This window comes from Arachis stenosperma, chromosome 2 (genome assembly GCF_014773155.1).
Source record: "Arachis stenosperma cultivar V10309 chromosome 2, arast.V10309.gnm1.PFL2, whole genome shotgun sequence".
Classification (NCBI taxonomy): domain Eukaryota; kingdom Viridiplantae; phylum Streptophyta; class Magnoliopsida; order Fabales; family Fabaceae; genus Arachis; species Arachis stenosperma.
Window position 1 is genome coordinate 72,117,610 of NC_080378.1, and position 72,089 is coordinate 72,189,698.

A 72,089-nucleotide genomic window follows, 5' to 3' on the forward strand; every position below is an offset into this window, starting at 1 on the left:
AAGAATCATAAATATCTGGAATACCTCAAATAACATTCATTCAAAGCAGTCAAATCTAACATGGAAAATATTCACAAGCCAATTGGGCAACATAAATCAAACATAAATAAAAGCATTAAAGTATCTCAAAGTAGAAGAGAAATATAAAGTAAAAAGAATATTGAACCTGTGGCTGAAGAAGAAATAAATCCTAATTTCTAAAAATCCTAATCCTAAATCATAAGAGAGAGGAGAGAACCTCTCTCTCTAAAAACTACATCTAAAACCTAAAATTGTGAGTTATGATCGCCTCTTGAGTCTCTGCATGTTCCCTGACTTTAATATGTGTTTCTGGGCCGAAAATTGGGTTGAAAAGCGGCCCAGAATCTCTGCCAGCGACTTTTGTAATTCTGCAGATTGCGCACGTTACGCGTCCGCGTCGTCCACGCGATCGCGTCACTCAGCGTTTTTCATATCACGCGTGCACGTCGTTTACACATTCGCATCGTTCGTGCAGCTTCCAATCCGCGCGGTCGCGTCAGGCACGCGAACGCGTCACTCTGATTTCTTCCATTTCGCGCGGTCGCGTAAGCCATGCGACCGCGTTACTTCTCTCTGGTCATCTCCTCAATTTCCTTGTGTTCCTTCCAATTTTGCACGCTTCCTCTTCATTCTCTAAGCCATTCCTGCCCTATAAAGCCTGAAACACTTAACGCACAGATCAAGGCATCGAATGGTAATAAGAGAGGATTAAGATTAGCTAAATTAAGACCAAAGAAGCATGTTTTCAATCATAGAACTAAACTAGGAAGGAATTGTAAAATCATGCAAATCCTATGAATAAGTGGGTGAAAAGCTTGATAACCACTCAATTAAATACAATATAAACCATAAAATAGTGGTTTATCAAACTACTTGTGAGTCACTGAAGATAATAAGCTTTTGAGTTCCAACCTCCCTAGCCAGCTTCTAACCAGCTAGTAGTGCCTCATATTCCGCTTGGTTGTTTGAGGCAGGGAACCCGAATTTGAGGGAGAGTTCGATTTGGGTTCCTTGGTTTCTTTCAATTATCACACCCGCACCGCTTCCAGTTTTATTCGCAGAACCGTCCACGTATATATTCTATTCTGTGGGAATTTGCAGTGTGCCTGTAAATTCTGCAATAAAGTCGGCCAGGTATATTATGATTTGATGGTTGTCCGAGCTTTGTATTGAAGATTGAATTCGGACAACTCGACTTCCCATTGCAAGATTCTTCCCACCAGGTCTGTTTTCTGTAAAATCTCTTTTATGGGCTGGTTGGTCCGAACCCTAATGGTGTGGGCTTGGAAGTATGGATGAAGTCGTCGAGATGTTAGTATGAAAGCGTAGGCAAATTTTTCTATTTTTTGGTAGTTCAGCTCGGATCCTTGTAATGCTTTACTGATGAAGTGTACGGGTTATTTCCCACTGTCGTCTTCTCGAACTAGTGCTGAGGCTACTACCCGACTTCCTATCGCGAGGTATAATATGAGTGGTTTTCCTTCCCACGGTCGAGTTAGGATAGGTGGTTGTCCCAGGAATCTTTTGAAATCTTAGAAGGCTTGCTCGCACTCTATTGTCCATTCAAACTCCCTTCCCTTCCTTAGAGTAGCGTAGAAGGGAAGAGATCTTATTGCCGATCCGGCTAGAAATCTGGACAAGGCTTCCAACCTCCCGTTGAGTTGTTGTACCTCTTTGACATAAGTCGAACTCTTCATGTCGAGTATGGCCCGACATTTATCCGGATTTACCTCGATTCCTCTTTGTGTGTGCGTAAAACCTAAGAATTTGCCAGCTTCCACTGCGAAGGTGCATTTTTCAGGATTGAGTCGCATGCCGTGCCGTCTTATAGTGTCAAATACTTGGGTCAGGTCGGACAATAACGTCGCTTCACTTTCTGTCTTTATTAACATGTCGTTTACATAGACTTCCATGATTTTTCCGATGTGATCCATGAAGACTTTATTCATTAATTTCTGATAAGTAGCTCCCGCATTTTTAAGACCAAAAGGCATGACGATGTAGCAGTAGATTATTTTTGGGGTTAAGAATGAAGTTTTTTCTTGGTCGGGTGGATACATTGGGATTTGATTGTATCCCGGGTATGCGTCCATAAACGAGAGGTATTTATATCCGGAGGAGGCATCTACCAGAGCGTCGATACTTAGGAGCGGATAAGGATCTTTTGGGCAGGCTTTGTTGAGATCAGTGTAGTCGGTGCACATTCGCCACTTCCCATTTGATTTTTTCACCAAGACGACGTTAGCTAGCCATAGTGGGTATTTGACTTCTCTTATGAATCCTGCCTCCAGTAGAGCTTGTACCTGCTCTTCCACAGCTTTGGATCGTTCTGGTCTGAGCTTTCTACGCATCTATTGTACTAGCCGAGATCCTGGGTAAATTGACAGCTTGTGGCACATTAACTTGGGGTCTATGCCTGGCATGTCTGCGGCCTTCCATGCAAAGAGGTCAACGTTATCTCGCAAGAACTATATGAGTGACTCTTTTATGTCTCCTTTTAGAATAGTACCGATATTGGTTGTTTGGTTTGGGGTGTTCCCGATCTGGACTTTCTTTACCTCTCCTTTGTGTTGTGGGCGGAGTTCTTCCCGCCTCTGCACTCCACCGAGTTTAATTGTGTAGAATTCTTCTCCTCTGCCTCTGAGGTTTAGGCTTTCATGGTAACAGCGGTGCACCATCTTCTGGTCTGCTTTTATGGTAGCTATCCCCTCTGTAGTTGGGAATTTCATGCATAGATGTGGAGTTGAGACTATTGTGCCGAGCTGATTCAATGTTGTCCGACCTATTAAGGCATTGCAGGCTGAACTTACGTCAACCACGATGTAATCTATCTTAAGTGTTCTTGACTGGTTTCCTTTTCCGAAGGTTGTCTGTAGTGAGATGTACCCGAACGGTTGAACCGGGGTGTCTCCTAATGACAGGTCATCATATACACATTTTTCAAGCTAATTTCACTTGTTTTATTAGCCTTTATGCACTTTCTTATATCCTAAGTAAGCAATTTGGAATGAAAATGCAACACTTCTTTAAATCAAGCAACCACCATTAAATTGATGCTAAATCATGAGGTTTAAGCAAGAATTAATTGATTTTTAATGAATTATAAACCTTATGAGTTTAGAGATACTTTGAGTGGTTGTTTTGGTTTCTTATAGGTGAGGAAAGGAAGAAAAGAGGAAAAACATGGCTTAAAGAAAGCGTGGCCCAAGGGAAGAAGAAGTGTGGCGCATGGAAGGGAGGAAGCAAACATTGCCCTCCACAAGGGCACACTGCCCTTCAGGAGAGCAACATTATGAGCCAAACCTTGAAAAGCATCACTGCCCTGCCCACAACAAGGGCGGAGCACAATTTGATGCTATGAATCAAAGAGAGCAAAAACTCTGCCCTGCCCTCCTCAAGAGCAATATCGGGCTTCAACCAAGAAAAACTCAAAAGGAATTGTTTCATGATGCTTCTTATGGGTTTCGAACCCAAGGACAAGGAGAAAAGGAGTAGCGCTCAAGCACAACAAAATCAAGTAAAAATTAGCTTGCTTTCATTCTCCCTGGATCGAACACGGCACCATGAGGAAGCAAGGAACTAAGCATGACTTTGGTGCCAAGAAAACCAAAGAAAAGAAGTAGCGTGTGCCTCCACCAAGTTTCGAACTTGGGACTTCACCTTTGGCACATTGCCCTGCCCTCCACAAGGGCAGGGCAGCATTTTGTGATGCATGGCCAGCGCACAAGATTGGCGCACCAAGGGAGTCTCGGCCAGCAAGCACACATGCGCGGGCAGAATCTGGCGCACAAAAAAACTCTGCCCTGCCCTCCACAAGGGCAGGGCAGCATCCTGCAGCACCACACGCACCAAGCTCGCACGCAACAAGGGCCGCACGCACCATTTCCTGCCCTGCCCTCCACAAGGGCAGGGCAGCCTCCTGGGAGCTACTTCTTCATGGGCTGAAATTGGATTAAAAATCCAATTAAATTCATTTCTTCACCAAATCAAAAGCCCATCCAAATTCCAAAATCCAAGAATAGAAAGTGTATAAATAGGAGTTAGTTTGATGTAATTAGGACTTTTCTTTTCACTTTTGAATTGAGAGCTTCTTTTGATTTTGAATTTTGAGACTTCATTGAGAGCTATGAACTGAGATTTCAGGGAATTGGGGAGGAGAATTGATCTCTCTTCTTCCTCGTTCTTGCTTGAGCATTTTTACTTTTCTTGTTTGAGTCTTGGGTGTGAAGAATTGAGGAATTTCTGTCTCAATCTCCATTCAAGATCTCTTTAATTCCTCTTCTGCATAATTAAGTTCAATTACATTTCCTTTACTGCTTCTTCTTCAAATTTTTGTTAACTGCTCTGTGAACTTGGATCTGGGAAGGCAATTGAGATCTAGACTTTGCTATCTAGTCTCTGGAGTCCTGAGACCCATTTTCCTTTTGGTTCTTCTGTGAACCTCTGCTGCAATTTAATTTCCCCTTCTGTTTGAGATTTAACAGAATTCAGATCATCTCTTGCTTTGATAATTGTTACAATTTAATTTCTCTTGCTTAAATTCTGAAAACCCAGTCCTCAAATCCCTTTTCCATTCAAGCAATTTATATTTCTTGCATTTTAAGTTACTGCAATTTACATTCCTTGCACTTTAAGTTTCAGTTATTTAATTTCTTGTTCTTTAAGATTCAGTTCTTTTACTTTCAGTTTTCTTTAATTTCTGCAATTCTTCCCTCCCCCCTTTACATTTTCTGTCATTTACTTACTGTCGGATACAAAATCACTCAACCAATACTTGATTCGCTTGACTAAATCAACCACCGAACTAAAATTGCTCAATCCTTCAATCCCTGTGGGATCGACCTCACTCCCGTGAGTTTTATTACTTGATGCGACCCGGTACACTTGCCGGTGAGTTTTGTGTTGGATCGTTTTCCACACATCAAGTTTTTGGCGCCGTTGCCGGGGATTGAAATAGATTGACAATGATTAAGTGAAGTGGAGGTCTAGATCAAGCACTTTTTCTTTATTTTTAACTAACACACTAACTGTTCGAGACCTTGCCTCTACTAAGTCTCTCTGCACTCAAGTTACAGAGTGCTCTGTTTTAGTTTCTGGCTCTATTTGTGTTTCTGCTTTTGTGACAGGAGGAAGGAGCAATGAATCCACACCTTTTGATCCTGAAACACTTTGGAAGTTGAGCAAGAATAAGGAATGTCAAGCTAGTGACATTAAAAGAGCGCTTGTTGGGAGGCAACCCAACCTGATGTAGTTTCTTTTCATAGCTATTTCAATAAAAAGGTTGAATAATTGGTCTGTATTGTAAGGAGCTAAGTTTGGTGTTGCACACCAAAACAATTTAAGGGAGAATGAAGGATTCTAAGTTTGGTGTTCCACCAAAATCTCATTTAAAAGAACATTCTCACTTCCTGCACAATGCTAGCTCCAAGCAATCAGACAAATTATTCAACTATTTAACTGTTTTTTTTTTTGCTTTAATTCCATAACCTTTAGCAAGGATACAAGGTTTCACATATGGTTAACTTGTTGCATCAAAGGCAGTGGCAAGCAACTATGTTTGGTGTTCCCACACCAAAATAAATCCAAGAGCCACACTCAATTTATGCATACTAACCATACACTTAAGGGCTTAAGAAGCAAGCAACTTTTGAGAATTATGCAGGACATGGGTCAACAATTGAAGATATTATGCATTTTAACTCAAAGAGAACACAACAGAAGGAAGAATCAAAGGGCTGCAACTTCAAAGGTTGTATCTAAACTTAATCATTGTTGCTGTGAAGTGTTTTGAATCTGGGAACCATTGTATGTCCTGTTAAAGTGTTTATCTAGTTGCAAGTGAAGTTGTTTAATTAAGTATGATAATCTGCATAATGCTTGTCATCCAGCACCTAGTTGACTTTTGTTTTGTTTCCCATATGCTTGAATAAAAGAGAATTGTTTGAATTAGAAAGTTAATATCCAATGTTGCATAAGTTAGAATGGAAGTTAATGGTGGTGTATGTGTTTGATTAAATGCATAACTCATAAAATAATTGCTGCATAATGTCATTTTCATTGAAGTGTGATCTAGCTTGCTGTTATAAAGGTTCTTATCAGTAAAGAAAAAGCCCTTGAGAACAAAAAAATAAAACAGAAAGAAAAAAAAGAAGAAAAAGCCAATGTGGCAAGAAAAACAAAGAATAAAGGCTGGACACCAATAGCTTGGACCCTAGGACACATGCCTGTGGTGTTCTTGTACTAGGATATGCTTGGATAAGTAAATTCTGAGGGGTATTTCAAAACCCGGTCACTTAGATCAACTGATTTGGGATGGCCAATTGAAAGTCCACAATAAAGAGCAACCTAGATATAGAACATTTAGTTATCCAAAGAGATGCTGGGCATCAATGATCCTAGGAAGAAATAGTGAGCCATGTGTCTGTGGTGAAAAGATGTTGAGTAAAAATAAAGCCAAAGGCTACTACTGCAACATTAGACACCAAGCCTTCAAAGAATAATAAGCTTGATAAGCAACATGAGAAAAGAAAAAGTTAGCAAGGGAGCAAAGAAAGAATAAACCTTATAACAGCAAGTTTAGTAAGCCTTTGAGGAAAAATGTATGTTATGTAACAGCAACAATAATTGAGTTGTCATTGTCTGCATAAAAACTCCATGAATCAAGTTCTGCTATATGCCTAATAAGGATATGTTTTCTTTTCTTGTTCATTTCATTTTCTCTTAGTTTTAATGCTTGCTTGGGGACAAGCAAGAATTAAGTTTGGTGTTGTGATGACAGGTCAGCATATACCCATTTTTCAAGCTAATTTCACTTGTTTTATTAGCCTTTATGCACTTTCTTGTATCCTAAATAAGCAATTTGGAATGAAAATGCAACACTTCTTTAAATCAAGCAACCACCATTAAATTGATGCTAAATCATGAGGTTTAAGCAAGAATTAATTGATTTTTAATGAATTATAAACCTTATGAGTTTAGAGATACTTTGAGTGGTTGTTTTGGTTTCTTATAGGTGAGGAAAGGAAGAAAAGAGGAAAAACGTGGCTTAAAGAAAGCGTGGCCCAAGGGAAGAAGAAGTGTGGCGCATGGAAGGGAGGAAGCAAATATTGCCCTCCACAAGGGCACACTGCCTTTCAGGAGAGCAACATTATGAGCCAAACCTTGAAAAGCATCACTGCCCTGCCCACAACAAGGGCGGAGCACAATTTGATGCTAAGAATCAAAGAGAGCAAAAACTCTGCCCTGCCCTCCTCAAGAGCAATATCGGGCTTCAACCAAGAAAAACTCAAAAGGAATTGTTTCATGATGCTTCCTATGGGTTTCGAACCCAAGGACAAGGAGGAAAGGAGTAGCGCTTAAGCACAACAAAATCAAGTAAAAATTAGCTTGCTTTCATTCTCCCTGGATCGAACACGGCACCATGAGGAAGCAAGGAACTAAGCATGACTTTGGTGCCAAGAAAACCAAAGAAAAGAAGTAGCGTGTGCCTCCACCAAGTTTCGAACTTGGGACTTCACCTTTGGCACATTGCCCTGCCCTCCACAAGGGCAGGGCAGCATTTTGTGATGCACGGCCAGCGCACAAGATTGGCGCACCAAGGGAGTCTCGGCCAGCAAGCACACACGCGCGGGCAGAATCTGGCGCACAAAAAAACTCTGCCCTGCCCTCCACAAGGGCAGGGCAGCATCCTGCAGCACCACATGCACCAAGCTCGCACGCAACAAGGGCCGCACACACCATTTCCTGCCCTGCCCTCCACAAGGGCAGGGCAGCCTCCTGGGAGCTACTTCTTCATGGGCTGAAACTGGATTAAAAATCCAATTAAATTCATTTCTTCACCAAATCAAAAGCCCATCCAAATTCCAAAATCCAAGAATAGAAAGTGTATAAATAGGAGTTAGTTTGATGTAATTAGGACTTTTCTTTTCACTTTTGAATTGAGAGCTTCTTTTGATTTTGAATTTTGAGACTTCATTGAGAGCTAGGAACTGAGATTTCAGGGAATTGGGGAGGAGAATTGATCTCTCTTCTTCCTCGTTCTTGCTTGAGCATTTTTACTTTTCTTGTTTGAGTCTTGGGTGTGAAGAATTGAGGAATTTCTGTCTCAATTTCCATTCAAGATCTCTTTAATTCCTCTTCTGCATAATTAAGTTCAATTACATTTCCTTTACTGCTTCTTCTTCAAATTTTTGTTAACTGCTCTGTGAACTTGGATCTGGGAAGGCAATTGAGATCTAGACTTTGCTATCTAGTCTCTGGAGTTCTAAGACCCATTTTCCTTTTGGTTCTTCTGTGAACCTCTGCTGCAATTTAATTTCCCCTTCTGTTTGAGATTTAACAGAATTCAGATCATCTCTTGCTTTGATAATTGTTACAATTTAATTTCTCTTACTTAAATTCTGAAAACCCAGTCCTCAAATCCCTTTTCCATTCAAGCAATTTATATTTCTTGCATTTTAAGTTACTGCAATTTACATTCCTTGCACTTTAAGTTTCAGTTATTTAATTTCTTGTTCTTTAAGATTCAGTTCTTTTACTTTCAGTTTTCTTTAATTTCTGCAATTCTTCCCTCCCCCCTTTACATTTTCTGTCATTTACTTACTGTCGGATACAAAATCACTCAACCAATACTTGATTCGCTTGACTAAATCAACCACCGAACTAAAATTGCTCAATCCTTCAATCCCTGTGGGATCGACCTCACTCCCGTGAGTTTTATTACTTGATGCGACCCGGTACACTTGCCGGTGAGTTTTGTGTTGGATCGTTTTCCACACATCATCTCCCAGTCCGAATAGGCTGTTCGGATATGCTCTAAGTTCTTTTTCTTCCATGTCAAGCTTGTCGAAGGCTGTTTTGAACAAGATGTCGGCGGAGCTCCCTTGGTCTATTAGTGTGTGGTAGAGATTTGCGTTTACCAGTATAACAGTGATGACCATGGGATCGTCGTGTTCCGAGATGATACCGAATGCGTCTTCTCTAGTGAAAGTAATTGCAGGGATGTCGGGTGCTTCCTCCTTCCCCTCGACATGATATATTTCTTTAAGATATCTTTTGCGAGATAACTTGGAGATTCCTCCTCCCGCAAATCCACCGTGTATCATGTGGACGTGTCTTTCAGGTGTACGAGGTGACCGCTCGGTTCGTCCGACATCTTCTTCCCTTCATCTTTTTCTTTGCTCATCGTATCGGATGGCCAGATATCGATCTAATTTCCCTTCTCTTACTAGTTTTTCTATGACATTTTTTAAGTCAAAACATTCGTTGGTGGAATGCCCGCGGATTCGACGGTATTCACATTATTCGGTCTGATTTCCTCCTCTTTTTTTGCCTTTAAGTGGTCGAGTGATGCCAGGGCATCTAGGCCAGTTTCATTGACCTTTTCTTTACTATTTTAGGATAGTTTCATGCATTTTCTTAGTGAATAAGGCAAGGTTTGGATGAAAATACACTTACACCTTGATTCAAGCAACTATTGTGAATTTTATATAATTTCATGAGGATTTTGCAAGAATTGAATGACAAATTGATGATGCATAATCTCATAACTTTGGCTAGAGCTTTGATGTACTTTATTTGTTTGATTTCAGGACAAAAGAAGCAAGGAAGAACCACGTTAGTAGCCACGTTAATCTAGTTAACGTGACCACTAACGTGGAATGGGAATGAGCTTGCAACGTTAATGAGAAAAGTGATCACCAATAACGCCTGCGAAGCCATCATAAGCCCACGTTAATTACCACGTTAACTAGGTTAACGTGGTAGTTAACGTGGAGATAAAGAGAGCTCCAGCGTTAGTGGTAAACGTGAACACCACTAACGCTCCAAGAATTGGCAATGAGCCACGTTAAGAGTCACGTTAACTTAGTTAACGTGAACTCTAACATGGAAGGGAGGAACAATGCCAACGTTAGTGACACTCACCTTTGTCACTAACGTTGGATCAAGCTAGCATTGTCCATGTTAGTGGTCAAGTTAAGACCACTAACGTGAAAGTTAACGTGGAGCCAAGATTGATGAGCCAACGTTAGTGACACTCACCTTTGTCACTAATGTTGGAGATGGAATTCACTACCACGTTAGTCGCCACGTTAACCTAGTTAACGTGAACTCTAACGTGGAGAGTAGGGGCGTTTAGAGCGTTAGTGACAAAGGTAAGTGTCACTAACGCTCTCGAAGATAGGCATGCCCATGTTAAAAGTCACGTTAGTTAAACTAACGTGAACTCTAACGTATAGAAAGAGGGGCACAAGGCAACATTATTGGGAAAGGTGAGTGAAGATATGAACTTTTGCGTGATCTAGAATTCAGAATGAATTCCCGTTACCAGTATAGTTTCTAAACCAACAAAAGTCCTTTCTTACAAATGTTTTGGTTGTCACAAGTAACAAACCCCTAAATAAATTGATAACCGAAGTATTTAAACCTCGGGTCGTCTTCTCAAGGAATTGCAGGGAGGTATGTTTTTATTATTGGTTATGAGTCTTGTAAATTGGGGGTTTTGAAAGTGAGGAACAAGTATGTTAAATAATAAGAAAAATAAAATAGTAATAAAATAAACTCTTGGCTAGGTATTAGAATTGGAATTCCTATCCTAGTTATCCTTATCAGGTGTGATGAGAATTGAGTTTTAATCCCACTTAGTTATCTTTTATTAAACAAGGGAAGGTCAAGTGGACTAATTAGCTTGATCCTCAAGTCCTAGTCAATCCCTGTGGGAAGACTAGCTTTAGAGCGATCTAGATCAATTAGAATCTGCCAATTTCAACCACTGCTGAGTTTGACATCTTAAAAGTCACCAATTAATCAACCAAAGCCAATAGTAAATAATTTCAATTAAAAATAGAGAATAGCAATCATGAGTCTGAAATACCTCAAATTGTATTTAAATAATAAAATCATAACATGAATGGTCATTAAACAAATAAAAGAGAAAATAAATAGAAGAACATTGAACCTGAGATGAAGAAGAAATATTCCTAATTTCTAAAAATCATAATCCTAAGAGAGAGGAGAGAACCTCTCTCTCTAAAAACTACATCTAAACTATGAAAACTGAAAAAATAACTCGCTCCCCCTGAATGGATGTATTCCTCCACTTTATAGCCTCTAATCTGTGTTTTCTGGGCCGAGAACTGGGTCAGAAATAGCCCAGAAATTGCTGATTGTGAAATCTGGTTCGTACAGGTCGCGGCAAAGTGACACGGAGGCGTCATCCACGCGTTTTCATGGATTGTGATTTTGCAGATGCAACGCGGGCACGTCATCTACGCGTTCGCGTTGCCTAACTTCGGGGCAGATATGGCAAATTATATATCGTTGTGAAGCCTCGGATGTTAGCTTTCCAACACAACTAAAACCATCTCATTTATACCTCTGTAGCTCAAGTTATGACCATTTGAGTGCAAAGAGGTCAGGCTGGACAGCTTAGCAGTTTCTTCAACTTCTTGTATTCCTTCCACTTTTGCATGCTTCCTTTCCATCCTCTGAGCCATTCATGTCCTGTAATCCTTGAAATCACTTAACACACATATCACGGCATCTAATGGTAATAAGAGAGGATTAATATTAGCAAATATAAGGCTGAAGAAGCATGTTTTCAATCATAGCACAAAATCCGGAAGGAAAACGTAAACTCATGCAATTAGTATGAATAAGTGTATGAAAGATTGATAAAATCTACTCAATTGAGCACAAGATAAACCATAAAATAGTGGTTTATCAACCTCTCCACACTTAAACATTAGCATGTCCTCATGCTAAGCTAAAGAGAAGCTATAAGAGTGAAGGCAGAATGGTGGGATGTATGAAATGCAACCTATTTATATGAATGCAGCTAAATGCAAAATGCTTTTACCTACTTGGCTAAAAGTAAACAAACTCTCCAAGATAAACATAAATTGGATTTCACTAATTCAAATCATAAAAACAAAGTACAAATAACTTGCAAGAAGAAGATAGCTCATGAAAGCCGGGAACAAGGAATCGAGCATCGAACCCTCACCGGAAGTGTATGCACTCTAATCGCTCAGGTGTTTAAGGTTCGATTCTCTCAATTCTCTACTAATCTTGCTTTCTAAGGCTTGCTCTTCATCTAACAATCAACAAAAATTTAATGCACCAATACACAAATCAAGAGGTCTTTTAAGGGTTGTAATGGGGTTAGGGTCAAGGTAGGATTGTATTTGGTCAAGTAGACTAAATTCTGAATCCTTAATTAACCTAAACTTCTCACCTAACTTAAGACAATCCATTTAATTAAAATGCAGAATCTAACTTCCCATTAACTGTATTTTCCACATATTCATGCATCCTAAATTTGAGTACAGCACATATGCATTGATACCAACACTTACTTTGGGACATTTTGTCCCCTTTTATTAATTGCTCTTTTTCTTTTCTTTTTCACTTTTTTTTCTTTTCTTTATTATTTTTTTTATTATTATAATTTTTTCTTGTTTTTCTCAATGCATATGAAAAAAGTATTGAATGCAATAATATGTGTTCAACTATTATTTTGCACATTTTCACAAAAATATACAACACCCAATTACTCAAACTAAATATTTTCAAACCCAACTTCTCCATACTTAAATCATGAGCACTTTTACTAGTCTAAGCTAACCAAGGATTCAAATTAAGGACATTATTGTTTTCCGCTTAGAGTTAGTAATGAGTTAAAGTAAAGAACAAATGGGTAAAATAGGCTCAAATTGGTTTGCAAAGGGTAACGGAAGGGTAAGGCCATATGGGTATGTAAGCTTAGTGAAACAAGGCCTCAATCATATAAGTGCATGCATACATCAAACAATGGAAATATAGAATTAAGCAAGATAAAGATTACAATTTTAGAGAGAATAACACACAAAAATAAAATATATTGGTTGATAAAATGCAACCAATCAAATAGGCTCAAAATCTCACTGGTTTTGTGTGTTCGAGCTCTAAACCATGTTCTAATATAATATTTTTTCAACCAAGTTTTTCAAAAAGTTTAATTCAAATTAGTAAAATGCTATAAAAATTTTCTTGAAAAAGAAAATGTTACTTCAACCAAGTGGTAAAATATGCACAAAATCAAGAAAATATGCAATCAAACATGGAAATGCAACAACTAATTTAACAACGAGAATTTAAACACTAGTGTTGAGAAGAGGATAACTAACCCATGGAGATCGGTATCGACCTCCCCACACTTAAAGATTGCACCGTCCTCGGTGCATGCGAAGATGTGCAGGTGGACGGGCTGCTCCAACTGATGCATTTTCTCTACAGATTGTTCAGATTGACTTGCCTGTCTCCCCATATAGAGGTTCTTCCTGTCCCCTCTCGGTGGCCATCCTGAAAGAAGAGGAAAAGGAAGAAAAGTAACCCAGAAATAAAGATAAGAGCATAAATAAAATATGGGTGTTAATGCCAAATAATAAAGGTCTCAATTACATGGTAGCTACAACATGCAAGTGAGAAAATAGTGGAAGCAATTGGCATATCAATAGTGCAAAAGTTGCAACAACGGGAAAGAGAGTGTGGGTAATGCAAGATAGCGTAAGTACATATCAATGCAAAAGGAATATCAGTATTATAAAAATTAGCATTGACTTTTGAATAATAATACCCAATCAAAATAAAACAAGTCATGAAGCACCAGAATAATTCAAGAAAAGATACAATAGTTGAAGAAGATAATTTTAACACCAATGGAAAAAGAAGAAAAAGTAAGAAAGGAGGAAGAAAGAAATAAGAAGGAAAGAAAAGATTTAGATATGGTGAAGAAAAGATAAGATATTTGGCTGCTCTGGATAAGTTGTGCGCCACTTGTGATGCGGACGCGTGAGTGACGCGTTCGTGCGGATAGCGCTTCTATGAAATGACGCAGACGCATCATCCACGTGGTCGCGTGGATCGAGTTGTGCTATTAGCGCGAGGGCAGCCTCGCGGTCACTCAACGCTCTGTTTTAAACGCTTATTGCCAAATCTTTGGTTGACGCGGTCGCGTGGCTAACGCGATTGCGTGAATGGCCTCATTTTGTAAAACGACGCGGACGCGTGGGGCATGCATACGCGTGGCAGGGCTTGTGCTTCTAGCACGAGTCCAGCCTAATTCTAGCTCAACTTTCGGCCATACACCCCTTTTTACGTCGATTTTGAGCACGCGTTCGCGTGGGTGACGCGGACGCTTGGGAGGCATTTTTCCCATATGACGCAGATGCGTCATCGATGCGGTCGCATGGACCAATTTGTGCCAAAGGCATGCCTCCAGCCACACTCTCGCGTGACTCTCTGTTCAATTTATTTTCTTCCTAACGCACCTATGACGCGGACGCATCGGTGACGCTTACGCGTCACGTGCTTTTTTTTATGCAGTATGCAGAATGTAATGGATGTTATGCACAATTCCAGGTTTAATCAAAATTCAAAAACATACTAAAGTGGAAAAGGAACGATCATACCATGGTAGGTTGTCTCCCACCTAGCACTTTTAGTTAAAGTCCTTAAGTTAGACATTTGAGGAGCTTCCTGTTATTGTGGCTTGTGCTTGTATTCATCCAAAAATCTACACCAGTGTTTGGAGTTCCAACATCCTCCGGGGTCCCAAACAAGGTACGTAAAGCCCTTAGGTGAGTTCAAACAGGCTTGCAGCCTCCCGGAGTGTTGAATGGCAGAATAGATTCCAGGATCCCAAACTCTACTTTTACACCCGTTTTTGTCTTGATCTGTATTTTTCCAGCCAGGTGATAAGTAATATGACTTCTCACTGCAGTGACCAAACAGCTTTCGAGATCCTTTCAATTGAGCTTGACACCAATCCTTACACCTCAAATTGAAGTGTGAAACCTCAGTGAATCTTGCATACCAGCTATGAGTGCGAGTCATTTCCCGTTTGCTCTTAAATCCGCAAAGAGCTCTAAGCTGGCCATCTGTTTCAAGTAAACCATATTCAAGTGGAAAATTGAAGATAAAGGTCAAGGATTTTACCCACTTGAAGTTTGTGTTGGGTGGTAATGGCCTTGGGATCAGTATTTTCAGTGGTTCTGCAAGTTCTACTCCCTTGTGGTCTTCTGTAAATTTCTCCACTTCTTGGCAAGTTTCTTCCATTTCAACCATGTCTTGCTCAAAGTCACTGATATCTTCCTCATCACTTGAGTCATAATTGGAAGGTTGAGAAAAGTCGACCTCTGCATCATCTTCGTATTCACTTGGGGAAGATTCTTCTGTCTCAAAGAATTCACTTGCGGATGCAAGTTCATTATTAAGAGAACTTGAGTGGTGACTATCATCATCAGAAAAACTTGAGTCTTGGGTTATTCCGTCTAATTCCTCATAAGATACCTGCCTTGGGAGTTGTGCACTATCCTTCTTAGCATTAATTGTAACGTCTTCGACGGAATTCTCCACAACTCTGGATTCCTGCGGAGGTTTAGCATCTCCTAAATCTTCAACCAACTCTTCTTCTTCTATAATGACAGCGTCCTCTACTTGTTCTAGTACGAAGTTATGCTCTATGCTGTCCACTAGAGTTTCTAGTGGCTTCTTCACGCTACGTTCTTCATTAGATTCTCCACATGAAGCCATGGGAGTCTGTTGAGTGTCTGAACGTTTGGAAGATAATTGATTTATTGCTTGCTCCAGTTGATGAAGGGTTGCATTAAATTGGTCTACTGATTCTTCGAAGTGAACCTGTGATTCTTGGCTTGATAGATATGGGCATGGTGCATAGGGGAGTGGTGGGTCTTGGGAGTAATTGGATTGGCGTTGGGGCGGATAACGATTATACGGTGGCGAATGGTGAAGAGAGGCTTATGAGTGTGGTGGTTCGAAGTTATATTGAGAAGATGATCTCTGAGCATAGGGTGGGACTTGTTGGTAGCTACAAGGCGGTCCACCATATCTATCAGCTTCGTATGCATTATAGAATGGTGGTGCACGAAATTGTGATCATCAATGGCGCCATCAACATGGTACGCTCAATTGCAATCTCAACTCTTTATCACAACTTTGCACAACTAACCAGCAAGTGCACTGGGTCGTCCAAGTAATAAACCTTACGCGAGTAAGGGTCGATCCTACGGAGATTGTTGTAATGAAGCAAGCTATGGTCATCTTGTAAATCTCAGTCAGGCGGATTCAAATGGTTATGGAGGATTAATGATTAAAAGATAAATAAAACATAAAATAAAGATAGAGATACTTATGTAATTCATTGGTGAGAATTTTAGATAAGCGTATGGAGATGCTTTATCCATTCCGTCTCTCTGCTTTCCTACTGTCTTCATCCAATCCTTCTTACTCCTTTCCATGGCAAGCTGTATGTTGGGCATCACTGTTGTCAATGGCTACAGTCCCGTCTTCTCAGTAAAAATGTTCAACGCGCTCTGTCACAGCACGGCTATTCATCTGTCGGTTCTCGATCATGTCGGAATAGAATCCAATGATTCTTTTGCGTCTGTCACTAACGCCCCACAATCACGAGTTTGAAGCTCGTCACAGTCATTCAATCCCTGAATCCTACTCAGAATACCACAGACAAGGTTTAGACCTTCCGGATTCTCAAGAATGGCCGCCAATTGATTCTAGCTTATACCACGAAGATTCTGATTAAGGAATCCAAGAGATACACACTCAAGCCTTGTTGTAGAACAGAAGTGGTTGTCAGGCACGCGTTCATAAGTGAGAAGGATGATGAGCGTCACATAATCATCACATTCATCATGTTCTTGGGTGCGAATGAATATCTTAGAACAAAAATAAGATGAATTGAATGAAAAATAGTAGTAATTGCATTAATACTCGAGGTACAGCAGAGCTCCACACCTTAATCTATAGCGTGTAGAAACTCCACCGTTGAAAATACATAAGAACAAGGTCTAGGCATGGCCGAATGGCCAGCCTCCCAAAGAGGGTTCAATCATAAAAACATGATCAAAAGATGATCCGAAGATTGAAAGATCCCCCCGCCAAATACAATAGCAAAAGGTCCTATTTATAGAGAACTAGTAGCCTAGGGTTTACAGAAATGAGTAAATGACGTAAAAATCCACTTCCGGGCCCACTTTGTGTGTGCTTGGGCTGAGAATTGAAGCTTCCATTTGTAGAGACTTTTTTGGAGTTAAACGCCAGCTTTTGTGCCAGTTCCGGCGTTTAACGCCAGGAATTCTGAAGCTGACTTGGAACGCCTGCTTGGGCCATCAAATCTCGGGCAAAGTATAAACTATTATATATTGCTGGAAAGCCCTGGATGTCTACTTTCCAACGCAATGGAGAGCGCGCCAATGGGGCTTTTGTAGCTCCATAAAATCCATTTCAAGTGCAGGGAGGTCAGAATCCAACAACATCTGCAGCCCTTTTCAGCCTCTGAATCAGATTTTTGCTCAGGTCCCTCAATTTCAGTCAGAAAATACCTGAAATCACAGAAAAACACACAAACTCATAGTAAAGTCCAGAAAAGTGAATTTTAAATAAAAATTAATAAAAATATAATAAAAACTAACTAAAACATACTAAAAGCATACTAAAAATAATGCCAAAAAGCGTATAAATTATCCGCTCATCACAACACCAGACTTAAATTGTTGCTTTTCCCCAAGCAACTGAAAATCAAATAGGATAAAAAGATGAGAATATACAATGAATTCCAAAAACATCTATGAAGATCAGTATTAATTAAATGAGCGGGGCTTTTAACTTTTTGCCTCTGAATAGTTTTGGCATCTCACTTTATCCTTTGAATTTCAGAATGATTGGCTTCTATAGGAACTCAGAATCCAGATAGTGTTATTAATTCTCCTAGTTAAGTATGATAATTCTTGAACACAGCTACTTTATGAGTCTTGGTCGTGGCCCAAAGCACTCTGTTTTCCAGTATTACCACCGGATACATCCATGCCACAGACACATAACTAGGTGAACCTTTTCAGATTGTGACTCAACTTTGCTAGAGTCCCCAATTAGAGGTGTCCAGGGTTCTTAAGCACGCTCTTTTTGCTTTGGATCACGACTTTAACCGCTCAGTCTCAAGTTTTCACTTGACACCTTCACGCCACAAGCACATGGTTAGGGACAGCTTGGTTTAGCCGCTTAGGCCAGGATGTTATTCCTGTAGGCCCTCCTATCCACTGATGCTCAAAGCCTTGGATTTTTTTTATTACCCTTGTCTTTTGGTTTAAAGGGCTATTGGCTTTTTCTGCTTGCTCTCTTTTTTTTTTTTTTTGAATTCACTGCTTTTTCTTGCTTCAAGAATCATTTTTATGATTTTTCAGATCCTCAGTAACATGTCTCCTTTTTCATCATTCTTTCAAGAGCCAATAATTTTAACATTCATCAACAACAAATTCAAAAGACATATGCACTGTTCAAGCATACATTCAGAAATCAAAAGTATTGCCACCACATCAAAATAATTAATCTGTTATAAAATTCGAAATTCATGCAATTCTTCTCTTTTTCAATTAAGAACATTTTTCATTTAAGAAAGGTGATGGATTCATAGGACATTCATAACTTTAAGGCATAGACAGTAAGACACTAATGATCATAAGACACAAACATAAATAAAACATAAAGCATAATTTTCAAAAAATAGAAAAATAAAGAACAAGGAGATTAAAGAACGGGTCCACCTTAGTGATGGTGGCTTGTTCTTCCTCTTGAAGATCTTATGGAGTGCTTGAGCTCCTCAATGTCTCTTCCTTGCCTTTGTTGCTCCTCTCTCATGATTCTTTGATCTTTTCTAATTTCATGGAGGAGGATGGAATGTTCTTGGTGCTCCACCCTTAGTTGTCCCATGTTGGAACTCAATTCTCCTAGGAAGGTGTTGATTTGCTCCCAATAGTTTTGTGGAGGAAAGTGCATCCCTTGAGGCATCTCAGGGATTTCATGATGAGGAATTTCCTCATGTCCATGAGTGGGATCTCTTGTTTGCTCCATCCTCTTCTTAGTGATAGGCTTGTCCTCATCAATGAGGATGTCTCCCTCTATGTTAATTCCAACTGAATTACAGAGGTGACAAATGAGATGAGGGAAGGCTAACCTTGCCAAGGTAGAGGACTTGTCCGCCACCTTATAAAGTTCTTGGGATATAACCTCATGAACTTCCACTTCCTCTCCAATCATGATGCTATGAATCATGATAGCCCGGTCTATAGTAGCTTCGGACCGGTTGCTAGTGGGAATGATTGAGCGTTGGATAAACTCCAACTATCCCCTAGCCACGGGCTTGAGGTCATGCCTTCTCAATTGAACCGGCTTCCCTCTTGAATCTCTCTTCCATTGAGCGCCCTCTTCACAAATGTCTATGAGGACTTGGTCCAACCTTTGATCAAAGTTGACCCTTCTAGTGTAGAGGTGTTCATCTCCTTGCATCATGGGCAAGTTGAATGCCAACCTTACATTTTCCGAACTAAAATCTAAGCATTTCCCCCGAACCATTGTAAGCCAATTCTTTGGGTCCGGGTTCACATTTTGATCATGGTTTTTGGTGATCCATGCATTGGCATAGAACTCTTGAACCATTAAGATTCCGACTTGTTGAATGGGGTTGGTAAGAACTTCCCAACCTCTTCTTCGGATCTCATGTCGGATCTCCGGATATTCACTCTTTTTGAGTTTGAAAGGGACCTCGGGGATCACCTTCTTCATGGCCACAACTTTATAGAAGTGGTCTTGATGCACCCTTGAGATGAATCTGTCCATCTCCCATGACTCGGAGGTGGAAGCTTTTGCCTTCCCTTTCCTCTTTCTAGAGGTTTCTCCGGCCTTAGGTGCCATAAATGGTTATGGAAAAACAAAAAGCAACGCTTTTACCACACCAAACTTAGAAGGTTTGCTCGTCCTCGAGCAAAAGAGGAAAGAAAAGAGTAGAAAAAGAAGAAATAGAGGAGATGGAGGGGGCTTTTGTGGTTCGGCTGAGGGGGAGAAGTAGTGTTTAGGTTGTGTGAAAATGAAGGAGTGAAGAAGGATTTATATAGGAGTGGAGAGGGGTGTATGGTTCGGCCATTATGGGTGGGTTTGGGAGGGAAATGGTTTGAATTTGGATGGTGAAGTAGGTAGGGTTTTATGAAGGATGGATGTGAGTGGTGAAGATAATGGTGGGATTTGATAGGTGAGGGGCTTTTGGGGAAGAGGTATGGAGGTGATTGGTGAGTGGGTGAAGAATAGAGAGAGAGGTGGGGTAGGTGGGGATCCTGTGGGGTCCACAGATCCTGAGGTGTCAAGGATAGCTCATCCCTGCACCAAGTGGCATGCAAAAATGCCCCTTCTGCCAATCCTGGCGTTAAACGCCAGGTTACTGCTCTTTTCTGGCGTTAAACGCCAGTCTGGTGCCCCTTTCTGGCATTAAACGCCAGTTTGGTGCCCCTTTCTGGCGTTAAACGCCCAGAATGGTGCCAGACTGGGCGTTAAACGCCCATTTGCTGCCCTTACTAGCGTTTAAACACCAGCAAGCTTTTCCTCCAGGATGTGCTATTTTTCTTTCTATTTTTCATTCTGTTTTTTCTTTTTTAAGTGTTTTTGTGACTTTACATGATCATCAACCTATAGAAAACATAAAATAACAATGGAAAATAGATAAATATAACATTGGGTTGCCTCCCAACAAGCGCTTTTTTAATGTCAGTAGCTTGACAGTGGGTCCTCATGGAGCCTCACAAATGTTCAGAGTAATGTTGGAACCTCCCAACACCAAACTTAGAGTTTGAATGTGGGGGTTCAACACCAAACTTAAAGTTTGGTTGTGGCCACCCAACACCAAACTTAGAGTTTGACTGTGGAGGCTCTGTTTGACTCTGTTTTGAGAGAAGCTCTTCATGCTTCCTCTCCATGGTTATAGAGGGATATCCTTGAGCTTGAAACACAAGGGAGTCTTCATTCACTTGAATGATCAATTCTCCTCTGTCAACATCAATCACAGCCTTTGCTGTGGCTAGGAAGGGTCTGCCAAGGATGATGGATTCATCCATACACTTCCCAGTCTCTAGGACTATGAAATCAGCAGGGATGTAGTGGTCTTCAATCTTTACCAGAACATCCTCTACAAGTCCATAAGCTTGTTTTCTTGAATTGTCTGCCATCTCTAGTGAGATTCTTGTAGCTTGTACCTCAAAGATCCCTAGCTTCTCCATTACAGAAAGAGGCATGAGGTTTATGCTTGATCCTAGGTCACACAGAGCCTTCTCCAAGGTCATGGTGCCTAATGTACAAGGTATTGAGAACTTCCCAGGGTCCTGTCTCTTTTGAGGTAATCTCTGCCTAGTCAAGTCATCCAGTTCTTTGGTGAGCAAAAAGGGTTCATCCTCCCAAGTCTCATTACCAAATAACTTGTCATTTAGCTTCATGATTGCTCCAAGGTACTTAGCAACTTGCTCTTCAGTGACATCTTCGTCCTCTTCAGAGGAAGAATACTCATCAGAGCTCATGAATGGCAGAAGTAAATCTAATAGAATCTCTATAGTCTCAGTGTGAGCCTCAGATTCCCATGGTTCCTCATTAGGGAACTCATTGGAGGCCAGTGGACGTCCATTGAGGTCTTCCTCAGTGGCGATCACTGCCTCTTCCTCCTCTCCAAATTCGGCCATGTTGATGGCCTTACACTCTCATTTTGGATTCTCTTCTGTATTGCTTGGAAGAGTACTAGGAGGGAGTTCAGTAACTTTCTTACTCAGCTGACCCACTTGTGCCTCCAAGTTTCTAATGGAGGACCTTGTTTCAATCATGAAACTTTGAGTGGTTTTGATTAGATCAGAGACCATGGTTGCTAAGTTAGAGTGGCTCTGCTTAGAATTCTCTGTCTGTTGCTGAGAAGATGATGGAAAAGGCTTGCCATTGCTAAACCTGTTTCTTCCCCCATTATTGTTGTTGAAACCTTGTTGAGGTCTCTGTTGATCCTTCCATGATAGATTTGGATGATTTCTCCAAGAAGGATTATAGGTGTTTCCATAGGGTTCTCCCATGTAATTCACCTCTTCCATTGATGGGTTCTCAGGATCATAAGCTTCTTCTTCAGATGAAGCGTCCTTAGTACTGCTTGGTACAGCTTGTATTCCAGACAGACTTTGAGAAATCATATTGACTTACTGAGTCAATATTTTGTTCTGAGCCAATATGGCATTCAGAGTATCAATCTCAAGAACTCCTTTCTTCTGATTCGTCCCATTGTTCACAGAATTCCTTTTAGAAGTGTACATGAATTGGTTATTTGCAACCATTTCAATGAGTTCTTGAGCTTCTGCAGGCGTCTTCTTCAAATGAAGAGATCCTCCAGTAGAGCTGTCCAATGACATCTTGGACAGTTCAGACAGACCATCATAGAAGATACCTATGATGCTCCATTCAGAAAGCATGTCAGAAAGACACTTTCTGATCAATTGTTTGTATCTTTCCCAAGCTTCAGAGAGGGACTCACCTTCCTTCTGTCTGAAGGTTTAAACTTCCACTCTAAGCTTACTCAATTTTTGAGGTGGAAAGAACTTTGCCAAGAAGGCATTGACTAGCTTTTCCCAAGAGTTCAGGCTTTCTTTAGGTTGTGAGTCCAACCATATCCTAGCTCTGTCTCTTACAGCAAAAGGAATAGCATAATTCTGTAGACCTCAGGGTCAACCCCATTGGTCTTGACAGTGTCACAGATTTGCAAGAATTTAGCTAAAAACTGATGAGGATCTTCCAATAGAAGTCCATGAAACTTGCAATTCTGTTGCATTAGAGAAACTAATTGAGGCTTAAGCTCAAATTTGTTTGCTCCAATAGCAGGGATAGAGATGCTTCTCCCATAGAAGTCGGGAGTAGGTGCAGTAAAGTCACCAAGCACCTTCCTTGCATTGTTGGCATTGTTGTTATTTTCGGCTGCCATATCTTCTTCTTGTTTGAAGATTTCTATTAGATCCTCTCCAGAGAGTTGTGCTTTAGCTTCTCTTAGCTTTCGCTTCAAGGTCCTTTCAGGTTCAGGATCAGCCTCAACAAGAATGCTTTTGTCTTTGCTCCTGCTTATATGAAAGAGAAGAGAACAAGAAAGTATGGAATCCTCTATGTCACAGTATAGAGATTCCTTGAGGTGTCAGAGGAAAAGAAGAATAGAAGGAGGAGGTAGAAAGAGAAGAATTCGAACTTATCAAGAGGGATAGAGTTCGAATTGTTGATAGTGGAGGAGTGTTAGTCCTTAAATAGAAGGATGTGAGAAGAGGGAAAGAATTTTCAAAAATAAAGTAAAAGATTTTTAAATAATTAAAAGAAATTTTGAAAATTTGATGAATGATTTTCAAAAATTAGAGTTGGGAAAGAAATAAAGTGATTTTGAAAAAGATTTTGAAATTAGAAATCAAAAAGATATGATTGAAAACTATTTTGAAAAAGATGTGATTAAGAAGATATGATTGAAAAGTTATGGTTTTAAAAAGATATGATTGAAAAACAATTAAAAAGATTTTATTTTTAAAATTAATGACTTGGCTAACAAGAAATTTAAAAGATATGATTCAGAAAAGGCAACACACTTGAAAGTTTTGAATCAAATCATTAATTGTTAGCAAGTATTTTTGAAAATGGAAAGAAATTGATTTTGAAAAATATATGATTGAAAAGATATGATTTGAAAAAGATTTGATTTTGAAAAATTATGAAAACTTGAAAAAAAATTGAATTAAAAACAAAATCTTCCCTCTTGTATCATCCTGGTGTTAAACGCTCATAATGGAGACCATTATGAGCGTTTAACGCCCAAAATGCTACCCTTTTGGGCGTTAAACGCCCAGCCAGGTACCCTGGCTGGTGTTTAAATGCCAGTTTTCCTTCTTCACTGGGCGTTTTGAACGCCCAGCTTTTTCTGTGTAATTCCTCTGCTGCATGTTCTGAATCTTCAATTCTCTGTATTATTGACTTGAAAAGACACACTTTTGAAAAAAATTTTGGATTTTTAATGAACAATTAAAATGCAACTAAACATGGAAAACTAAGATTAAATCAACAATGCATGCAAGACACCAAACTTAGAAGTTTGTATACTACTGATTATAATAATTTAAAAATGCATGTAAGAAACAACTAAACACACAAAACAAGAGAATTTAAAGATCAGAGTAAGGAAATCATCAAGAACATCTTGAAGATCAATAAAGAACATAATGCATGTAATTTTTTGAAAATTAGAAGAATAAAGACATGCAATTGACACCAAACTTAAAATTAGACACTAGACTCAAGCAAGAAACATAAAATATTTTTGATTTTATGATTTTATAAATTTTTTGTGCTTTTTTGAAAATTATATGGAGAAGTAAAATAAAGGATTCAAAATTCTTAATGAGAATTCCAGGAATCATGTAATGTTAGTCTAAAGCTGCAGTCTAAAAAGATTAGACATGGCTAGCCAAGTTTCAGCAAGACATTACATTCAAGAGCTAAATTGATAGGAATCAATCAACTTTAGTGATGATGAAAACATCATCTGAAACTCTAGAATTCATTCTTAAGAATTTTGAAGAACAAAATAAAATAAAATAACCTAATCTAAGCAACAAGATGAACCGTCAGTTGTCCAAACTCGAACAATCCCCGGCAACGGCGCCAAAAATTTGGTGCACGAAATTGTGATCATCAATGGCGCCATCAACATGGTACGCTCAATTGCAATCTCAACTCTTTATCACAACTTCGCACAACTAACCAGCAAGTGCACTGGGTCGTCCAAGTAATAAACCTTACGCGAGTAAGGGTCGATCCCATGGAGATTGTTGGTATGAAGCAAGCTATGGTCATCTTGTAAATCTCAGTCAGGCGGATTCAAATGGTTATGGAGGATTAATGATTAAAAGATAAATAAAACATAAAATAAAGATAGAGATACTTATGTAATTCATTGGTGAGAATTTCAGATAAGCGTATGGAGATGCTTTGTCCCTTCCGTCTTTCTGCTTTCCTACTGTCTTCATCCAATCCTTCTTACTCCTTTCCATGGCAAGCTGTATGTTGGGCATCACCGTTGTCAATGGCTACTGTCCTGTCCTCTCAGTGAAAATGTTCAACGCGCTCTGTCACAGCACGGCTATTTATCTGTCGGTTCTCGATCATGTCGGAATAGAATCCAATGATTCTTTTGCGTCTGTCACTAACGCCCCACAATCACGAGTTTGAAGCTCGTCACAGTCATTCAATCCCTGAATCCTACTCAGAAGACCACAGACAAGGTTTAGACCTTCCGGATTCTCAAGAATGGCCGCCAATTGATTCTAGCTTATACCACGAAGATTCTGATTAAGGAATCCAAGAGATACACACTCAAGCCTTGTTTGCATGTAAAACAGAAGTGGTTGTCAGGCACGCGTTCATAAGTGAGAATGATGATGAGCGTCACATAATCATCACATCATCATGTTCTTGGGTGTGAATGAATATCTTAGAACAAGAATAAGATGAATTGAATGGAAAATAGTAGTAATTGCATTGATACTCGAGGTACAGCAGAGCTCCACACCTTAATCTATGGTGTGTAGAAACTCCACCATTGAAAATACATAAGAACATGGTCTAGGCATGGCCGAATGGCCAGCCTCCCAAAGAGGGTTCAATCATAAAAACATGATCAAAAGATGATCCGAAGATTGAAAGATCCCCCCGCCAAATACAATAGCAAAAGGTCTTATTTATAGAGAACTAGTAGCCTAGGATTTACAGAAATGAGTAAATGACGTAAAAATCCACTTCTGGTCCCACTTGGTGTGTTCTTGGGCTTAGCATTGAAGCTTCCATGTGTAGAGACTTTTCTTGGAGTTAAACGCCAGCTTTTGTGCTAGTTTGGGCGTTTAAGTCCCACTTTTGTGCCAGTTCCAGCGTTTAACGCCGAGAATTCTAAAGCTAACTTGGAACACCTGCTTGGGCCATCAAATCTCGAGCAAAGTATAAACTATTATATATTTTTGGAAAACCCTGGATGTCTACTTTCCAACGCAATTGAGAGCACGCCAATTGGGCTTTTGTAGCTCCAGAAAATCTACTTCGAGTGCAGGGAGGTCAGAATCCAACAGCATCTGCAGCCCTTTTCAGCCTCTGAATCAGATTTTTGCTCAGGTCCCTCAATTTCAGCCAGAAAATACCTGAAATCACAGAAAAACACACAAACTCATAGTAAAGTCCAGAAAAGTGAATTTTAAATAAAAACTAATAAGAATATAATAAAAATTAACTAAAACATACTAAAAGCATACTAAAAACAATGCCAAAAAGCGTATAAATTATTCGCTCATCAAATGTTCTTTGTCCATGATATCTAGGAGGGTATTGTTGCCTAAAGAAGTGATCAGATCCTCTTGGCTCCATCCATCTTTGATTGCTTAGACCTTGATGCATAGTCCTGTTATAGCTTTCATTCCTTGCAACAAAATTAGAACCAAACTCAAAGTGAGAGGGGTAAGAATTCATAATAGCTATCAGAAATAAGAAGGGAAAACAAAAATAAATAAATGAAAAATATTTACAATAACCAATAATAAGGCACACATTTGCAACTCGCCGGCAACGGCGCCATTTTGAAGAGATGAACTTTTGCGTGATCTAGAATTCAGAATAAATTCCCGTTGCCAGTATAGTTTCTAAACCAACAAAAGTCCTTTCTTACAAACATTTTGTGTTCACAAGTAACAAACCCCTAAATAAATTAATAACCGAAGTATGTAAACCTCGGGTCGTCTTCTCAAGGAATTGCAGGGAGGTATGTTCTTATTATTGGTTATGAGTCTTGTAAATTGGGGGTTTTGAAAGTGAGGAACAAGTATGTTAAATGATAAGAAAAATAAAATAGTAATAAAATAAACTCTTGGCTAGGTATTAAATTGAAATTCCTATCCTAGTTATCCTTATCAGGTGTGATGAGAATTGGGTTTTAATCCCACTTAGTTATCCTTTATTAAACAAGGGAAGGTCAAGTGGACTAATTAGCTTGATCCTCAAGTCCTAGTCAATCCCTGTGGGAAGACTAGCTTTAGAGCGATCTAGATCAATTAGAATCTGCCAATTTCAACCACTGCTGAGTTTTGACAACTCAAGAGTCACCAATTAATCAACCAAAGCCAATAGTAAATAATTTAGATTAAAAATAGAGAAGAGCAATCATGAGTCTGAAATACCTCAAATTGTATTTAAATAATAAAATCATAACAAGAATGGTCATTAAACAAATAAAACAGAAAATAAATAGAAGAATATTGAACCTGAAATGAAGAATAAAATATTCCTAATTTCTAAAAATCCTAATCCTAAGAAAGAGGAGAGAACCTCTCTCTCTAAAAACTACATCTAAACTATGAAAAGTGAAAAAATAACTCGCTCCCCCTGAATGGATGCATTCCTCCACTTTATAGCCTCTAATCTGTGTTTTCTGGGCTGAGAACTGGGTTAGAAATAGCCCAGAAATTACTGATTGTGAAATCTGGTTCGTACAGGTCGCGGTAAAGTGACGCGGAGGCCTCATCCACGCGTTTGCGTGAATTGTGATTTTGCAAATGCGACGTGGGCACATCATCCACGCGTTCGCGTCACCTAACTTTGGGCAGCTATGGCAAATTATATATCGTTGCAAAGCCTCGGATGTTAGCTTTCCAACGCAACTAGAACCATCTCATTTAGATCTCTGTAGCTCAAGTTATGACCGTTTGAGTGCAAAGAGGTCAGGCTGGACAGCTTAGTTGTTTCTTCAACTTCTTATATTCCTTCCACTTTTGAATGTTTCCTTTCCATCCTCTGAGCCATACATGTCCTGTAATCCTTGAAATAACTTAACACACATATCACGGCATCTAATGGTAATAAGAGAGGATTAATATTAGCAAATATAAGGCCAAAGAAGCATGTTTTCAATCATAACACAAAATCCGGAAGGAAAACGTAAACTCATGCAATTAGTATGAATAAGTGTATGAAAGATTGATAAAATCTACCCAATTAAGCACAAGATAAACCATAAAATAGTGGTTTATCAGTGAGTCCCAATAACGCTTGCGAAGGTTCATAAGGCAACGTTAGTGGTCACGTTAGTGCCAATAACATTGAAGTTAACGTCGACTATATGGGGTTGGAACGTTAGTGAAAAAGGTGATTGCCACTAACGTTCTCGAACCCACAATTTCACTTAATGTTAACATCATTAACGCCCATGCCTAACTCACACCTTTCTGCAAGCTGAGCCCACTAAAGATTGTAACTGCTTCAACTCAAGATCTCAGGCCCACATCCAAGACTTGAAGAACTCACTAGAAGATCAAGAGGAATAGTATATATAGGAGTAGTTTTGAAGTATAAACAAGCTTTTGGCACTTTAGAAAACTACCCTCTGTATATTTACTTTTTCTGCATTTTGAAGCATGGATTCTTTTCTGCCATTTTCCGTTTCTAGAGCTATGAACAACTAAACCCATTTCATTGGGTTAGCGAGCTCTGTTGTAATTGGATGGATCAATTATAGTTTTCATTCTTCTTCTTCTTTCTTCTCTTTTGATTTACTAGAAAGCTTTCGATCTTAATTCAATTGGTTAGTTTTCTTGGAAAAGAAACTCTCCATAATTGGGTCTCCTCTGAGCCTTGGAAAAGGGATGAGGAGATCATGCTAGAAATGCTTTCTCATGTTGGACCAAATTGGGGTATGGGCGGATATAATGACATGTAATCCTCCCAACACTTTGATTTGGAAATACATGTGGTATAATCAGTGACCATACTTCATCTCTTCCCATGAGCAATTAAATTAAGGAATTGGGCAATTGTTCAAGCTTAGAGAGATTAGATTGCCAAGGAATTGGGATCCAATCACCTAAGATTTCCAAGGATATCAATAGATGCATTGATTGAGGGAGAGATGAAAATGAACTTCATCCAGAGAATACAACATCTCCTGAGCCCAATGAATTCCCCATTTCTGATTTTACTGACGTCAGGATTTTTTTGCCAGTAAAGAATTTCATAAAAACAGTCGCGTTGTAGATATAGTCTCTAAACCACAGAAATCCCTTCGTACAAACGTTTTGGTTGTCACAAGTAACAAACCCCTTTAAAATTGATAACCGAGTATTTAAACCTCGGGTCGTCTTCTCAAGGAACTGCGAGGAAGTATGTTCTTATTATTGGTTATAAAGGTTGTAATCGGGGTTTAGAAGGTGAGAAGCAAGTGATTTAAATGACGAGTGAATTAAATGGCAATTAAAAATAAATAAATAACTATAAAACAACTTTTGGCAAGATAAGGGAAATTAGAAGTCCAACTTAGTTATCCCTCTCAACAATAATGAAAGTTGTATCTTAATTCCACTTGGTCAACCTTTACCAGGGCAGAGAAAAGTCAAGGGACTAATTAAATTGACCTTTGAATCCTAATTATTTTTTAAGAAAAGGTTGGGATTATTTAAGTTCAGCTCAATTAGCAAGATAACGATTATCAATTATGTTGAGTTTAATAACTGTTGATTTACTGAATTCTTAACCAGAACCAAAAGGGAAAAAGTAAATTTGCTGAAATAATAAAAATATCCTTAGATGGGAAGCAATGGCAACTTAAATCAAAGAGAACAATCATAGACTGAAAATACCTCAATTATCATTAATTCAAATAACAATCTGTGACATGGAATAATTCATAAATCAAATTATAATAATCAATTCAAATGTTGGAATAAATAATTGTAGAACTAAAATAAAAGAACATTTAAACCTGGATCCAAAGTTACTCCCAAAACAAGAAGAAGTCCTAAATCCTAAGAGAGAGAGAGAATCTCTCTCTAGACTAAATCTAAATCATAGAAAACTAGAAATTGGCGAGCTCTCTGAATGGATGCTTTCCCCCACTTCTTAACCTCTGGTCTATGCCTTTTGGACTTGGATTTGGGCCAAAAAGGGCCTCAGAACTCGTTATGAGCGTTTTCTGCAATTTCTGGTGCGTGGCCTCTGTCACGCGTCCACGTGGGTCACGCGGTCGCGTCATTCGAAGCTTTTTCTTGCCACGCGGTCACGTCAGTCATGCGACCGCATCATGTGCGTTCTGCTTAAGGTGCGCGGTCGCGTCAGTCATGCGGCCGCGTTGCTGCTGATTCGTGCTTGGCACGCGATCGCGTCGTCCATGCGATCGCGTGGATACCAGTTTCCTTAAAGCTCTGTTTTGCTTTCTCCTTTCCTTTTAGTATGTTTCCTTTTTCATCCTTTAAGTCATTCTGCCTTAGAAAATCTGAAACTACTCAACACACTAATCACGGCATCGAATGGAAATAAAGGTAATTAAAATAATTAATTTTCAAAGCTTAGGAAACATGTTTTTCACAATATGACATAATAAGGAAGGGAAAGTAAAACCATGCAATTAATGTGAATAAGTAGGTGAGGGATTGTATAAATCACTCAAATTAAGCACAAAAGATCTCATGAAATATGGGTTTATCACTTACCCATTCTCTTTACTTTCTACCATTTATTTCCATGCTCACTTCCCCAAATTCCCATTTAAGATTTTGCATTTTATTTTCTGCTATTTACTTTCCCGCCATTTAATTTTCTGCAATTCTCAAACTATACTCTGTTTAGCTCAACTAGCATACTCTTCCAACTAAAGTTGCTTGACCAATCAATCCCTGTGGGATTCGACCTCACTCTATTGTGAGTTTTTACTTGACGACAACTCGGTATACTTGCCGAAGGGAAATTTGTTGAGAGACAAGTTTTCGTGCATCAAGTTTATGGCGCCATTGCCGGGGATTGATTTTGTATCAACAATGATTAAGTTGGAAGTTCACTAGATTGAGTATTTTTCTTTTGTTTGTTTATTTTATTCAGTCATTTACCTTCAGTTTAGTTAGTTTCTTCCCCATCCCCTATACCCTCTCTGTTTTCTTTCTAACTTTGTTATTATTTACAATTATGCTCACTAACCCACTAACTATTTGATAATTTGCACCACTCACACTAACAATCACTCTAACAAGAATAATATCTTCATTTTATCTCTTGTTGTGTGCTTTGTTAGTTGTATGACAGGGAGAAGAGGCGAAGCTTCAACTTCCTTCGATTCAGAACCTGAGAGGACCCTCCATTGATCAAGGAGGGAAGCAAGAGGGAAAAGAGTTGTTGGTGCTGAGAAAGAGGAAGAGTACTTTGAAACAAACATGGAGGAGAATTTGGAAAACAATCATGAAGGAGAAGCTCACAACCATGCCAGAGAAAGCCCTGTAAATTATGCTGGGCAAGAGAGGAGAGTTCTAGGCTCTTACATCAATCCAAATCCAGGAAACTGTGGAAGTAGCATCCAAAAGCCCACCATACATGCCAACAAATTTGAATTAAAACTCCAGCTCATCACCCTTGTTCAGAACAACTGTTCATTTGGAGGAAGTGCCCAAGAAGACCCCAATCAACATCTAACCACCTTCCTGAGAATATGTGACACTGTGAAGTCTAATGGAGTCCACCCGGATGTCTATAGGCTGCTTTTGTTCCCTTTTTCACTCAGGGAAAAAGCATCCAAGTGGCTGGAGTCCTTCTCAAAGGAGAGCTTAACAAATTAGAAAGATGTGGTGAACAAATTTTTGGCAAGATTCTACCCTCCTCAAAGGATTAACAGGCTGAGAACTGAGGTGCAAACTTTTAGGCAACAAGATGGTGAGACTCTCTATGAGGCATGAGAGAGATTCAAGGACTTAACAAGAAGATGCCCACCAGACATATTGGTGGACGAAATTGTGATCCTCTTTGTATTTGCATGAGATTTAAAAATTGGCTCTATTGAAATTTATGATCCCAACTTCATTCAGCTTAACCAGCAAGTGTACTGGGTCATCCAAGTAATATCTTACGTGAGTAAGGGTCGATCCCACAGAGATTGTTGGTATGAAGCAAGCTATGGTCACCTTGTAAATCTCAGTTAGGCAGATTAAATGGTTATGGGTTTCGAAAATTAATAATAAATAGAAAATAAAAAGGGATAGAAATACTTATGTAAATCAATAGTGGGAATTTCAGACAGGCGTGTGGAGATGCTAGAATCCTTTCGAATCTCTACTTTCTTATTGCTTTCATCCAATCCTTCTTACTCCTTTCCATGGCAAGCTGTATGTAGGGCATCACCATCATCAATGGCTACTTTTAATCCTCTCAGGAAAATGGTCCTATGCACTGTCACTGCACGGCTAATCGTCTGGAGGCATCACCCTTGTTGATAGCTACATCCTATCCTCTCAGTGAAAATGGTCCAAATGCTCTGTCACAGCACGGCTAATCAGCTGTCGGTTCTCGATCATGATGGAATAGGATCCATTGATCCTTTTGCGTTTGTCATCACGCCCAGCAATCGCGAGTTTGAAGGCCGTCACAGTCATCCAATACCGGAATCCTACTCAGAATACCACAGACAAGGTTAGACTTTTCGGATTCCCAGGATCCTACTCGGAATACCACAGACAAGGTTAGACTTTCCGGATCCCCATGAATTCCGTCATCTATCTAGCTTATACCACGAAGATTCTGTTGGGGAATCTAAGAGATATGCGCCCGGCCTAAGGTAGAACGGAAGTGGTTGTCAGTCACACACGCTCATAGGTGAGAATGATGATGAGTGTCACGGATCATCACATTCATCAAAGTGTTGTGCAACGTATATCTTGGAATAAGAATAAAAGAGAATTGAATAGAAAGTAATAATAATTGTATTGAAACTTGAGGTACAGCAGAGCTCCACACCCTTAATCTATGGTGTGCAGAAACTCCACCGTTGAAAATACGTAAGTGAAAGGTTCAGGCATGGCCAAATGGCCAGCCCTCTAAATGATCAAAAGACCGAATGATCAAAGACTAAACAGTCACAAGATTAAACTGTCAAAAGATGTCTAATACAGTAGTAAATTATCCTATTTATACTAGACTAGCTATTAGGGTTTACATGAGTAAGTAATTGATGCATAAATCCACTTCCGGGGCCCACTTGGTGTATGCTTGGGCTGAGCTTGATCTATCCACGAGCTGAGGCTTCTCTTGGAGTTGAACTCCAAGTTATAACGTGTTTTGGGCGTTCAACTCCGGATCATGACGTGTTTCTGGCGTTTAACTCCAGACAGCAGCATGTACTTGGCGTTCAACGCCAAGTTACGTCATCAATTTCTGAATAAATCTGGACTATTATATATTTCTGAAAAGCTCTGGATGTCTACTTTCCAACGCCGTTGAGAGCGCGCCATTTGGAGTTCTGTAGCTCCAGAAAATCCATTTTGAGTGCAGGGAGGTCAGATTCCAACAGCATCAGCAGTCCTTTTGTCAGCCTTTTTCAGAGTTTTGCTCAAGTCCCTCAATTTCAGCCAGAAATTACCTGAAATCACAGAAAAACACACAAACTCATAGTAAAGTCCAGAAATGTGAATTTAACATAAAAACTAATGAAAACGTCCCTAAAAGTAGCTTGAACTTACTAAAAACTACCTAAAAACAATGCCAAAAAGCGTATAAATTATCCGCTCATCACAACACCAAACTTAAATTGTTGCTTGTCCCCAAGCAACTGAAAATCAATTAGGATAAAAAAGAAGAGAATATACTGTGAATTTCAAAATATCAATGAATATTAATTCTACTTAGATGAGCGGGACTTGTAGCTTTTTGCTTCTGAATAGTTTTGGCATCTCACTTTTTCCTTTGAAGTTTAGAATGATTGGCTTCTCTTAGGAACTCAGAGTTCAGATAGTGTTATTGACTTTCCTAGTTAAGCACGTTGATTCTTGAACACAGCTACTTATGAGTCTTGGCCGTGGCCCTAAGCACTTTGTTTTCCAGTATTACCACCGGATACATAAATGCCACAGACACATAACTGGGTGAACCTTTTCAGATTGTGACTCAGCTTTGCTAAAGTCCCCAGTTAGAGGTGTCCAGAGCTCTTAAGCACACTCTTTTTGCTTTGGATCACGACTTTAACCACTCAGTCTCAAGCTTTTCACTTGGACCTTCATGACACAAGCACATGGTTAGGGATAGCTTGATTTAGCCGCTTAGACCTGGATTTTATTTCCTTGGGCCCTCCTATCCATTGATGCTCAAAGCCTTGGATCCTTTTTACCCTTGCCTTTTGGTTTTAAGGGCTATTGGCTTTTTCTGCTTGCTTTTTCTTTTTCTTTCTATTTTTTTTTTGCCATTTTTTTTTTCGCAAGCTTTCTTTTTCACTGCTTTTTCTTTCTTCAAGAATCAATTTCATGATTTTTCAGATCATCAATAACATTTCTCTTTGTTCATCATTCTTTCAAGAGCCAACAATTTTAACATTCAGAAACAATAAGATCAAAAGACATATGCACTGTTCAAGCATTCATTCAGAAAACAAAAGTGTTGTCACCATATCAATATAATTAAATTAAATTCAAGGATGAATTCGAAATTCATGTACTTCTTGTTCTTTTGAATTAAAGCATATTTCATTTAAGAGAGGTGAAGGATTCATGGAATTATTCATAACTTTAAGACATAGTTATTAACTACTAATGATCATGAAGTAGAGACACAAAACATAGATAAACATACAACATAAAAACCAAAAAACAGAAAGAAATAAGAACAAGGAATGAATCCACCATAGTGGCGTCTTCTTCTTGAAGGACCAACAATGTCCTTAAGCTCTTCTATGTCCCTTCCTTGCCTTTGTTGCTCCTCCCTCATTGCTCTTTGATCTTCTCTTATTTCATGGAGAATGATGGAGTGCTCATGATGTTCCACCCTTAATTGTTCCACATTGTGGCTTAAATTTTCTAAGGAAGTGTTGAGTTGTTACCAATAGTTATTGGGAGGAAAGTGCATCCCTTGAGGCATCTCAGGGATTTCTTGATGATGAGCTTCCTCATGCATCTCTTGAGAACCGTGAAGGATCTCTCTTGCTTGCTCCATCTTCTTCTTGGTGATGGGCTTATCCTCTTCAATGGAGATGTCTCCTTCTATGATAACTCCAGTTGAGTAACATAGATGGCAAAAACGGTAAGGAAAAGCTAGCCTTGCCATGGTAAAGGGCTTTTCGGCTATTTTGTAGAATTCATTGGAGATGACTTCATGAACTTCTACTTCCTCCCCAATCATGATGCTATGAATTATGATGGCCCGATCCACAGTAACTTCAGATCAGTTGCTAGTGGGAATGATGAAGCGTTGAATGAACTCCAACCATCCTCTAGCCACAGGCTTGAGGTCCAGTCTTCTTAGTTGGACTGGCTTGCCTTTGGAGTCTCTCTTCCATTGAGCTCCTTCCACACATATATCCGTAAGGACTTGGTCCAACCTTTGATTAAAGTTGACCCTTCTAGTGTAGGGGCGTTCATCTCCTTGCATCATGGGCAAGTGGAATGCCAACCTCACATTCTCCGGACTAAAATCTAAGTATTTCCCCCGAACCATTGTGAGATAATTCTTTGGACTCGGGTTCATACTTTGATCATGGTTCCTAGTGATCCATGCATTGGCATAGAACTCTTGAACTATTAAGATTCCAACTTGTTGCATGGGATTGGTTAGGACTTCCCAACCTCTTCTTCGAATTTCATGTCGGATCTCCGGATACTCATTTTTCTTGAGCTTGAAAGGGACCTCAGGGATCACCTTCTTCTTTGCCACAACATCATAGAAGTGGTCTTGATGGCTCTTGGAGATGAATCTTTCCATCTCCCATGACTCGGAGGTGGAAGCTTTTGTCTTCTCTTTTCCTTTTCTAGAGGATTCTCCGGCCTTAGGTGCCATTGATGGTAATGGAAAACAAAAAGCTTATGCTTTTTGGTGCGCGAAGTTGTGAACTATACTTTTTCACAACTCTCATAATCCCTGGTAATGGCTCCAAAAACGTGGTAGCCCAATACCATGGCATTACACAACTTCGCACAACTAACCAGCAAGTGCACTGGGTCGTCCAAGTAATAAACCTTACGTGAGTAAGGGTCGATCCCACGGAGATTGTTAGTATTGAAGCAAGCTATGGTCATCTTGTAAATCTTAGTCAGGCAAACTCAGATATATATGATGATGAACGAAAATAACATAAAAGATAAAGATAGTGATACTTATGTAATTCATTGGTAGGAACTTCAGATAAGCGCATGAAGATGCCTTCCCTTCCGTCTCTCTGCTTTCCTACTGTCTTCATCCAACCCTTCTTACTCCTTTCCATGACAAGCTCGTATAGGGTCTCACTGTTGTCAGCAGCTACCTCCCATCCTCGCAGTGAAAGCTAATGCACACACTCTGTCACAGTGCTGCCAATCACCGGTGTGGTTCCCTCCCCTACCGGAATAGAATAACTCTTTTGCGTCTGTCACTAACGCCCAGTAGGTTACAGGTTTGAAGCACGTCACAGTCATTCAATCATTGAATCCTACTCAGAATACCACAGACAAGGTTAGACCTTCCGGATTCTCTTGAATGCTGCCATCAGTTCTTGCCTATACCACGAAGACTCTGATCTCACGGAATGGTTGGCTCGTTTGTCAGGCGAGCACTCGGTTGTCAGGCGATCAACCATGCATCGTGCAATCAGGAATCCAAGAGATATTCACCAAGCCTCAAATGCTTGTAGAACAAGAGTGGTTGTCAGTCACTTTGTTCATGAGTGAGAATGGTGATGGGCGTCAATCATCACCTTCATCATGTTGAAGAACAAGTGATATCTTGGATAAATAACAAGCGGAATTTGAATGAAAGAACAATAGTAATTGCATTAATACTCGAGGTACAGCAGAGCTCCACACCTTAATCTATGGTGTGTAGAAACTCCACCGTTGAAAATACATAAGCATAAGGTCTAGGCATGGCCGAATGGCCAGCCTCCCAATGATCTAAGAACTAAAATGTCCAAAGATGATCTAGAGATCTAAAAGTGATCAAAAGATTTTTATACAATAGTAAAAGGTCCTACTTATAAGAAACTAGTAGCCTAGGGTGTACAGAAATGAGTAAATGACATAAAAATCCTCTTCCGGGCCCACTTGGTGTGTGCTTGGGCTGAGCAATGAAGCAATTTCGTGTAGCGACTCTTCTTGGAGTTAAACGCCAGCTTTGGTGCCAGTTTGGGCGTTTAACTCCCATTTGGGTGCCAGTTCCAGCGTTTAACGCTGGGATTCCTTGAGGTGACTTTGAACGCCGGTTTGGGCCATCAAATCTTGGGCAAAGTATGGACTATTATATATTGCTGGAAAGCCCAGAATGTCTACTTTCCAACGCCGTTGAGAGCGCGCCAATTGGGCTTCTGTAGCTCCAGAAAATCCGCTTCGAATGCAGCGAGGTCAGAATCCAACAGCATCTGCAGTCCTTTTTAGTCTCAGAATCAGATTTTTGCTCAGGTCCCTCAATTTCAGCCAGAAAATACCTGAAATCACAGAAAAACACACAAACTCATAGTAAAGTCCAGAAAAGTGAATTTTAATTAAAAACTAATAAAAATATACTAAAAACTAACTATATCATATCAAAAACATACTAAAAACAATGCCAAAAAGTATACAAATTATCCGCTCATCACAACACCAAACTTAAATTGTTGCTTGTCCTCAAGCAACTGAAAATCAAATAAGATAAAAAGAAGAGAATATGCAAATGAATTCCAAAAACATCTGTGAAGATCAGTATTAATCAGATGAGCGGGGCTTTTAACTTTTTGCCTCCGAACAGTTTTGGCATCTCACTCTATCCTTTGAAATCTAGAATGGTTGGCTTCTTTAGGAACTTAGAATCCAGATAGTGTTAATGATTCTCTTAGTAAAGTATGATGATTCTTGAACATAGCTATTTATTGAGTCTTGGCTGTGGCCCAAAGCACTCTGTCTTCCAGTATTACCACCGGATACATACATGCCACAGACACATAATTGGGTGAACCTTTTCAGATTGTGACTCAGCTTTGCTAAAGTCCCCAATTAGAGGTGTCCAGGGTTCTTAAGCACACTCTTATTGCCTTGGATCACAACTCTTATTCCTTTCTCTCTTTTTTTTCGTTTTTTTTTTTTCGGTTTTTTTTTTTGTGAAATGCTTTTTCTTGCTTCAAGAATCATTTTATTGATTTTTCAGATCCTCAGTAACATGTCTCCTTTTTCATCATTCTTTCAAGAGCCAACATTCATGAACCACAAATTCAAAAGACATATGCACTGTTTAAGCATACATTCAGAGAACAAAAATATTGCCACCACATCAAAATAATTAAACTATTATAAAATTCAAAATTCATGCAATTCTTTCTTTTATCAATTAGGCACGTTTTTATTGAAGAAAGGTGATGGATTCATAGGACATTCATAACTTTAAGGCATAGACACTAAGACACTAATGATCATAAGACACAAACATGGATAAACATAAGCATTAAAATTCGAAAAACAGAAGAACAATAACAAGGAAATCAAAGAACGGGTCCACCTTAGTGATGGCGGCTCTTTCTTACTCTTGAAGATCCTATGGAGTGCTTGAGCTCCTCAATGTCTCTTCCTTGTCTTTGTTGCTCCTCCCTCATGATTCTTTGATCTTCTCTAATTTCATGAAGGATGATGGAGTGTTCTTGATGCTCCACCCTCAGTAGTCCCATGTTGGAACTTAGTTCTCCTAGGGAGGTGTTTAGCTGCTCCCAATAGTTTTGTGGAGGAAAATTCATCCCTTGAGGAATCTCAGGGATCTCATGATGAGTGAGATCTCTTGTGTACTCCATCCTTTTCTTGGTGATGGGCTTGTCCTCATCAATGGGAATGTCTCCCTCTATGTCAACTCCAACTGAATAACAGAGGTGACAAATGAGATGGGGAAAGGCTAACCTTGCCAAGGTGGAGGTCTTGTCCGCCACCTTATAGAGTTCTTGGGCTATAACCTCATGAACCTCTATTTCTTCTCCAATCATGATACTATGGATCATGATGGCCCGGTCTATGGTAACTTCGGACCGGTTGCTAGTGGGGATGATAGAGCGTTGTATGAACTCTAACCATCCTCTAGCCACGGGCTTGAGGTCATGCCTTCTCAATTGGACCGGCTTTCCTCTTGAATCTTGCTTCCATTGTGCGCCCTCTTCACATATGACTGTGAGGACTTGGTCCAACCTTTGATCAAAGTTGACCCTTCTAGTGTAAGGATGCTCATCTCCTTGCATCATAGGCAAGTTGAACGCCACCCTCACACTCTCCGGACTAAAATCCAAGTATTTCCCCCGAACCATAGTAAGATAATTCTTTGGATCCGGGTTCACACTTTGATCATGGTTCTTGGTGATCCATGCATTGGCATAGAACTCTTGAACCATCAAGATTCCGACTTGTTGAATGAGGTTGGTAAGTACTTCCCAACCTCTTCTTTGAATCTCATGTCGGATCTCCGGATATTCACCCTTTTTGAGTGAAAAGGGGACCTCGGGGATCACCTTCTTCAAGGCCACAACTTCATAGAAGTGGTCTTGATGCACCCTTGAGAGGAATCTATCCATCTCCCATGACTCGGAGGTGGAAGCTTTTGCCTTCCCTTTCCTCTTTTTAGAGGTTTCTCCGGCCTTGGATGCCATAAATGGTTATGAAAAAACAAAAAGCAACGCTTTTACCACACCAAACTTAAAATGTTTGCTCGTCCTCGAGCAAAAGAAGAAAGAAGAGAGTAGAAGAAGAAGAAATGAGGAAGAAGGGAGATGGTAGTGTGTTCGGCTAAGAAGGGTAAGAAAGGGGGTTTAGGTTGTGTGAAAATGAAGAGTTGAAGAAGGGTATTTATAGGAGAGAGGGGGGTAAAGGTTCGGCCATTATGGGTGGGTTTGGGAGGGAAAGTGGTTTGAATTTGAAGGGTGAGGTTGGTGGGGTTTTATGAAGGATGGATGTGAGTGGTGAAGAGAAAGATGGGATTTGATAGGTGAGGGGTTTTTGGGGAAGAGGTGTTGAGGTGATTGGTGAATGGGGAAAGAAGAGAGAGAGTGATGGTAGGGTCCTGTGGGGTCCACAGATCCTGTAGTGTCAAGGAAAAGTCATCCCTGCACCAAATGTTGCTCAAAATCACGTTTTGAGCCATTTCTGGCGTTAAACGCTGGGCTGGTGCCCATTCCTGGCGTTTAACGCCAGGTTCTTGCCCTTTACTGGCGTTTAACGCCAGTCTGGTGCCCCTTTCTGGCGTTAAACGCCCAGAATGGTGCCAGACTGGGCGTTAAACGCCCAACAGCTAGCATTACTGGCGTTTGAACGCCAGTTTCTTCTCCTCCAGGGTGTGCTGTTTTTCTTCCTGTTTTTCATTCTGTTTTTGCTTTTTTCATTGTTTTTGTGACTTCTTATGATCATCAACCTACAAAAAAAGATAAAATAACAAAAGAAAATAATTAATTATAAAACATTGGGTTGCCTCCCAACAAGCGCTTCTTTAATGTCATTAGCTTGACAGAGGGCTCTCATGGAGCCTCAGAAATGCTCAGAACCGTGTTGAAACCTCCCAACACCAAACTTAGAGTTTGAATGTGGGGTTTCAACACCAAACTTAGAGTTTGGTTGTAGCCTCCCAACACCAAACTTAGAGTTTGACTGTGGGGGCTCTGTTTGGCTCTGTTTTGAGAGGAGCTCTTCATGCTTCCTCTCTATGATGACAGAGGGATATCCTTGGGCCTTAAACACCAAGGATTTTTCATTCACTTGAATGATTAACTCTCCTCTGTCAACATCAATCACAGCCTTTGCTGTGGCTAGGAAGGGTCTGCCAAGGATGATGGATTTATCCATGCACTTCCCAGTCTCTAGGACTATGAAATCAGTAGGAATGTACTGGTCTTCAACTTTAACCAGAACATCCTCTACAAGTCCATGGGCTTGTTTTCTTGAGTTGTCTGCCATCTCTAATGAGATTCTTGCAGCTTGCACCTCTAAGATCCCTAATTTCTCCATTACAGAGAGGGGCATGAGGTTCACACTTGACCCTAAGTCACACAAGGCCTTCTTGAAGGTCATGGTGCCTATGGTACAAGGTATAGAAAAATTCCCAGGATCCTGCCTCTTTTGAGGCAGTTTCTGCCTAGACAAGTCATCCAGTTCTTTGGTGAGCAAGGGAGGTTCATCCTCCCAAGTCTCATTTCCAAATAACTTGTCATTGAGTTTCATGATTGCTCCAAGGTATTTAGCAACTTGCTCTTCAGTAACATACTCATCCTCTTCAGAGGAAGAATACTCATCAGAGCTCATGAATGGCAGAAGTAAGTCCAATGGAATCTCTATGGTCTCATTTTGAGCCTCAGATTCCCAAGGTTCCTCATTGAGGAACTCAGAGGAGAGTGGTGCACGCCCACTGGGGTCTTTCTCAGTGGCGTCTTCTTCCTCTCTTTCCTCTCCATATTCGGCCATGTTGATGGCCTTGCACTCTCCTTTTGGATTTTCTTCTGTATTACTTGGGAGAGTACTAGGAGGGAGTTCAGTAACTTTCTTGCTCAGCTGACCCACTTGTCCTTCCAAATTTCTGATGGAGGACCTTATTTCATTCATGAAACTTTGAGTGGTCTTTATTAGATCAGAGACCATTGTTGCTAAGTCAGAAGTATTCTGCTTAGAACTCTCTGTCTGTTGCTGAGAAGATGATGGAAAAGGCTTGCCATTGCTAAACCTGTTTCTTCCACCATTATTGTTATTGAAACCTTGTTGAGGTCTCTCTTGATTCTTCCATGAGAGATTTGGGTGATTTCTCCATGAAGAATTGTAGGTATTTCCATAGGGTTCTCCTAGGTAATTCACCTCTTCCATGGAAGGGTTCTCAGGATCATAAGCTTCTTCCTCAGATGAAGCATCCTTTGTACTGTTTGGTGCATTTGCATTCCAGACAGACTTTGAGAAATCAAATTGACTTGTTGAGTCAATATCTTGTTCTGAGCCAGTATGGCATTCAGAGTGTCAATCTCAAGAACTCCTTTCTTCTGACTAGTCCCATTGTTCACAGGATTCCTTTCAGAAGTGTACATGAATTGGTTATTTGCAACCATTTCAATCAATTCTTGAGCTTCTGCAGGCGTCTTCTTCAGATGAAGAGATCCTCCAGCAGAGCTATCCAAGGACATCTTAGATAGTTCAGAGAGACCATCATAGAAAATACCTATGATGCTCCATTCAGAAAGCATGTCTGAAGGACATCTTCTGATTAATTGTTTGTATCTTTCCCAAGCTTCATAGAGGGATTCTCCATCCTTCTGTCTGAAGGTTTGGACTTCTACTCTAAGCTTACTCCATCTTTGTGGTGGAAAGAACTTTGCCAAGAAGGCATTGACTAGCTTTTCCCAAGAGTCCAGGCTTTCTTTAGGTTGAGAATCCAACCATATTCTAGCTCTGTCTCTTACAGCAAAAGGGAATAGCATCAGTCTATAGACCTCAGGGTTAACCCCATTAGTCTTGACTGTGTCACAGATTTGCAAGAATTCAGCTAAAAACTGATGAGGATCTTCCATTGGAAGTCCATGGAACTTGCAATTCTGTTGCATTAGAGAAACTAATTGAGGCTTAAGCTCAAAGTTGTTTGCTCCAATGGCAGGGATAGAGATGCTTCTCCCATAGAAGTCGGGAGTAGGTGCAGTAAAGTCACCCAGCACCTTCCTTGCATTGTTGGCATTGTTGTTGTTTTCGGCTGCCATGGGTTCTTCTTCCTTGAAGAATTCGGTCAGGTCCTCTAAAGAGAGTTGTGCCTTGGCTTCTCTTAGCTTTTGCTTCAAGGTTCTCTCAGGTTCAGGGTCAGCTTCAACAAGAATGCCTTTATCTCTGCTCCTGCTCATATGAAAGAGAAGAGAAAAAGAAAATGTGGAATCCTCTATGTCACAGTATAGAGATTCCTTGAAATGTCAGAGGAAAAGAGAAATAGAAAGAAGAAGGAGAAGAAGAATTCGAACTTTAATTAGATAAGGTTCGAATTGTGCATTTAGAAGGAGTGGTACTCCATAAATAGAAGGATGTGAGAAGGAGGGAAGAGGATTTTCGAAAATTCAATTAAAAGATTTTGAAAACATTTTGAAAATTTGATTGATAATTTTCGAAAATTGAAAGTGGAAGAGAAATCAAGTGATTTTTGAAAAAGATTTTGAAATTAGAAACTAAAAAGATTTGATTGAAAACTAATTTGAAAAAGATATGATAAAAAAAATATGATTGAAAGGTTATTGTCTTAAAAAGATGTGATTGAGAAGATATGATTTGAAAACCATTTTAAAAGATATGATTTGAAAACAATTTGAAAAGATATGATTTTAAAAATTAATGACTTGCCTAACAAGAAAAGATATGATTCAAACATAAAACCTTTCTTAATAGAAAAGGCAAAAAATGTTCAATCAAATCATTAATTGTTAGTAAGTATCTTTGAAAAAGGAAAGAAATTGATTTTGAAAACATTTGATTGAAAAGATATGATTTGAAAAAGATTTGATTTTGAAAAATTTGAAAAAAATTGATTTGAAAACAAAATCTTCCCCCTAGCACCATCCAGGCGTTAAACGCCTAGAATGGTATACATTCTGGCGTTTAACGCCCAAAATGCTACCTCTTTGGGCGTTAAACGCCCAACCAGGTGCCCTGGCTGGCGTTTAAACGCCAGTCTGCCTTCTTCACTGGGCATTTTTGAATGCTCAGCTTTTTCTGTATAATTCCTCTGCAGTGTGTTCTGAATCTTCAATCCCTTGTATCATTGACTTGAAAAGACACAAATTAAAAATATTTTTGGATTTTTAATAATTAAAATGCAACAAGAATCAAATAACAATGCATGCAAGACACCAAACTTAGCAGTTTGTATACTACTGACACTAATGAACTGAAAATGCATATGAGACACACAAAATACTCAAGTCAATAGAATTCGAAGATCAGAGCAAGTGAATTATCAAGAACATCTTGAAGATCACTAAGACATATGAATGCATGCAATTGACACCAAACTTAGGATGAGACACTAGACTCAAACAAGAAATATTTTTGAATTTTATGATTTTTTTAATTTTTTAATTTTTTTGTGTTTTTTTTTTCGAAAATTAAGTGGAAAAAGAAGGTATCAAAATTCTTAATGAGAATTCCAGGAATCAGTGCAATGCTAGTCTAAGACTCCGGTCCAGGAATTAGACATGGCTTCACAGCCAGCCAAGCTTTCAAAGAAAGCTTCGGTCCAAAACACTAGACATGACCAAAGGTCAGCCAAATCTTAGCAGATCACTGCTCCAAGAGCAAGATTGATACGAAATCAACAAGCTCTTGTGGTGATAAGTTGAAACCTCGGTCCAATCAGATTAGACATGGCTTCTCAGCCAGCCAGATTTCAACAAATCATCATGAAACTCTAGAATTCATCTTCAAGAATTTCGAAAAAAAATACCTAATCTAAGCAACAAGATGAACCGTCAGTTGTCCAGCCTGAACAATCCCGGGCAATAACACCAAAAATTTGATGTTGTTGCCGGATCTTGGCACTGATGTTACCAAAGGCTTGCTCAAAACTAGAACAATCCCCGGCAACGGCGCCAAAAACTTGGTGCGCGAAGTTGTGAACTATACTTTTTCACAACTCTCATAATCCCTGGTAATGGCTCCAAAAACGTGGTAGCCCAATACCATGGCATTACACAACTTCGCACAACTAACCAGCAAGTGCACTGGGTCGTCCAAGTAATAAACCTTACGTGAGTAAGGGTCGATCCCACGGAGATTGTTAGTATTGAAGCAAGCTATGGTCATCTTGTAAATCTTAGTCAGGCAAACTCAGATATATATGATGATGAACGAAAATAACATAAAAGATAAAGATAGTGATACTTATGTAATTCATTGGTAGGAACTTCAGATAAGCGCATGAAGATGCCTTCCCTTCCGTCTCTCTGCTTTCCTACTGTCTTCATCCAACCCTTCTTACTCCTTTCCATGGCAAGCTCGTATAGGGTCTCACTGTTGTCAGCAGCTACCTCCCATCCTCGCAGTGAAAGCTAATGCACACACTCTGTCACAGTGTTGCCAATCACCGGTGTGGTTCCCTCCCCTACCGGAATAGAATAACTCTTTTGCGTCTGTCACTAACGCCCAGTAGGTTACAGGTTTGAAGCACGTCACAGTCATTCAATCATTGAATCCTACTCAGAATACCACAGACAAGGTTAGACCTTCCGGATTCTCTTGAATGCTGCCATCAGTTCTTGCCTATACAACGAAGACTCTGATCTCACGGAATGGTTGGCTCGTTTGTCAGGCGAGCACTCGGTTGTCAGGCGATCAACCATGCATCGTGCAATCAGGAATCCAAGAGATATTCACCAAGCCTCAAATGCTTGTAGAACAAGAGTGGTTGTCAGTCACTTTGTTCATGAGTGAGAATGGTGATGGGCGTCAATCATCACCTTCATCATGTTGAAGAACAAGTGATATCTTGGATAAAGAACAAGCAGAATTTGAATGAAAGAACAATAGTAATTGCATTAATACTCGAGGTACAGCAGAGCTCCACACCTTAATCTATGGTGTGTAGAAACTCCACCGTTGAAAATACATAAGCATAAGGTCTAGGCATGGCCGAATGGCCAGCCTCCCAATGATCTAAGAACTAAAATGTCCAAAGATGATCTAGAGATCTAAAAGTGATCAAAAGATTTTTATACAATAGTAAAAGGTCCTACTTATAAGAAACTAGTAGCCTAGGGTGTACAGAAATGAGTAAATGACATAAAAATCCTCTTCCGGGCCCACTTGGTGTGTGCTTGGGCTGAGCAATGAAGCAATTTCGTGTAGAGACTCTTCTTGGAGTTAAACGCCAGCTTTGGTGCCAGTTTGGGCGTTTAACTCCCATTTGGGTGCCAGTTCCAGCGTTTAACGCTGGGATTCCTTGAGGTGACTTTGAACGCCGGTTTGGGCCATCAAATCTTGGGCAAAGTATGGACTATTATATATTGCTGGAAAGCCCAGGATGTCTACTTTCCAACGCCGTTGAGAGCGCGCCAATTGGGCTTCTGTAGCTCCAGAAAATCCGCTTCGAATGCAGGGAGGTCAGAATCCAACAGCATCTGCAGTCCTTTTTTGGTCTCAGAATCAGATTTTTGCTCAGGTCCCTCAATTTCAGCCAGAAAATACCTGAAATCACAGAAAAACACACAAACTCATAGTAAAGTCCAGAAAAGTGAATTTTAATTAAAAACTAATAAAAATATACTAAAAACTAACTATATCATATCAAAAACATACTAAAAATAATGCCAAAAAGTATACAAATTATCCGCTCATCACTTTTACCACACCAAACTTAAAATATTGCTCGCCCTCGAGCAAGAGAAGAAAGAAGAGAAGAAGAAGAAGAAGAAGAAAATGGAGGAGAGTGAGGGGAGATGGATTCGGCCAAGGTATAGTAGAGGGGGTAGTGTTGTGTGAAAATGAAGTAGAATGGAAGGGTATATATAGGGAGAGGGGAGAGGGTAGGTTCGGCCATTTAGGGTGGGATTGGGTGGGAAAATGTTTGAATTTTGAAGGTAGGTGGGGTTTATGGGGAAGAGTAAAATAGGATTAGGAGGTAAGGTGGGAATATAGTAGGTGGGGATCCTGTGGGGTCCACAGATCCTGAGGTGATCCTGTGGGGTCCACAAATCCTGAGGTGTCAAAGAATTCCATCCCTGCACCAAATAGGCATGCAAAATGCCTTTGCACACCATTCTGGCGTTTAAACACCGAGTGGTGCACGTTCTGGGCATTCAACGCCCATGTAAAGCATGTTTCTGGCGTTGAACGCCAGTTTCATGCTTGTTACTGGCGTTCAGCGCCAGCTTTTCTTCTAGGCACATTCCTGGCGTTCAGCGCCAGAATGTTGCTTGTTTCTGGCGTTTAGCGCTAGATTCATGCTCTGTTCTGGCGTTGAACGCCAGCCAGATGCTCCTTACTGGCGTTGAACGCCAGCCTGTGCTTCCTCCAGGGTGTGATTTTTCTTCTGCTGTTTTTTATTCTGTTTTTAATTTTTATAATTTTTTTCGTGACTCCTCATGATCATGTACCTAATAAGACACAAAATAACAATAAAATAAAATAAAAATTAGATAAATAAAATTGGGTTGCCTCCCAACAAGCGCTTCTTTAATGTCAATAGCTTGACAGTGGCTCTTATGGAGCCACAAGGTGATCAGGTCAATGTTGTATAGTCCCAACACCAAACTTAGAGTTTGGATATGGGGTCTTAACACCAAACTTAGAGTTTGGTTGTGGCCTCCCAATACCAAACTTAGAGTTTGACTGTGGGGGCTCTTCTTGACTCTGAACTGAGAGAAGCTTTTCATGCTTACTCTCTTTTGTCACAGAGGGATGGCCATGTGCCTTAAACACAAGGTAGTCCCCATTCAATTGAAGGACTAATTCACCTCTGTTGACATCTATCACAGCTCCTGTTGTGGCTAGGAAAGGTCTTCCAAGGATGATGCATTCATCCTCTTCCTTCCTAGTGTCTAAGATTATGAAATCAGCAGGGATGTAAAGGCCTTTAACCTTTACTAACACGTCCTCTACTATTCCATAAGCTTGTCTCAATGATTTGCTTACCAATTGTAATGAGAACAAGGCAGGTTGTACCTCAATGATCCCCAGCTTCTCCATTACAGAGAGTGGCATAAGATTTATCCCTGACCCCAGATCACACAGAGCTTTTGCAAAGGTCATGGTGCCTATGGTCAAGGTATCAAAAACTTGCCAGGATCTTGTTTCTTTTGAGGTAGAGTTTGCTGAATCCAGGTATCTAGTTCATTAATGAGCAAGGGAGGTTCACTTTCCCAAGTCTCATTACCAAACAACTTGGCATTCAGCTTCATGATAGCTCCTAAATATTGAGCAACTTGCTCTCCAATCACATCTTCATCCTCTTCTGAGGAAGAATAGTCTTCAGAGCTCATGAATGGCAAAAAGAGATTTAATGGAATCTCTATGGTCTCTATATGAGCCTCAGATTCCTTTGGATCCTTAATAGGAAACTCCTTCTTGCTTGAGGGACGTCCCAGTAGGTCTTCCTCACTAGGATTTTCGTCCTCCTCCTCCCTTGTGCATTTGGCTTTATTGATTATATCAATGGCCTTGCACTCTCCTTTTGGATTCTCTTCTGTATTGCTTGGGAGAATACTGGGAGGAGTTTCAATGACTTTCTTACTCAGCTAGCCCACTTGTGCCTTCAGATTTCTGATGGAGGATCTTGTTTCACTCATGAAACTGAAAGTGGCCTTTGATAGATCAGAGACTATATTGGCTAAATTAGAAGTGCTTTGTTCAGAATTCTCTGTCTGTTGCTGAGAAGATGATGGGAAAGGCTTGCTATTGCTCAGCCTATTGCGTCCACCATTGTTAAAGCCTTATTGAGGCTTTTGTTGATCCTTCCATGAGAAATTTGGATGATTTCTCCATGATGAGTTATAGGTGTTTCCATAAGGTTCACCCATGTAATTAACCTCTGCCATGGCAGGGTTCTCATGATGATAAGCTTCTTCAGAAGCTGTCTCTTTAGTACTGTTGGATGCATATTGCCATCCATTCAGATTTTGAGAAATCATGTTGACCTGTTGAGTCAACACTTTGTTCTGAGCCAATATGGCATTCAGAGCATTAATTTCAAGAACTCCTTTCTTCTGAGGTATCCCATTATTCACAGAATTCCTCTCAGAAGTGTACATGAATTGGTTGTTTGCAACCATAATAGAATATATCTAATATGGTCCATTCTGAAAATATGTCAGATGGACATCTTTTGGTCAGCTGCTTATATCTTTCCCAAGCTTCATAGAGGGATTCACCATCTTTTTGTTTGAAGGTTTGAACATCCACTCTCAGCTTGTTTAGCTTTTGAGGAGGAAAGAATTTATCCAAGAAGGCTGTGACCAGCTTATCCCAGGAGTCCAGGCTATCCTTGGGTTGTGAATCCAACCATATTCTAGCTCTGTCTCTTACAGCAAAAGGGAAAAGCATGAGTCTGTAGACTTCAGGATCAACTCCATTCGTCTTTACAGTCTCACAGATCTGCAAGAACTCAGTTAAAAACTGATAAGGATCTTCAGATGGAAGTCTATAGAACTTGCAGTTTTGTTGCATTAAAGCAACTATTTGAGGCTTAAGCTCAAAATTATTGGCTCCAATGGCAGGAATGGAGATGCTTCTTCCATCAAATTTGGACGTTGGCTTTGTGAAGTCACCAAGCATTCTCCTTGCATTATTATTATTTTCGGCTGCCATCTCCTTCTCTTGTTCAAAAATTTCTGAAAGGTTGTTTCTGGATTGTTGTAATTTAGTTTCTCTTAGTTTCCTTTTCAGAGTCCTTTCAGGTTCAGGATCAATTTCAACAAGAGTGCCTTTTTCCATGTTCCTGCTCATATGAAAGAGAAGAAAACAAGAAAAGAAGAGGAATCCTCTATGTCACAGTATAGAGATTCTTTTATGTTAGTAGAAAAAGAAAGGGGAGAAGAATGCAGAAGAGTGGGTTCGGTTATTTAGATGGAGAGAGGTGAAGAGAAGTGTTAGTAATTAAATAATTAACTAGAATAAGAAAAGAGAGGAGAAATTTCGAAAATAATTTTGAAAAAAGGGATTAGTATTTTCGAAAATTGGAGATAAAATGTAATTAGAATTAAAACATGAAATAATTAGTTAATTAAAAAGGATTTTTGAAAAAGGGGTGAGATATTTTCGAAAATTAGAGAGGAAAGAGTAGTTAGGTGGTTTTGAAAAAGATAAGAAACAAACAAAAAGTCAATTAGTTAGTTGAAAAAGATTTTAAAATCAAATTTGAAAAAGATAAGAAGATAAGAAGTTGGATAAGATATTTTGAAATCAAATTTTGAAAAAGATAAAATTTTGAAAAGGATAAGATAAAAAGATAAGATAAAAATTTTAAGAAAAAGATATTTTGAAAAAGATTTAATTTTTTAAAATGACTTAGCTAACAAGAAACTACAAGATAAGATTCTAGAATTTAAAGATTGAACCTTTCTTAACAAGAAAGTAACAAACTTCAAATTTTTGAATCAATCACATTAATTGTTAGCTAATTTTTGAAAATATGATATAAAGATAAGAAAAAGATTTTGAAACTATTTTGAAAAATAATTTTGAAATTTTCGAGAAATAGAAAAAAATGAAAAAGATATAATTTTTTGAAAAAGATTTTGAAAATATAAGATTTTTAAAATTGAAATTTTGACTTGATTTGTAAGAAACAACTAATTTTTAAAAATTTTTTACCAAGTCAACCCAAAATTTCGAAAATTTGGAGGGAAATAAGGAAAAGATAATTTTTTTATTTTTGAATTTTTAATTATGAGAGAGAAAAACACGAACATGACCCAAAACATGAAAATTTTGGATCAAACACTTAATGCATGCAAGAACACTATGAATGTCAAGATGAATACCAAGAACACTTTGAAGATCATGATGAACATCAAGAACATATTTTTGAAAAATTTTTGATGCAAAGAAAACATGCAAGACACCAAACTTAGAAATCTTTAATGCATGGACTCTAACAAACGAAAAATGCATATGAAAAACAACAAACAACACAAAGCAAGAAAACATCAAGATCAAACAAGAAGACTTGTCAAGAACAACTTAAAGATCATGAAGAACACTATGAATACATGGAATTTTCGAAAAATGCAAGAAAAATTTTTAAAGCATGCAATTGACACCAAACTTAAAAATTGACTCAAGACTCAAACAAGAAACACAAAATATTTTTTTATGCTTTTATGATTTTTTGGATTTTTATTAATTATTTTCGAAAATAAAGTTTGGAAAAACAAAAAAAGAAAAGAAAAATTTTGAAAAAGATTTTTGAAAAGAAAATTACCTAATCTGAGCAACAAGATGAACCGTCATTTGTCCATACTCAAACAATCCCCGGCAACGGCGCCAAAAACTAGGTGGACGAAATTGTGATCCTCTTTGTATTTGCATGAGATTTAAAAATTTGCTCTATTGGAATTTATGATCACAACTTCATTCAGCTTAACCAGCAAGTGTACTGGGTCATCCAAGTAATACCTTACGTGAGTAAGGGTCGATCCCACAGAGATTGTTGGTATGAAGCAAGCTATGGTCACCTTGTAAATCTCAGTTAGGTAGATTAAATGGTTATGGGTTTCAAAAATTAATAATAAATAGAAAATAAAAAGGGATAGAAATACTTATGTAAATCAATAGTGGGAATTTCAGACAGGCGTGTGGAGATGCTAGAATCCTTTCGAATCTCTACTTTCTTATTGCTTTCATCCAATCCTTCTTACTCCTTTCCATGGCAAGCTGTATGTAGGGCATCACCATCATCAATGGCTACTTTTAATCCTCTCGGGAAAATGGTCGTATGCGCTGTCACTGCACGGCTAATCGTCTGGAGGCATCACCCTTGTTGATAGCTACATCCCATCCTCTCAGTGAAAATGGTCCAAATGCTCTGTCACAGCACGGCTAATCAGCTGTCGGTTCTCGATCATGATGGAATAGGATCCATTGATCCTTTTGCGTTTGTCATCACGCCCAGCAATCGCGAGTTTGAAGCCCGTCACAGTCATCTAATACCGGAATCCTACTCAGAATACCACAGACAAGGTTAGACTTTCCGGATTCCCAAGATCCTACTCGGAATACCACAGACAAGGTTAGACTTTCCGGATCCCCATGAATGCCGCCATCTATCTAGCTTATACCACGAAAATTTTGTTGGGGAATCTAAGAGATATGCGCCCGGCCTAAGGTAGAACGGAAGTGGTTGTCAGTCACGCACGTTCATAGGTGAGAATGATGATGAGTGTCACGGATCATCACATTCATCAAAGTGTTGTGCAACGTATATCTTGGAATAAGAATAAAAGAGAATTGAATAGAAAGTAATAATAATTGTATTGAAACTTGAGGTACAGCAGAGCTCCACACCCTTAATCTATGGTGTGCAGAAACTCCACCGTTGAAAATACGTAAGTGAAAGGTTCAGGCATGGCCGAATGGCCAGCCCCCTAAATGATCAAAAGACCGAATGATCAAAGACTAAACAGTCACAAGATTAAACTTTCAAAAGATGTCTAATACAGTAGTAAATTATCCTATTTATACTAGACTAGCTATTAGGGTTTACATGAGTGAGTAATTGATGCATAAATCCACTTCCGGGGCCCACTTGGTGTATGCTTGGGCTGAGCTTGATCTATCCACGAGCTGAGGCTTCTCTTGGAGTTGAACTCCAAGTTATAACGTATTTTGGGCGTTCAACTCCGGATCATGACGTGTTTCTGGCGTTTAACTCCAGACAGCAGCATGTACTTGGCGTTCAACGTCAAGTTATGTCGTCAATTTCCGAATAAAGTCTGGACTATTATATATTGCTGGAAAGCTCTGGATGTACACTTTCCAACGCCGTTGAGAGCGCGCCATTTGGAGTTCTGTAGCTCCAGAAAATCCATTTTGAGTGCAGGGAGGTCAGATTCCAACAGCATCAGCAGTCCTTTTGTCAGCCTTTTTCAGAGATTTGCTCAAGTCCCTCAATTTCAGCCAGAAATTACCTGAAATCACAGAAAAACACATAAACTCATAGTAAAGTCCAGAAATGTGAATTTAACATAAAAACTAATGAAAACGTCCCTAAAATTAGCTTGAACTTACTAAAAACTACCTAAAAACAATGCCAAAAAGCGTATAAATTATCCGCTCATCACATATTCAATGAATGGGTTCAGCTTCACATTTTCTATGAAGGTCTCTCTTATGAGTCAAAGAAGGTTGTAGACCATTCCTCAGGGGGCTCTCTAAACAAGAAGAAAACCATTGAAGAAGCCATAGATGTCTAGAGACGCCACAACCACAATTCCAACAACAATGCAACCCACCAACATACCTCACAGAGATCCTATCAACACTCACCTAACCACCCTTCTCAACCACCTAATCTCAATCCACCATCACTAACCCAGGATAGACTTTTAAAGATTGAGACTCTACTTGAAAGCATCTGTCAAGAAATTCAAGACAGTAAAGTCTTCCGGGATTAAGTGCGATCCAATATGCAAAATTAAGATGCTGCCATCAAGAAACTTGAAACACAAATTGGCTACCTATTCAAGCAAGCCCCTGGTCACATTACTCACAGCAGCACCAATTTGACTCCAAGGGAGGAGTGTCAGGCTATCACCCTCAGAAGTGGGAGGGAATTGAGAGAAACACATAAGAACCCACCAGAGAAGAGTTCGGATAAACAAGAAAAGGGACAAGAGAAACCGCAAGTCACCACTCCTAAGTCACACCAAGAAGAAGAAGTACTAAAACCAATCATTTCAAGAGCCCCATACCCCCAGCAATTAAAGAAGAAGGGAGAGGACAACCAATTCTCAAGATTCTTGAAAATCTTCAAGAAACTATAAATCAACATACCCTTTGCAGAAGCAATAAAGCAAATGCCGCTCTATGCCAAGTTCTTGAAGGATCTGATGACCAAGAAGAGAAGCTGGAAGAACAATGAAACTGTGGTACTCACCGAAGAATGCAGTGCCATCATCCAGCATAAATTGCCCCAGAAATTGAAGGATCCTGGGAGCTTCCAAATCCCTTGTATCATAGGGAAAATCACAGTAGAGAAAGCTTTATGTGACCTAGGAGCTAGCATAAATATGATGTCCTTAGAAATGATGCGGAGAATGAGGATTGAGGAAGCCAAACCAACAAGAATGGCCCTGCAACTAGCAGATAGATCATTCAAGTTTCCCCACAGAATAGTAGAAGACTTGTTGGTGAAGGTGGGAGACTTCATCTTTCCAGCAGACTTCGTAGTATTAGACATGGAGGAAGGAGCTAAGACTTCTATCATCCTGGGAAGACCATTCTTAGCCACTGCAGTAGCCATCATAGATGTACAAAAGGGTGAACTTGTCCTTAGATTACATGAGGAGAAAATGATATTCAATATGTTCAAGGCTATGAGTTACCTACAAGACTCATTGGGAGAATGTATGAGGTTTGACTCGGTGGATGCTGTGGTGCAAGAACTTTTTGAAGAAGAACTTGAGGAGTTAACAGAAGAAGAGGAATTAGCATCAAGTGAAGAAGCTGCAACAGCTGAATTGTAGGCTCAAGAAGGAAGGATAAAAGAAAAGAAGCACCCAAACTTGAGCTAAAGGCACTGCCGCCCACTCTCAAGTATGCATACTTAGGAGAAAATAAGAGCTATCCAGTGATTATAAATTTAGCCCTAAGCCAAGAACAAGAGGAAAAGTTGCTTCAAGTTTTACAAAAGCATAAGGATGATATTGGTTGGACACTTGCTGACTTGAAGGGAATCAGTTCGGCCTTATGCATGCATAAGATACTGTTAGAGGATGATGCCAAACCCTCCATTCAACCCCAAAGGAGGTTAAACCCAGTTATGAAAGAAGTGGTGCAGAAATAAGTCATGAAGCTATGGCAGGGAGGAGTCATCTACCCAATTTCGGATAGCCCATGGGTCAGTCCAGTCCAAGTGGTCCCCAAGAAAGGAGGAATCACTGTAGTACCCAACGAAAGAAATGAGCTAATCCCTACAAGAACTGTTACAGGATGGAGGATGTGTATTGATTACAGAAAGCTCAATGAAGCCACAAGAAAAGCCCATTTTCCCACTTCCCTTCATGAATCAGATGCTGGAAAGACTTGCAGGACATGCATATTATTGTTTCTAGATGGTTATTCAGGATATAACCAAATAGTGGTTTATCCAAAAGACCAAGAGAAAACATCATTCACTTGCCCATATGGAGTGTTCGCCTACAAACGCATGCCATTTGGGCTATGTAATGCACCTACAACTTTTCAACGCTGCATGCTTTCCATCTTCTCAGATATGATAGAGAAGTTCATTGAAGTTTTCATGGATGGCTTTTCAGTATTCGGAGACTCCTTTCCTAATTACCTAAACCATCTTGCCTTGGTATTAAAAAGATGTCAAGAGACTAACTTGGTCTTGAATTGGGAAAAAAGTCACTTCATGGTGACAGATGGAATAGTCCTTGGCCATAAAGTTTCTAACCAAGGCATTGAGGTAGACAGAGCTAAGGTGGAGCTAATTGAAAAATTACCTCCACCAAGTGATGTCAATGCAATTAGGAGCTTTTTGGGGGCATACTGGCTTCTATAGAAGGTTTATTAAAAATTTTTCAAAGATAGCCAAGCCCTTAAGCAATCTCCTGATGTCTGATACACCATTTATCTTTTATCAGAAGTGCATGCTAGCATTTGAAAACTTGAAAAAAAGGCTATCCTCAGCTCCTATCATCACCTCACCTGATTGGAATCTACCATTCGAACTGATGTGTGACACATCTGATTTCGCAGTTGGGGTAGTGTTAGGACAGAGAAAAGAAAATTTGGTGCATGTCATATACTATGCCAGCAATGTCCTTAATGATACTCAACGAAATTATACCACCATCGAAAAAGAGTTGCTGGCAATAGTTTTTGCATTTGACAAATTTAGATCCTACCTCATTGCCTCAAAAGTTATTGTTTTCACTGATCACACAGCACTCAAATATCTATTTGCCAAACAGGAATCAAAACCAAGACTAATCAGATGGATCTTATTATTGCAGGAATTTAACATCGAGATTAGAGATAAAAAGGGTGTGGAGAACAAGGTAGCAGATTATCTATCCAAAATCCCTTGTGAGAAGGATGCTACGTATGATACAAGTGTAAATGAGTTTTTCCCAGATGAACAGTTAATGTTGGTTTACAAAGCACCTTAGTTTACAGATATTGCCAATTTTAAAGCAGTCGGTGACCTACCCCCTGGGATCAACAAACATCAAAGAAGAAAACTCATCAATGATGCTAAGTATTTCATTTGGGATGAACCCTATCTCTTCAAGAAATGCTCAGATGGAATCCTTAGGAGGTGCATTTCAGAAGAGGAAGGATGAGAGGTCCTATGGAGTTGTCATAGTACTAGCTATGGAGGTCATTTTGGAGGAGAAATGACTGCCGCAAAAGTACTGCAATGTGGGTTCTTCTTGCCCACTATCTTCAAGGATGCTAAGGAATTGGTGAGAAGCTGCAATGAATGCCAAAGGGTTGGCAATCTGCCCAAGAGAAATGAGATGCCACAGCAATACATTCTAGAGCTTGAACTATTCGATGTATGGGAGATCGACTTCATGGGACCATTCCCACCCTCATACTCGAACAAGTATATCTTGGTGGCAGTGAACTATGTATCTAAATGGGTGGAGGCCATGGCAACCTCAACAGATGACAACAAGGTAGTCATAAACTTTCTTAGAAAAAATATCTTCACCAGATTTGGAGTCCCACGAGCCCTCATCAGTGATGGAGGGAGTCATTTCTGCAATAGACCATTGGAGACCCTACTCCTAAGATATAGGGTGAAGCATAAGGTTGCCACACCTTATCATCCCCAAACAAGTGGGCAAACCGAGATATCCAACAGAGAGTTAAAAAGGATCTTGGAGAAGACTGTGGGGACATCAAGAAAGGACTGGGCGAAGAAGCTAGATGATGCTCTTTGGGCATACAGAACAGCCTTCAAAACATCAATTGGAATGTCCCCATATCAACTGGTATATGAAAAGGCCTGTCACTTGCCATTAGAGCTGGAGCACAAAGCCTCTTGGACCCTTAAGATACTGAACCTGGATAGCACAGCTGCTGGTAAAAAGAGGATCTTACAGCTGCAAGAATTGGAAGAATTTAGGTCTCAAGCCTATGAAAATACCAAGATCTACAAGGAAAAAGCAAAAAGGAGACATGATCTCAACCTGGCACCAAGAAGTTTTGAAGAAGGACAATATGTGCTTCTCTACAACTCCAGACTGAAACTCTTTCCTGGAAAACTCAAATCAAGATGGTCGGGGCCCTTTCTAGTTACAAAAGTATCACCTTATGGACACATAGAAATCATGGAAGAAAGCTCAAAGAGGAAATTCACTGTGAATGGACAAAGACTCAAACACTACTTGGGCAGCATGGGGGAAACCCCCAAACAGAAGTATAACCTCAACTAAGGAAGGAATCGTCGAGCTAGCGACGCTAAAAAAAGCGCTTTGTTGGGAGGCAACCCAACCTAAGGTAATTCTCTTTTCATAAGTTTCTCAATAAAAACTTCAATTTGAGTTTTCTGTAGTGTGAGGAGCTAAGTTTGGTGTCACACACCAAAACAATTCAAGGGTGAATATAAGACTCTAAGTTTGGTGTTCCACCAAAAACTCCAGCTGAAGAGTACATTGCAACCCTTCAGTGATAAAGCATTGCTCTAGCAACTAGAGAACTCACTTGACAGAGGTCTAACCTCTAATGCATAGTTTGTCTTTTTTCTAGCTTATAGTTGTTTCTTAATAAAAAGCACACAAGGTTTCTGCATGTATTCAATTTGCCGAATTAGGCAAGGAACTAAGTTTGGTGTTCACACACCGAATTAAGTTCATAAATTCACAAGCACACATGCATGCTAACTCTTTTCTAAGTGCTTGGGGAACAAGCAACTTCCAATAGTGTTACAGGAATTCTATCAATCTCAGGGAATGATCATACCTTATCATCCAAGGAAAAAGACAAGGAAGCAGAAGAACATAGGCATCCCCATGAGTAAAAGGTGGTAGAGTTCCTTCTTTGTTTTATCTTTTTCAAAGCTTTAAATAAGGAAAATCATGTATGAAATAGAACATGTTTCCATAGTAGCTTAGGAATCTTCAATTATGCTTTAAAATTTTGTTGCTTAGGTTCATGCTTACTAGTCTAATGTCCTTTCTGCATTTTCACCTTTCTTACTTGTATGCTTGTCCTTTAAGTTAATCAAAAAGAAGATGTTATGAAAAGAACAAGAGTGGAGTTATCTTGTGAAGTAAATTCTGAATGTTTGTGGTAGGGTGATTAATTAGCTAAGTTGGTTCACTAACAAGGTAGGAAGGCAACTATCTATCCTGAATCCTATGCTTGAAACACATCCTATGAGACTAACTAAATAATAAGATCCCAGTAAGAAAAGAGAAAGAGCAATAAAAGTTGAAAAGGAAGGAAAAATAATAAAAAATAATGCTAGGCACCAAGGGTTTGAAGATTTAGGCATATGTCTATGGTGTTCATGTGTAAGGGATATGCTTGGATGAATAAGCTCTTAGGGGTGCCTTATCACTTGGTAACTTGGATTAACTAATCCGGGATTATCAGCTGAAAGTCCACTATCAAGAGTGACCTTTTCTACAGAACACTTAGTAACCCACAGAGGTGTTGGACACCAAGGTCTCAAGAAAGAAAACAAACCATGTGCCTGTGGTGTGTATGTATAGGGGAAAGAGACTTGAGGGAGTAAGTCCTTAGGGGTGTCTTAACACCTAGCACCTTGAACCAACTGGTTTGGGAGTGTTGGTTGAAAGCTTATCATAAAGAGTCGCCCTCTTATAGAGCATTTAGCCTAAAAAGGAACGCAATAAACCTTGAAAAAGAAGGAAGGATCAACAACTAGGAAGTTTCAAAGGATGCAATCAAGAGAGTGATCAAGGGCATGATAAAGGCATAAAACCCAGGAAAGGAATGAACCTAAGTTGCAATACATGAAACCCCATAAACTAGGAATTTTACTTTTATATTAATCATCTTGTTTCTTTCATTCATCCTTCCTATGTTTTAGTACTTGCTTAGAGACAAGCAAGCTTTAAGTTTGGTGTTGTGATGCCAGGGCATCTAGGCCAGTTTTACTGACCTTTTCTTTACTGTTTTAGGGTAGTTTCATACATTTTCTTAGTGAATAAGGCAAGTTTTGGATTAAAATACACTTACACCTTGATTCAAGCAACTATTGTGAATTTTATATAATTTTATGAGGATTTTGCATGAATTGAATGACAAATTGATGATGCATAATCTCATAACTTTGGCTAGAGCTTTGATGCACTTTATTTGTTTGATTTCAGGACAAAGGAAGTAACGAAAAACCACGTTAGTAGCCACGTTAATCTAGTTAACGTGACCACTAACGTGGAATGGGAATTAGCTTGCAACGTTAATGAGAAAAGTGATCACCAATAACGCCTGTGAAGCCATCATAAGCCCACGTTAATTACCACGTTAACTAGGTTAACATGGTAGTTAACATGGAGATAAAGAGAGCTCCAGCATTAGTGGTAAACGTGAACACCACTAACGCTCCGAGAATTGGCAGTGAGCCACGTTAAGAGTCACGTTAACTTAGTTAACGTGAACTCTAACGTGGAAGGGAGGAACAATGCCAACGTTAGTGACACTCACCTTTGTCACTAACATTGGATCAAGCTAGCATTGCCCACGTTAGTGGTCACACTAAGACCACTAACGTGAAAGTTAACGTGGAGCCAAGATTGATGAGCCAACGTTAGTGACACTCACCTTTGTCACTAACATTGGAGATGGCATTCACTACCACGTTAGTGGCCACGTTAACCTAGTTAACGTGAACTCTAACGTGGAGAGTAGGGCGTTTGGAGCGTTAGTGACAAAGGTAAGTGTCACTAACGCTCTCGAAGATAGGCATGCCCACGTTAAGAATCACGTTAGTTGAACTAACGTGAACTCTAACATAGGGAAAGAGGGGCACAAGGCAACATTATTTGGAAAGGTGAGTCCCAATAACGCTTACGAAGGTTCATAAGGCAACGTTAGTGGTCACATTAGTGCCACTAACGTTGAAGTTAACGTGGACTATATGGGGTTGGAACGTTAGTGAAAAAGGTGATTGCCACTAATGTTCTCGAACCCACAATTTCACTTAACGTTAACATCCTTAACGCCCATGCCTAACTCACACCTTTCTGCAAGCTAAGCCCACTAAAGATTGTAACTGCTTCAACTCAATATCTCAGGCCCACATCTAATACTTGAAGAACTCACTAGAAGATCAAGAGGAGTAGTATATATAGGAGTAGTTTTGAACTATAAACAAGCTTTTGGCACTTTAGAGAACTACCCTCTGTATATTTACTTTTCTGCATTTTGAAGCATGGATTCTTTTCTGCCATTTTCCGTTTCTAGAGCTATGAACAACTAAACCCCTTTCATTGGGTTAGGGAGCTCTGTTGTAATTTGATGGATCAATTATAGTTTTCATTCTTCTTCTTCTTTCTTCTCTTTTGATTTACTAGAAAGCTTTCGATCTTAATTCAATTGGTTAGTTGTCTTGGAAAAGAAACTCTCCATAATTGGGTCTCCTATGAGCCTTGGAAAAGGGATGAGGAGATCATGCTAGAAATGCTTTCTCATGTTGGACCAAATTGGGGTCTGGGCGGATATAGTGACATGTAATCCTCCCAATACTTTGATTTGGAAATACATGTGGTATAATCAGTGACCATACTTCATCTCTTCCCATGAGCAATTAAATCAAGGAATTGGGCAATTGTTCAAGCTTAGAGAGATTGGATCGCCAAGGAATTGGGATCTAATCACCTAAGATTGCCAAGGAGATCAATAGATGCATTGATTGAGGGAGAGATGAAAATGAACTTCATCCGGAGAATACAACATCTCCTGAGCCCAATGAATTCCCCATTTCTGATCTTACCCATTCTCTTTACTTTCTGCCGTTTATTTTCATGCTCACTTCTCCAAATTCCCATTTAAGATTCTGCACTTTATTTTCTGCTATTTACTTTCCCGCCATTTAATTTTCTGCAATTCTCAAACTATACTCTGTTTAGCTCAACTAGCATACTCTTCCAACTAAAGTTGATTGACCAATCAATCCCTGTGAGATTCGACCTCACTCTATTGTGAGTTTTTACTTGACGACAATTCGGTATACTTGCCGAAGGGAAATTTGTTGAGAGACAAGTTTTCGTGCATCATCGAGCTGGAGGTATTTTTCAGTGTGGCAAACCTCTCTGTAGACATCCACAATGGACACCCAAAGAGGGGTGTAATTGTGGTATTTTTTTATTTTTTTCTCCATGACGATCTTCCCTCTTTTTGGACTCTTTATCCTTATCCTGGGAAGAATAGGTGAATCCGGATTTTGAGGTCTCTCCCAGTCGAGAGTTTTCCTCCATGTTGATGTACTTCTCCGCTCATTCTTGCACTTTGTTAAGAGATGTGGGGTGTTTTTCGATATAGATTGGCTAAAAGGTCCCTCTCGCAAGCCATTGATGAGGCCCATAATGGCAGCCTATGTTGGTAGGTTCTGTATGTCCAGGCACGTTTTGTTGAATCTTTTCATGTAGTTACGAAGACTTTCCTATTCTCCTTGCTTGATTCCTAATAGACTTGGGGCGTGCTTAGCCTTGTCTTTTTGGATGGAGAATCTGGCAAAAAACTTTTTGGCTAAGTCATCGAAACTTGAGATGGACCTAGAAGGTATATTGTCGAACCATCTAATTGTCGTCTTTGTTAAAGTAGTTGGAAAGGCCTTGCAACGAACTGCATCTAAGGCGTCGGTGAGGTACATTCTACTTCTAAAATTACTGAGATAATGGCTGGGATCTGTAGTGCCATCGTACAAAGTCATATCCAGGAGTTTAAAGTCTTTTGGGATTTCGGTCTTCATGATCTCCTTGGTGAATGGATCTTGTCCTTTGCGGGAGCTATCCTCATGAGGGGATCGGTTAGCTTTGGTCTTGAGATCGGCTTCGAGTTTTAGGAGTTTGTCCTCCAATTCCCGACGTCGCCTTATTTCCTTTTGTAGATCTTTCTCAGCCTCTCGTTGATGTAGGGCTTCTTCTTCAAGTTATTTAAAATGATCTTGAAGCACCTCCATGGCTCCCGCATTCGGAGAATTCTTTTTGTTGTGAAGTTGAAGAGTATCCTTTGGCGTAGTGTCCGCATTTTTGTGCGGTGTTCTATCCTCTAGGTCTGAATTATGGTCGTTGTCATGGTCATCCGCCATGGTGATGGGATGACTTCCAGGGTCCCCAGCAATGGCGCCAATGTTCCGAGGGTTACCTGAAACTGTAGGTCAATCTCGGACGAGATCTTCTGTACTGGTCGGAGCGGTTATGTCCGACTTGCTGGACTTGGTGGTGATGTTGATCCTTTGTCACCGGAGGGTGGTGGTACCTGCAAGGGACTCCGATACTTAAGTTAACAAGGGTATTAAGCAGGTTTTTAGTAGAATCAGAGTATGAGTTATACCTGGGTGCTCCAGTGTATTTATAATGGTGTAGAGTGACCTTTTAAGATAAGATAAGGTAGTTATCTTATCTTATCTTATCTTATCTTTGACTGGGGTCCTCGTATCTCCAAGGGAACCACCCTTATCTCTATAGGCTTGGGATGTCTTTGGATTTGGGTCGTGTTCCTCTATTTGGGCCCTTTACTAGGCTTTCTTGGTAATTCGGCCGAGCTCTTTGAGAAGAGGTCGGATAGTCTAACCTGAAGAGGTCGGTCGCCTTGTCGCTAAACATCCCGGGTCGGATAGCTCAACCTAGGGTATGAACAATAATCAACACCAACCAAAATGAACTTATGACCTTTAGAAGAAGGTGGGTGAATCTGTCCGATTAGATCTAAAGCCCAACCTTTAAACATCCATGGCTTAATTATAACATGCAATTCTGACGCTGTAATATGTTCAAGGCTTCCATGTTTTTGGCATTCTTCATAGGACCTAGCATAATTTATACAATCTCTTTGAATAGTTGGCCAATAGAATCTTCTCCTATTTATCACCTATTTCATTTTTTCCTCTGACTAATGGGCACCACAGATTCCCTCGTGCACTTCAGCAAAAGCCAAATACGCTTCTTTTTCTCCTAAACATGTCAAGAGGTTTCCATCAATAGATTTCTTAGACAAGACATTATTTATTAGAACATAACTTTGAGCACTATATTTAAGTTTTCTATCGACACTAAGACTTGAATTTTCTAAATATTCGACGATTGGTACTGTCCAGTCTTCTGGGTCTAGTTTTTCTAATGACAACACTTCTCTTTCTCTCAAAGGCATAAATATGTCCTTTATCCTTACCAGGTTTTCTAGTGTAGAGGACTTGATCTTATATCTTGAAGCAATTTGAGCTAATTCATTCGCTTCTTGATTTAACTCCCTTGGAACGTGCCTTACAATGACATTGTCAAACTTGCTCAATAACTTTGTGGCCACATTGAAATACTTTCTTAAATTTTCACTAACACACCTATACTCAAGTGATACTTGATGGACTACAAGATGTGAATCTCCAAAAATTTTCACATTTTTAACTCCTCTTTCTAATAATAATTTCAGTCCCATTATTAACGCTTCATACTCTGCCTCATTGTTGGAACAAGAATAATTCAATTCAAAGAGGAATTTACTTGGCTCGCCGCTTGGAGAAATAATTAAAATTCCTATACCAACACCACCCTTATGGCATAAACCGTCAAAATATAATTTCCAAGGCACCAAACCAATGAAACCCAGTAAACTCTCATCAATGTCAATAGATGGTCAACCAAGAAATCAGCTAGAACCTGACCCTTAACGGCTCTTGCAAGAACAAAATGTAAAGAAAATTCCATTAAGGCCAACATCCATTTTCCTAATCTACCATGCAATATTGGAGAAGACAACATATATTTTAGAACATCAAACTTAGAAATTACATAAACATTCCTAGGAATAAAATAGTACTTAAGTTTTAAACAAGAAAAATATAAAGTTAAATAAAGTTTCTCAATTGGAGAATAATGGCTCTCCACATCATTTAGCACACGACTTAGGTAATAAATCACTCTTTCGTCACCATTCTCATCTTCTTGAGCCAGCATTCCACCAATTGTTACTTTAGAAGTTGACACGTAAAGTTTTAGAGGTGCTCCGTACCTTGGAGGCGTCATAATAGGAGGATTAGTCAAATACTGCTTGATGTTGTCAAAAGCTTCTTGGTGCTCTTTTTTCCATTGGAACTCTTCCTCTTTTTTCAACTTGATTAGAGGCGCAAAAACCTTCATTTTTCCTGGCAGGTTGGGATGAACCTTCTGAGGTAATTGACCTTCCCTAAAAATGCTTGCAATTGCTTTTTGTTAGTAGGAGGAGGAGCCTCTAAGATAGCCTTTGCCTTATTTTTGTCAATTTCAATCCCTTTATTCTACACCAAGAAACCAAGAAAATTCCCTGCACTCACATCAAAAGCACATTTTAAGGGATTTATTTTCAATTTATGCTTTCTTATTCTTTCAAATGCTTTTTTTAAATTTTCTAGATGCTCTTTTTTAGCATTTGATTTGACAGCCACATCGTCAACATAAATTTCCATAAAATTTCCAATAAAGTCATGAAAAATTTTATTCATCCCCCTTTGATAAGTTGCGCCAGCATTTTTGAGTCCAAATGGCATCACAACTCATTCAAAAGTTCCTAAAGCACCTGGACACCTAAATGCAGTTTTTGACACATCTTCCTCAGCTATGTATATTTGATTATAACCTGAATATCCATCCATAAAACTTAACATTTCATGACCAGCAGTAGAATCTATCAACATATCAGCTATAGGCATTGGATATTCATCTTTTGCTGTTGCAGAGTTTAAATCTCTAAAATCAACGCAAACCCTTAATTTTCCATTCTTTTTTATGATAGGAACAATACTAGAAATCCAGTTGACATACATTGCTATTCTTATAAACTTAGTCTTAAGAAGTCTTTCAATCTCTTCTTTAATCTTCTGCACGACTTCAGGAGAAAATCTCCTTGGTGGCTGCTTGACAGGTTTGACATTGGCTTTCAATGGCAATTGATATTCTACTAATTCACGATTCAAGCCTGGCATCTCTGCATAATCCCATGCAAAATAGTCGTAATATTCCTTCAAAATTTCCACCATTTCTTTTTTGAAATCATCAGGCAGCATCTTGCTCACATATGTTGGTCTAGGATAATCACTGTTAACAATATCTACTTCTTCCAAAGGATCCTGCACCTCAACCTTTTTTACAGTGTTAGTGTTATTTCTTTTCAAAACCTAAAGGACCATCATTATATATACAATCATAAGGTACACTGTCAATGCACCCTTCTCTATCTGCCATATAGGCTGACAGCCGAGCTAGTTGGCTCGTCAAACTCATCATCTAAGTTTCTCCTAAGGTCGTATCCGCCCCGGCCTTAGGGACCAAAATAAAACCATTCATATCTATTTTGCACATCTCAATACTTTCAGGATTAAATGCCTTGGTGTCAACCGTCAGTGGCTTGACTCCAAGATTATGCATCCTGAACTCCACATGCATCTCATCATAGTAACATGTATTATTATCAGCAGGAACTTCTTCCACTCCTCCATCTTCGTTCCAGAAAATCAACTTTTGATGTAGTGGAATAGCACCCATTCCATGAATCCAATCACGTCCCAAAAGAAAGTTAAAATCGGCCTTAGAAGGAACAACAACAAATAGAGTTGGCCTATTGATAGAACCAACCTCAATTAACAGCAGAACCATGCCTCTAACAGAAGAAGTCCTTCCATTAAAATCTGTTACCCCAATGCTACTTTTAATTAGATCTTTTTCAGTCTTTCCAGGCCTTCCCATCATTCTTTTAGGCATGAGATTGACAACAGCTCCCCCGTCAACTAACATCTTATTGACTATCCTTCCATCAACACGAGCCTTGATATGTAGTGGATGCAAATGCTCCTTGTCATTTTCAGTAGGTTTCTCAAACAACCCTCCACCACATATATTATCATCTAGCAATAAGCATTTGCTTCCAGGAAAGACATCATAACAATCATCTTCTAATGATTTCACTTCCTGAACTTGACTATACTCTTCAGGCAATATTGACACCACAGCTATAGGCTGCTTAACACCAAATATCGCTTTTAAGCTATCATCAAAACCTGTGTCAAAATTTGTCAGTAATTAAATCTTCATCTTTTTCTCCCTTGCGTTCAACCATTACCTTCTTTCCAACCAGATTCTTCTTTACATTTTTATTGTATTTAAGGTGAGTAGAAGAATTGTCCGTTTCTACAGATTTAGCCATGGTTGGCAAAGGAGAAAAATCTGTATGATGCCCCTTGTATGGATCTAAAGGAACATACTCAGGTATATTCTCTTTTTGCTCAAAAGTTGTAAAGGGAGAATACTTTAGAATATTTTGACAATTTGGCCAATGAGAATAATTAGGAACATGCTGCATGTTAGAATTATAACAAGAATAAATTGGCTTTGAGGGAATAGGCATATTTTTTGGAATATATATATATACTACCTCCATCTTGTGCATGATTCATGTTCCATAATTGAGACTCGTAGTACCTGGGCTTAAAAGGTCTAGACTTCACCCATTTGTTTTTTCCTCTTGCAAAAGCAGTAGGTTGATTCTACACATTTCTCACATTCTGGACCTATTTATTATTTAAAATTTTGGCGGGAGAAACTCTTGTCTTTTGAGAAAATCCATCAGGTTTTCCATCAATTATAACTACAGTCTTTATCTTCTGGTTGACAGGTTGTATCCCAGTGTTGTTGACACACTTGTTCAAAGTAGCCTGACCGCCCAACTTTTGTTTTCCCTCGACTATCTTCCACTTTAGCTCGTTAGTTTCATTTTCTTTTTCAGCAATCTTCTTTCTCAACTCAGCCTTTTATTTCTCTTCAACTTTGTACTTTTCAAACTCTTTTGCAGCTTCCTTGTCAAAAAATAGCATTGCACTTTGGGCACCTGACGATGGTTGGTGCACGAAATTGCAATCACACTTTTGCAATCCGCACAACTAACCAGCAAGTGCACTGGGTCGTCCAAGTAATACCTTACGTGAGTAAGGGTCGATCCCACGGAGATTATTGGTTTGAAGCAAGCTATGTTTATTTTATTATTCTTAGTCAGGATTTCAATTAAAATTATCAGTTTGAATTATTAGAAAAATAAAAGAGCGTGAATTAATTACTTGTAATGCAGTAATGGAGAATATGTTGGGGTTTTGGAGATGCTTTGTCCTCTGAATTCCTGCAATATAATATTCAACTCAATAACATAATTGCAAAGTTCCTTCCATGGCAAGCTCTATGTAGGGTGTCACCGTTGTCAATGGCTACTTCCCATCCTCTCAGTGAAAATGGTCCAGATGCTCTGTCACAGTACGGCTAATCATCTGTCGGTTCTCAATCAGGTTGGAATAGAATCCAATGATTCTTTTGCGTCTGTCACTAACGCCCAGCCTTCAGGAGTTTGAAGCTCGTCACAGTCATTCAATCCCGGAATCCTACTCGGAATACCACAGACAAGGTTAGTCTTTCCAGATTCTCATGAATGCCGCCATCAATCCGGCTTATACCACGAAGATTCTGATTAAGGAATCTAAGAGATATTCATTCAATCTGATGTAGAACGGAGGTGGTTGTCACACACGCGTTCATGGGTTAAGGAAGGTGATGAGTGTCACGGATCATCACCTTCTCCATAATTAAGCGCGAATGAACATCTTAGATAGGAACACGCATATGTGAATGGAAAAATATAAGTAATTGCATTAATTCATCGAGACGCTGCAGAGCTCCTCACCCCCAACAATGGAGTTTAGAGACTCATGCCGTCAAAGAGTATGTAGTTCAGATCTGAAAATGTCATGAGGTACAAAATAAGTCTCTAAAAGTTGTTTAAATAATAAACTAGTAACCTAGGTTTACAGAATATGAGTAAACTAAGATAATTGGTGCAGAAATCCACTTCTGGGGCCCACTTGGTGTGTGCTGGGGCTGAGACTTAAGCCTCTCACTTGCTTGGGCTGTTTCTGGAGTTGAACGCCAGGTTGTAACGTGTTTTGGGCGTTGATCTCCAACTTGTAACCTGTTTCTGGCGCTGGATGCCAGACTGCAACATGGAACTGGCGTTGAACGCCAGTTTACGTCATCTATCTTTGCGTAAAATATGGACTATTATATATTGCTGGAAAGCCCTGGATGTCTACTTTCCAACCCAATTGAGAGCGCGTCAATTGGACTCCTGTAGCTCCAGAAAATCTATTCCGAGTGAAGGGAGTTCAGGATCCAACAACATCAACTGTCCTTTTTCAGCCTAAATCAGATTTTTGCTCAGCTCCCTCAATTTCAGTCAGAAAATACCTGAAATCACAGAAAAATACACAAACTCATAGTAAAGTCCAGAAATATGATTTTTGCCTAAAAATTAATGATATTCTACTAAAAACTAATTAAAACATACTAAAATCTACATGAAATTACCCCCAAAAAGCGTATAAAATATCCGCTCGTCACAACACCAAACTTAAACCGTTGCTTGTCCCCAAGCAACTAGATAAATAAAAGAGGATAAAAAGAAGTCAAGAAGCAATAATATCTCAGAGTTTTAACTGAAGCCCAGATTCTAATTAGATGAGCGGGACTAGTAGCTTTTTGCCTCTGAACAGTTTTGGCATCTCACTTTATCCTTTGAAATTCAGAATGGTTGGCATCCATAGGAACTTAGAATTCAGATAGTGTGATTGATTCTCCTAGTTTAGCATGTTGATTTTTGAACACAGCTACTTTTATGAGTCTTGGCCGTGACCCTAAGCATTTTGTTTTCTAGTATTACCATCGGATACATAAATGCCACAGACACATGACTGGGTGAACCTTTTCAGATTGTGACTCAGCTTTGCTAAAGTCCCCAGTTAGAGGTGTCCAGAGCTCTTAAGCACACTCTTTTTGCTTTGGATCACGACTTTAACCACTCAGTCTTAAGCTTTTCACTTGGACCTGCATGCCACAAGCACATGGTTAGGACAGCTCGATTTAGCCGCTTAGGCCTGGATTTATTTCCTTGGGCCCTCCTATCCATTGATGCTCAAAGCCTTGGATCCTTTTTACCCCTGCCTTTTAGTTTTAAGGGCTATTGGCTTTTTCTGCTTGATTTTTCTTTTTCTTTCTATTTTTTTTCACACAAGCTTTTGCTTTTTCACTGCTTTTTCTTACTTCAAGAATCAATTTTTTTCATTTTTCAGATCATCAATAACATTTCTCTTTTTTATCATTCTTTCAAGAGACAAAAATTTTAACATTCATAAACAACAAGATCAAAAATATGCACTGTTCAAGCATTCATTCAGAAGACAAAAAGTATTGCCACCACATATAAATAATTAGAATTTTTCTTATTAAGAACTCGAAAAAAGCATTGCCTCTTTATTCTAAAAATCTACTTTTTTATTCATGTTTGATGATGATGAGAAAAATAAATTATAACTTAATTGGAATTAAAATCAAAGTAGAGATACTAATTACTACTACTAATATATAACTTCTAAGGTAAATTCCTAATAAGAACAGTTATCACAGAGTTAAGACAAAGATTAGAACTCAACGACCTTTATTTTGGGAAGTGGATGTTCCTCTAGTCTGTGGGGTGCTTGGTCCTTCAAGAGATAATTTCTGACGCTTCAGTTCCTTTAAGTCACATCCTTGCTCTTCCTGTTCCCTTAGGTGCCATGATCTTGATGAGTTTTAGCTCAGTGATCATGGCGAATCACACCAAACTTAGAGGTTTGCTTGTCCTCAAGCAAAAGAAAGGAAAGGAGAGGAATAGTAGGAGAGGCAAATTTGAAATTCAAAAGATATGATGAGTTGAAAAAGATATGAGAAGAAATTAAAAAGATTTGAAAAGAGTTCAAAAAGATAGATGAGTTTTGAAAAAGTTTTGAAAAGAAATTAAAGAAAAATCAAGAAATATGTTTAGGATTAAAAAAATTTTTGAAATTGAAGTTGAAAGATGAGAGTTTGTAACATGTTTATGCAAGAAATCATGAATTGAAATGTGAAAATTGGAAAAAATTTGAATTGAAAACGAAATTACCTCCTCCCCACAATCCTGGCGTTAAACGCCCAAACGCTGCATGTTTTGGGCGTTTAACGCCCAATTGCTGCTTCTCATGGGCATTCAACGCCCAGCTGTTGCTTCTTTCTGGCGTTGAACGCCAGGAAGTCCTTTGTCACTGGGCGTTTTTCTGAACGCCCAGGACGCTGTCAATCTGGCGTTAAACGCCCAGAAGGTGCTTCTTTCTGGTGTTCAATGCCCAGAAGATGCTCCTTTCTGGCGTTTAACGCCCAGATGGCTATCCTTACTGGCATTGAACGCCCAGTGGGTGCTTCTTTTGGGCGTTCAACGCCCAAAATGTTTCTTACTGGCTTTTTCACGCCAGTGAGCTTCCAAATTCCCTTGTAACTTTGTGAATTCAAGCAATTGCTATTTTACCTTGAAGATACTTTGACATATACCTGTAAAAATCAATTAATTAACAAATAAACTTTGTAAATGGCTGGGTTGCCTCCCAACAAGCGCTTCTTTATTGTCATTAGCCGGACTATTACTGAGCTTTAATCAAGCCTCAATTTTGAGCATTCTTGCTCAAAATTGCCTTCAAGATAATGTTTGACTCTCTGTCCATTAACAATGAACTTTTTATTAGAATCATTATCCTGAAGCTCTACGTATCCATATGGTGATACGCTTGTGATCACATATGGACCTCTCCACCGGGACTTCAATTTCCCGGGGAATAATTTGAGCCTAAAATTAAATAGCAGAACTTTCTGCCCTGGCTCAAAGACTCTGGATGACAATTTCTTATCATGCCATCTTTTTGCTTTCTCTTTGTATATTTTTGCATTCTCGAAAGCATTGAGTCTAAATTCCTCTAGCTCATTTAACTGGAGCAATCATTTTTCTCCAGCTAACTTGGCATCAAGGTTCAGGAATCTGGTTGCCCAGTAGGCCTTATGTTCCAGTTCCACTAGCAAGTGACATGCCTTTCCATACACAAGCTGGTATGGAGAGGTCCCTATAGGGGTCTTGAATGATGTTCTGTATGCCCACAGAGCATCATCCAAGCTTCTTGCCCAATCCCTTCTACGGTTAATTACAGTCCGTTCCAGGATTCTTTTGAGTTCTCTATTTGAGACTTCAGCTTGCCCATTAGTCTGTGGGTGATATGGAGTGGCCACCCTGTGGCTAACTTCATAACGAACCAAAGCAGAATAGAGCTGTTTATTGCAGAAATGAGTGCCCCCATCACTGATTAGTACTCTAGGGGTGCCAAATCTGCTGAAGATGTGTTTCTGGAGGAATTTTAACACCGTCTTAGTGTCATTAGTGGGTGTAGCAATAGCTTCTACCCATTTGGATACATAATCCACCGCCACCAGAATATAAGTGTTTGAGTATGATGGTGGGAAAGGTCCCATGAAGTCAATACCCCATACATCAAACAACTCAATCTCCAAGATTCCTTGTTGAGGCATGGCATAACTGTGAGGCAGATTACCAGATCTTTGGCAACTGTCGCAATTAAGCACAAACACTCGGGTATCTTTATAGAGAGTAGGCCAGTAGAAGCTACATTGGAGGACTCTTGTGGCTGTTCGCTCACTTCCAAAATGTCCTCCATACTGTGATCCATGGCAGTGCCATAAGATCCTCTGCGCTTCTTCTTTAGGTACATATCTATGGATTACTCTGTCTGTACATCTCTTGAAGAGATATGGTTCATCCCAAAGATAGTACTTTGCATCCGTGATCAACTTCTTTGATTGCTGCCTACTGTACTCTTTGGGTATGAACCTTACTGCCTTGTAGTTTGCAATGTCTGCAAACCATTGCACTTCTTGGATGGCAAAGAGTTGCTCATCCGGAAAGGTTTCAGAGATCTCAGTAAGAGGGAGGGACGCCCCTTCTACTGGTTCTATTCGGGACAGGTGATCTGCTACTTGGTTTTCTGTCCCTTTTCTGTCTCTTATTTCAATATCAAACTCTTACAGAAGTAACACCCATCTGATAAGTCTGGGTTTTGAATCCTGCTTTGTGAGTAGATATTTAAGAGCATCATGATCAGTGTACACAATCACTTTTGATCCTACTAAATAGGATCTAAACTTGTCAATAGCGTAAACCACTGCAAGCAGCTCTTTTTCTGTGGTTGTGTAATTTTTCTGTGCGTCATTTAAAACACGACTGGCATAGTAAATGACGTGCAGAAGCTTGTCATGTCTCTGTCCCAACACTGCACCAATGGCATGGTCACTGGCATTACATATTAATTCAAATGGTAATGTCCAGTCTGGTGCAGAGATGACTGGTGCTATGACCAGCTTAGCTTTCAGAGTCTCAAACGCCCGCAGATACTCCTTATCAAAGATAAATAGCGTGTCAGCAGCTAGCAGATTACTT

General features: G+C 39.5%; 1 protein-coding gene and 2 non-coding genes across 3 annotated transcripts; 2 read left to right on the plus strand and 1 right to left on the minus strand.

The window, feature by feature from the left end:
• Positions 1 to 31,592: 31,592 nt before the first annotated feature.
• On the minus strand, positions 31,593 to 31,696 carry LOC130965071 (small nucleolar RNA R71). The gene has a single exon (XR_009081127.1). It is a non-coding gene; the product is annotated as a small nucleolar RNA R71 (small nucleolar RNA).
• A 10,386-nt stretch (positions 31,697 to 42,082) lies between these two features.
• On the plus strand, positions 42,083 to 42,190 carry LOC130964017 (small nucleolar RNA R71). The gene has a single exon (XR_009080130.1). It is a non-coding gene; the product is annotated as a small nucleolar RNA R71 (small nucleolar RNA).
• An 11,226-nt stretch (positions 42,191 to 53,416) lies between these two features.
• Positions 53,417 to 54,052, plus strand: LOC130963005 (uncharacterized). Its single transcript, XM_057889156.1, has one exon. The coding sequence runs from the start codon at positions 53,417 to 53,419 to the stop codon at positions 54,050 to 54,052; it is 636 nt and encodes a 211-aa protein (XP_057745139.1).
• Positions 54,053 to 72,089: the final 18,037 nt, after the last annotated feature.

Coding starts and splice junctions, on each gene's coding strand:
- LOC130963005 (XM_057889156.1), top strand. CDS start 53,417: ATGACCAAGAAGAGAAGCTGGAAGAACAATGAAACTGTGGTACTCACC.